A 72089-nucleotide genomic window follows, 5' to 3' on the forward strand; every position below is an offset into this window, starting at 1 on the left:
AGCTCAAGTGAGGAGAAGGTTTTGGATAGGAGAGAAAGATTGTTACAATATCTACCACCAATTCTATCTCAAGTTGAAGTAGAAGCTTCAACAAAGCATGTACCAAGGAGGACAGCCTGTAAGAATGTCAGAGGATGTGAAGGATTTTAGAAAGGATTTCTTAGACATGGCATAAATGGTGAAATTCCTCTATGAAGAGAGGAATACCAAATTCCAAGGTGAAAGCTCTAAACCTCCAAGAGGAGAATGTTCTCTAAGGGAAGAAGGTAAAGAGATTGGTGTAAACCACCATATTCTCCACAATCTTCATGTTTTTCTACAACTCTTATGCAAGATGCTAGTGTAGAAAGTCCCTTAGAGAAGGAAGATGGACATGTTTGTACCTTTTGTCCACAGATGTGGAGGATGAGGTTCTATCAACACCCAAATTCAAGGAGCTGAAAGAAGAGAGCCAAAGAGTCCAAGAGGACACATCCAAAATCAAAAGAGTGTTTGAAAACATATTTGTATCTCAATCAAAAGATGAGGGAAATCGTAAGAATTTACATGCTTCTTCTTTACATGAAAGTGTTGATGTAAATTCATTTGCAACCTTTGAAAAACATAGTAAAGCATTGGATCCAAGCTCTTAACCAAGATGGGTTGTAAGGGAGGGGCCTTGGAGTGAACCATCAAGGCATTAAAAATCCAATTAAGGCAAAGAAGAGGCTTAAATATGAAGGATTAGGCTATGTTGCAAAAGAAGAATGGTCTTCTAGCGATAGCTCATGGGTTTAGTGTTCCTTTTTCCATAAGAGAGGACTTGAAGAGGCAAGATGTTGGTATTTTCATCCAGAATTGGTACCCACTTGGTTCCTCAAGTATAAGGAGGACTTGAAATGAAAAACATCTCCAAAGAGAGATGAACAAGTTGAAGAAGAAACGAAGCTAAGTTATTCTTTCCATGCAAGTTCCTCACGCAAGAAGCATAAGCCAAAGGACAACAAAAAGAGGTATAATCGTCATGTTAATTCAAATGCTTTTCATAATGGAAAACAACATGCTGATTTGAATAACATGTTGAGAAATGTGTTTCCATGCACCTTTTTCCTTTCATCTAACCATTGTGTAGATAAGTGCTATAAAAGGAAAGCAATCATCAAGAAGATGTTTATGTCTAATGGAATTGAGACCGAAAAGAGAAAATCTCATCCAAGGTTAAAGACATGTGAGCCAAGAGAAGCTCAAAAGAAATTTTGCACTCATTGCAATATCAATGGGCATTGGACCGAGAAGTGTTGGAAATTGTTTCCACAACTTTATCGTGGAAAGGGAAAGCAAATTATGCAAGCACCAGAAGAGGAAGCGACAAAAGAAAAAGTGGTGCAAGATGCAACCATCCTTGAAGCAGCTCTAGAAGAAGAAAAAGTTCAAATAGAGGGTTCATTTACCTAGTTGGTTAAGAAATGGGTAGGCTATTTGTCCAGCTGAAGTTTGTAAATCTTTATTTTGCACTAGTTTCATATCCCCATAGTTGGGAAATTTGTAAAAGTGATGTTTATAAATAAATCACTTATATGAAACAATGTTTTCTTTGGACATTGTTATGATAGTTTGGCTTGTTGATAGTCAATTTGAATGGAAAATTTGGGAGTCAAGTTTATTCCATCTTGTAAAATGAATTTCTATTTGTAGTTTAAGAAAGCATTTTAAAACTGTTGTATGAGTAGTTGCAACACATTTAGTATATTACAAATGTGTTAGGCACTCAAGTTATACAAGTATTCACTATGTGAAACTTGTTTGGTCCATTCGTCAATTTTTTTTTTGGGATCTTATCCTTGATAAGGATTTTGTAGAAGATCGCCATGGGAATTCTACTTGTGAAGGATGTTTCTGTGGTTGGCCATAATGACATGGACAATCCAAGAAGAGCATTGAACTTGAATTCTTTGGTCAGGTTATATTTTAAGTTCAGCTTGAGAAAGAACCAATAAAAGTACAAGTCCAGGCACTACAATCATTGATTGGATCGATTTTGGAAAAGTGAAGGAATTGTATTGGTGAGCACCAGTATTGCAACAATAATGCTGCAACTCCTGGGGCTTCCTACTTTACTTTTATTAAGCCGGTAGTTCGTAACAAACTTGGAAGCGACGATGCTGTATGCACAAGTACTAGCTCTTACTGTAGGTTGTCACTTGGTCAGCTGGCACAAGATCACTAGGAGCTTAAGCCAACTTCTATGAATTCTCAGAAGAAGCTTTTAACTGTGATGAAAGAAAGCTAACTCTACAAGGACTATTCTACTTGCAGAAAGAGAAAGAAGACTAGAATGTAAAAGCAAACCCTAGCAAACCCTAATTTACCCACTAACCCTACTTTTGCAGGAAAAGAGATGAAAACTGATGAAATGAGTGCCATTGACTACTGAAAAGGTAAATTGCATTTATTCAAGCTACTTCTGAAAAGAAATGAGAAGAAAACATATTTTTGTGCTTTTGAGTGTTTTTATGTGAAATTATTATGCTTGTGATTTATCTGGTTGTGATTGTGCAGAGGTTTGGTGGCGAAGGAAGATGGAGTTGGATTTTGCATAGGTGGAGGAAGGTGTGGAGAGGTCCTAAGAAGCCCCTAGCACTATTCTGAAGACTTCCGTTGCAATCGGATTTCGAAAAACCACTTACAGGGAATTCTATTAGAGGATGCAAGGGATCTATAGGAGAATCTACAGAAGGAGGCCGAGAGCTATTTTTGGAGTTTTGAAGGTGGAAAAAATGATGGAAAAGGGTAACTAAAGGCTAGATGAAGGTGTTGAGGTGTCTGGAACTTGTCAAGGAAGATCAAGAGGGAACGTGATGGTTGGATTTGTTCAAATGGCAAGAGGGAAGCTTATGGAGAAAAATGCAGAAATTAGGGCAGATTGGCGAAATGTTGCGAATGACTTGGGAAATCTATGAAAAGTGAGTTGGTGCTAGCTGCTTTATGGATGTATGGTGAGTTGAGGTGTCCTACAAGAGATCTACACATCTACTTACAAAAATTGATCAAAGAAAGGACTAACTATATCATGAAAGCAGAAATTTCTCTAGCTTGACCTAATTTCTGACCTACAAATAGAAAATGCTAAACTGTAACCTTTGAATAGAAAATCATGTAGAGAGATCTATGGTAAAAGAACAGGAAATGATCTAGGAAACTAAATCTGAATCCATATATCAATCTTTCTGAATCAGGTCATCACACTAGAAGTTGCATGGAAGAGCAAAACTGTGTTTTTGGTGCTAGCAATAGTGCCTTGACCTCAAATCATAGTCCTAGAAAGGGAGAAAGGAGATCAGGGCCTACTATTGGCCTTTTTGAATCTTATTCTATCACTACATTAACCTACTTGAGCAACTGAAACAAAAATAGCTATGCAAACCATCAAAAGCAACCTAATCTAAACAAAGTAAAATGAATCTATGTAACAGAAATTAACTCATGAACTTAAGAAAAAACATATAAGTACAAAGAAAGAGGTGCTGGGCGACTTGGTTTGGGCCATAACCCAAGAGCTTCAGCCCTCTGAAAGAGATCAATGCTGGCTCAAAAACTGTTTCATCTTCATTATCAAAAATAAAAGTCACATTACAAAACTGTTCTTGAAAAGGAAGCTCGAAGATGAGCTGAACAAGTGTTGCACAAAAGTGTGACAATTCTACTAATGACTGGCTAACCTACTGAGGCTTTAAGCCCCCTTATTTATACAAATGAGTCCTCCAACATTCCTCCTAAAATCAAGGAGCTCGGCTTCCCAGAACTGGAGATAATCAACAGTCCTTCTTTACTTGCTCGGATGTCCCTTGGAATGCGTCAATGTGGACCTTTGGGCTCTGAGTTTCTGATGGAGGATTCGAGGAAAGGGGTCATAAATGAAGGAGACACCCCCCCTACAAATCCTCTTCCCTGTTTTCCTTTAGTATTTGCTGCCATTTGCTCATAAATCCCTTGAATTTGTCCAAAATTGACCAAAAAATCTACATAAAGCACACATTAGCCTACATGGCAAAATGACTAACCCAATTCACTCTATTAGCATAAATATATTAAAAAACATGCAATAAAATAATGAGAATGGTGGATTAAGTCGAATTAAGAGAAAAAATGAGCCCATATAATTACCCACTTCTGGGGCTCATCATGTACCTTCAAAGGCTGAATAATTGAAAGTACACTTTTGGGGACCAAAATTTTTCAGTGGGGAAGAGTGATCAGGAGCTCAAAAATCAAAGTTATCAGATCAAATTGAAACTAGATCACTTGGATATATCTAATCATTCTGAATTTGGTGTAATTCGTTTCACTCAAATCCGACATTGTATGAGAAATTTATTGTGTTCTAATCGTATGCTCAAATAGGTAAAAAATTTGCAGGTGGCTGATAGGGATATTGACTGGGTATCTGTATTGCCTAGGTGGCAAGGGGAATATTCTTGGAATATTTATTTCATTGGAATTCTCTAATAGGTCTATGGTGGTTGATTTGGACCAATAATGGGGCGACACATGGCCTAATCGGGGACTGCAATGTGTCACGCCCAAGTCGTTCAAAATTTTTATGGCGGGTTTGGGCGGAGGTTGGGGCTGAACCCTGCAACCTCCCAACTACCAAAAAACAACGTTACCATCTCAACTAGCATGAGTGACTTAACATACATGGGTGGCGGCTTAGTTTTGTGTTGAATTTGTTGGAGGCATGGGGGGGAGGGGAACCGCCAATGGTTTCCCATGGCGGTTCCCAATGTGAACACTCGTAGGTAAATAATAAAAGTCACCGCCTAGAGCTGACTGGCACCGTAACATCCATGGAGACATCCACATCACCGCCCCGTGTGACACCTTACCATTAAGCTGCCAACGATTAAGTGACCACTAGAGGAAAGGGGTCAATGCCCGAGGCTAGCCCATGGATGCATGACCCACCATATGACCTTGAATTTCCGCATTTTAGGCCTCGACAGAAACATTAAGTGTATGACAAATCTGCCTAGATTTTGATAGATTTGGTGGCCCGTTAGCGGAAATCTGGGAAAAAAGGAAGGTTTGGTGCAGGATTTTGTGCAACTTGTGGAGCGAATAGTGGAAAAACTAGGAGAGATCATAACTTCTCCATTTTTCGACCAAATTGGATGAAAAAATAGGCTAGGCAACCATTTTTGGACATTCTAGACTCATTGGAGTAGGTTTCAAAATCAAAGGAGCACTTATAGATAGGTTATTTTCAGATTGAAGTCTATGGGTGCCATGGTCAACTAGAGAGTTGAATCAGTTTACGAAGGCGTTTGAATATGGGGATGACCTTGTGGGGGTTCTCAAGCCTCCATGTGCTTTATGAAACAACTATTACATCAGTTATGTAGCTCTTATTCCTCTTTTCTCTATGTGTTTTGGAGAAGAGACTTGTTTATGTACTTCAAAGATATTGTAGTATTATTGATGCTCTTTGAAGTTGGAGTATGGGGTCTTGGTGCAAGATGCCTTTGTTTGCTGAAAGTTTACATGTTTTATTATAGGTTAACATATATATGGAGTGATAAATCTTGCAGAAGTTTTTTTCTTTGAAGGAGAAACTAACCATTCCATTTATCAACACTTTATGTACTCTTCTTTTCTAAACATTAAGCATAATGAGAAGGGTCCATGTCATTAGAGTTGATCCATGGAGATGTAGCCCAGGAGGGGTGAACTCCTTTAACAATGGCTGGTGTATTACTGATTGATGCATGCTTCTATTCATTGTTTTGATTTCATGTTTAAAACATAAGAAAACACACGTAAAAATCATGTTTTTACTTTCTATTTTGAAGTACAAAACTCAAGAACATTTTTTTATTCTGATGAGGATCTTAGTATAGAAAAATAATATTCCACATTCAGATCAAATTGGGAAAATAGGGTTTTTTACCTATTAATGGCAACGAGTTTCTCTTGAACATGACACTCTTTCACTACATCTTTGTGACTAATTTGGGTTGGGGAATTTGTTTGCCTTATTTTTTATTACACATTCTTCATGGGTCTTTGAGTCAATGCTTCCAATACAATTTAGTGTCACTCATATGTTCAAGAGAAATTCCACCTTCAGTTAACATCCGCTATAATACCATTAAGCCTTAGTTCATCTTTTCCACTCCTGAACCAGCTCTAAAACTTTATGTTTGCAATCTTGATACCTATTTCATGTCGTTGATGGGGAATACATCAAGGCCCTCTTGCAATGGGTCACTTCCTGTCGACATCAAAACATTATCCACGAAGTTGGCTTAGAAACTCCCTGAATTGCCTTGGAACTTTCATACCTCAATGGAAAGTTTCCTCGTTTTCGGTGACAAGTTCTCATCATTGGCCTTCGACCAAGAGATTTCATGTGGTGTTTGACTTCAGCACAATAATTCACACCACATAGATTGTATTATAGTACCTTGAGAAACATTATCATTATCGGTGGTTTCTCTCACATATGTGAGCAACTTACATCATTGGCTTGTAATCATGTGGTATCTACCATGTTCAACCTCAGATCACTTATTCACATGTTAGACTCGTACTATCAAGTAAACAAGGTAGAATACCCTAGACCTAGTTTCACCCGTCTGGGATGCAATTTCAGGATTCATACCAGATCAAACTTTATGAGGGCTATGATCATTTCAAAAATTCATCTAGGCATGGGTCCATTGTCTGTCATTAGTGTACATGACTTTGATTATTGTACGTATAATATTGGCTTATAGGTTGTAACAACCCTGGTAAAAAATTCATGTAATAAATATAATAAAGGAAAAATAATGACCATGGTCATGGAACATGTATTTCAAGCTAAATGTTGGGAAAAAACATAGTGATTGGGATCACTTGTGACTAATTAATGGCAATGGAAATTGGCAAAGGCAATGGCAAAGGTTTTGGAAAGGCATGAGGCATTAATCGACATTTTATTTACGAAAATAATGGAAACTATGAGAAAAGGAAGGTCATAGGTCACAGGTTTCATGTTAGGAGGAAATTGAAGGAAAATAATGGAAAATTGAATAAATTAGAGGCCTCATTAATAAAACGGATTCTGACTATTAGTTGACAAACTTATGTTAGTTTTAGCTTGGAGCTCTCTATTCTACTCTCTCTCATACTCTTGGACACTTAGAGTTTTCTTGGAGCACTCTTGGAGGAGTGTAGAATACTTGGGATTTGGAGCAAGAAGGAAAAGGAAGAGCAAGAAAGCATAAGAGGCCATCGGGATCAACAACTACACAGGTTTTTTTTGCAGGAACCGAGTTGCATGTATCATTTGTTTGCTAGTTTCGGCATGCATGACACATGCATGTTGTTTCTTGGTTATGATATGTCATTTCCATGGAATATTGCTTGGGTTGAAGTTGGATTTGCCTAGCCTTTCCATTTCTTGGATAAACATGGTGTTGTGGGTGTCTTCCCTTTTATTTTTTGGTTGGTTCTCATGTTCCTTAGCGCTGTGGGTTGAGTTTCTAGTTCCTCGAAGCCTTGGTTGGAAAAATGCTCTAGAAGCCCTGTAATAGCTTGGGTTTAGTTACTAGTCCTGGAAGCCTTGGTTGGAAAAATGTTTTGCAATCCCTTAGTGGGTTGATTTTGCGTTCTAGAAGCCTTGGTTGGACAAATGCTATGGATGCCCGACAACGGCTGTGGGTTGAGTTACTAGTCCTGGAAGCCCTAGTTGGAACAAATGCTTTGGAACCCTAGACAACTTGGGTAGAGACCAATTTGGAGATGGCTAGTGATGTCTAACCAAGAGGTGGAACTCGTTGAGGGTTGAGGTGGTTTGGCCTCTGGAAGCCTTGGTTTGGATCTGTTTTAGTTTTTTGATGGGATCCCACATTCATGCTTGGAATATGGCACAAGGGTGATTAGTTGAAAGAAAGATTTGGTTCAGCCAATAAATGGTCGGGTGGTACGTGGAAGTCCTAGAACTGGTTTCATTTTGCATATGTTAATAATAGCTTGTTTCCTCTTATATTTGATGGGTGAATATAATTGTTCATATGCATTTTTTATGGTTGTTATATCCTTATTATTTCTGCTGGTTATATGTTAGTTATGAATATGATTTATGACAGACTTGATGTATGGATATCATCATGTTTTAATTAGAAAAAGAATGAACAATGAATATATGACCTAATAGATGATAATGTACTTGTTGTGATATGACATCAATGTTTCTTTATGAATCTTTGATAAGCATGAGACTCCTATGCTCAGATGTGTTGTTATGACTTGTAGATTACATATTTGTGATATGTTTGACGAAATGTCTGTCATTGCTAGTAGGGGTCCAATCAATTCATTGATCAAATTTTTGCATTCGTAGCTTTAATCCATTATTAGTTATCATTTCTGGAAGTTTCATGAAGTTTTGGGCAGTGGCCTGAGTCCTCGCCTTGGAAAAGTGGCACAAAATATGGGGTCGCTTGCTCAGAAATAGTTGAAAAAGTCCACAATCGCTGGCATGCCTTGTTTTAGGAGTGACTGGAAGGCCACAATCGTCTACATAACTTGTCATGGGAGCAGCTAGGGGTCCAAATCAATGAAATTTCATTTTGTCTCAGGGGTTGATCACTGGGAAGGGTTGGTTGGCTCCTAAAGATTATGTGGCATGTGTCGAAGGAAAGATTGGTTGTGTTTTGTCAGTTGCACTTCCTTAAATATACATGGGGAGTTGAATCACATCATAGTATCCTCTCATCACATGTTTACCTCGGTGGACCAGTTAACTTGGGTAAATGTGGGAGGAGGGTGGTTCTAGAGTGGTTTCAGAGGATGGTTCACCCCTTGGACTAGATGGGTTGTGTGCTGGTCATGCATTCATGTCAGTTGCATATATGTGTTCCTTATGCTTGTCATCTATGTTCTTGTTGCATATGAATGGCGTTGGTCATAGTTGCAGTGGTGTTTCCATGTGAAAAGTTGATGTTGTTGTTGTGGGATGTGGTCATCATGAGTGCATGTCAATTGTGCATTGGTCATGCATGTCAGTGTTTATATATTGTTGTGAATATTTTCACATGGTGATAGTTTTCGTGCATGAGGTCATGGTATGTAGTTGGTATGGTCATGCATTGATGACTAGATAATGGTGAAATTATTATTAAATGTTTATATCATTATACTTATATATGTGTTGTGCTAATCTAGTTGGTCTTGCAGATGATATATCCTCCCTTGAACTAAACTGAGGTACATTGGTTTTTTTATGATTTGGTTTAGCTGACATGATATACCTTGTAGGAAGAGAAGATCAAAGATGAGTAACAAGATGGTAGAGTACAACTCACGATATTATCCCTATGGATCAGATGAGCAACATGGTGAGGGATATTCTCCTAACGTAGCAGACACTCTGAGAAGTTTGAAGTCAGAAATAAGGAGTTGCAAAGAAGATAATGACTGAATCATTCAATTAAAAGAGAGACTTCCTAGGGCATAGGAGAAACAAGAAGAGGTCAATGCAGTGATTATTCATAGCTTGTCAGACCTGTAGAGACAAGGACCACTTAGAATCATTCATGAACAAGAGGATAGGAATAATGGAGCACATGGTAGCAGGTCACATGGTGGGCACAGGTTGGATATAAATGAAATAGTTAGAGATGGAATATTCTTTGATACACCTGATAGACGAGGCAGTGGACATGGGCTTTACTCTAGTTTTGGTTTAGATAGGTATCATGGTCATCATCATTATCATTCTTATTGGAGGAGTGATAGGCGATATTTTCCAGATGAGTTCAAGAAATAAAAGCCACCTACATTTGATGGGGAAATGAAGAAGTCACGGGATGAAGAAGTATGGTTTATTGGGATGAATAAGTTCTTTAGGTTGCATCATTACTTAGTGAACATGAAATCCAGGGTAACGACATTCAGTCTTAAAGTTAAAGCATATATCTATTGGGAAGATGTAAATAATTTCAGAGGTATTCATGAAGAGGAGTTGACTTGGAGTGAGTTCAAGAGACTATTCAGGTAGAAGTATCTATCAGAGAGATACTATGACGAGAAAGAAAAATGTTTCTATGAGTTGAAGATGGGATCTATGACTGATGATGTGTACACTAACATATTATTGGAGTTAGTGAGGTATGTGCCTTACCTCAAGGAGTAGAAGGCTAAGATCCAGTGATTCATTAGTGGGTTTTTGGTAGTGTTCAAGGATAGGATTGAGCTTGATGAGCCTAGATATTTGGAGGAGGCCATCCGAAAGCTAAAGTATTATTTTGTAGATATGGGACTAAGCTACACTGGAAAGGTAATACAAATAATAAAGGAAAATGGGACAAGAAGCAAACAAGACCTCAAGATACAAGTAACAAATAGAATGCAACACCACATAAGAAGTTCAATGTATCTAATAGAGGACATATATTTTCGTCTGAGGAGCAGAACGATGGTGTAGGTTAGAAGCCTTTGCAGTGTTGGAATTTTGGAGGAGAGAATTGTAGGAGAGATTGTCCACAACATTAGGGTGCTAGATCATAGATCTACAGTGCTCATGAGGCACAAACGGTGGGGGATTTTGGACAAAGTATTCCTTGGATTTATGCAACATTGGAGAATAGGTAGGAAGATCACTAGGTGTCTATTATCGAGATGGATGGTAAGATTTGTGATCTAGTTGTTTCTATTTTGATTGACCCTATATCTAATTATAGTTATGTTAACCCTGACCCGGTGGATAAGTGTGGTTTTAATAAAGAAGTGAATGCAGAATCTTGGTTAGTGTAGTTGGATATAGGTACAAAGAAGAGAGTTCATCACTAGGTAAGAGATTGTGCATTTGAGTTGAATGGTATCATATAGGATCATCAGTATGTTTTTGAGCATGGATTGGTTGTGTATTCATAGAACCAAGGTGGATTGTTATAACAAGGCTATTGAGTATTTGAATGATAATGGGGAACAAAGAGTATTGCAGGGAAAGAAGAAGGAAACATCAGTTAGAACGGTGACAGCTATGTAGGCGAACCGCAGTCACAGGAAAGGGTGTGTGTTTTTTGCACATATTTCTAGTGACAAAGGTAAGGAATTTGAAGATGTAGATGTCTTGAGTAGGTACTTGGTGTTACAATAGTTTCAGGATGTGTTTCTGGAAGACATTTTAGAATTTCCACCTCACAAGGAAGTGGAATTTTCCATTGAGGTGGTACCAAGGACAACACTAGCATCAAAGGGACCTTACAGGATGAGCACACCAGAGTTAGTGGAGTTGAAGTTGAATTTGAAGGAAATGATTGAGAAAGGATACATCTGGCCAAGTGTATCTCCTTGGGGTGCACCAGTGTTGTTTGTGAAGAAGAAGGATGGTACTGTCAAGTTATGCATTGATTACAGGAATATGAACAAAGTGATCATCAAGAACATGTTCTCGTTTTCAAGGATTTATGATTTGTTTGATCAGTTGAAGGGAGCATCTGTGTTCTTGAATATTGAATTGAGATTAGGATGCCATCAGGTACACATAAAAGAAGAGGAAATCTACAAGACTAATTTTCAAACCAGGTATGGGAATTATGAGTTTATTGTAGTTCCATTTGGTTTTACTAATTCTCCAACTACTTTTATGTTCTTGATGAATAATGTGTTTCCTCCTTATCTGGACAAGTTTTTTATTATGTTCATTGATGATATATTGGTATATTCTAAAAATGAGGAAGAGCATGCCAAACATTTAGGGGAAATATTGAGATTTCTAAGAGAGAATGAGTTGTATGCCAAGCTTAGAAAATTCAGTTTCTTTCAGATAAAATTACATTACTTAGGACATGTGGTTTCCAAGGAAGGCATAACAATAGATCCAGAAAATATAAAATCTATCATGAAATGGGCAGCTCCTAGGAATGTGGATGAGGTTAGATAATTCATGGGGTTAGCAAGTTATTATAGGAGGTTCATTAAGAACTTCTCATAAATTTCTCATCATATTTCATGATTGGAAAGGAAAGATAAGAAATTTGAATGGACAAAGGAATGCACAACAAATTTTGAGAAATTGAAGTAGTTGTTGACAAATGCTACAATTTTAAATATTGCATATCCAGATAAAGAGTTTGTAGTATGTACAGATGCTTGCAATAGAGGACTTGGTGGAGTCCTAATTCAGGAAGGACATGTAGTGTTCTATGAATCAAGGAAATTGAATGAGCACAAGCATAATTATGTGATGCATGATCTTGACTTGGCAACAATTGTCCATGCATTGAAGATGTGGAGGCACTATTTTCTTGGAAGGAGGTTTGTATTGATGAGTGATCACAATGGATTACGAAATCTAATAGACCAACCGAATTTGAATTCCAGACAAGCTATATGGTTGGCCACAATAAGTGAGTTTGAATTTGAGATCAAGTACATTAAGGGGAAAGAGAACAGGGTTGCAGATGTTCTTAGCAGGAGGATACAGGTAAATCATATAGTGGCTATGAGTTCTTGTGGGACATATCTACATGATCGTATCTTGTAGGCATGACAACAAGATGACATGTATAGGGAGCTTATGCATAGGTTACAACAGGGTACAAGTGATCAAGTTGTGGATTGTTGTCTCACAGTGGATGGCTCGGTAAGATTTAGGGACAAAATATATTTTCCGGACGATAGTGAGCTCAAGAAGCTTATATTGAGGGAATTTCATACTAAGCCATATTCAGGTCACCTGGGATATTATAAGACATTGACAATGGTGAATAAGTTTTACTATTGGCCGAACTTGAAGAAATAAGTGGCAGAGTTTGTGGCTATGTGCTTGGATTGTCAATAGGTAAAAGCAAAATGTAAGCATCCAGGTGGTCTACTACAACTGATTCTAATTCCAAAGTGGAAATGGGAGGTCATTTCCATTGAATTCATTACAGGTTTGTCGAGGACATATAGACAACATGATTCCTTCATGGTTGTGGTGGACAAGTTGGAAAAGGTAGCGCACTTCATTCCAATAAAGTATACATATTCATCCAATGATGTAGCACATATCTTCATAAGAGATGTAATGAGGTCGCATGGTGTACCAAACAAAATTGTGTTAGACAAGGATTACAAGTTCACTTCTAGATTCTAGAAAGAGTTATTTGTAGGTTTGGGTATAGAGTTGGCCTTCATCACAACTTATCATTCATAGAAAGATGGATAGACAGAGAGGGTTAACAGGATCTCAGAGGATATTTTGAGGATGTATGTGATACATCAAGAATAGAAGTGGGAAGAGTATCTTCCATTGGTTGAGTTCTCTTACAACAATGGGTATTAGGAGTCACTGCGGATGAGTCCATTCGAGGCACTATATGGGTGGAGTTATAATACTCCCATAAATTGGAGTGATCTAGTGAAAAAGGTGTTGATTGGACTGAACATGTTAGTAGAGATGAAACATAAAATGTAGGTAGTCAAGAAGAATCTGAAGGAAACACAAGATAGAAAGAATAATTATGCAGATCATAACAAGTTTTTTAAGGAGTTTTAGGTTGGGGAACAGGTGTAGTTGTGCACCAAGCCCAAGAAGAGCTCCTTGAGGATTGGATCATGTCCCAAGTTGGAACCTCAGTATTGTGGAACTTTCAAGATTATTGAGAGGATTGGACCAGTAACCTATCGACTTTCACTTCCTCTGACAGTGAAAGTCCATGATGTTTTCCATGTGTCATTTCTTAAAAATTATTTTAAATATGTTGATTTTGTGATTGACTATTATGTATTGAAGGTAGGTCCAGAAGGACAATTCCAGCCAGAACCTTAGTGCATTTTGCATAGAAATATGCTCATGCTCCAGAACTGACAAATCAAGTAGGTTAAAGTGAAATGGAAGCACTTTGGGCCCAATGAATCTACATGGTATATGGTGGATCAGATGTGGGTTATGTATCCTTCTCTATTCGCTAGTTGAGAAAATGTTTTTGGCATATGTTTAGGTGTGATGTTTGGTATATGTAAATATGTATATGGATGTAAATAATGCCATGAGTTGTGTTATAAAGCTCCTGTTAACACTTGAAAATTGCACACTATAAAAGATAACTAAGGTTGTCTAATAGAAAGTACAAATAAATATTTTCCAGTTGAAAACATTATGGAAGTTCCAAAAATTTAACTTCTCCTAAGGTTATTAAGGAAAAATTTGGACCGTGCACAAAGAAAGAAGGCTAAAGGCGTGACCACACGAGTTTTTCTTCGAAAGCCACGCGGTCGAGGAAAAGTGCGACTCAGAAATTCGATACCACTTCCCACACTTTGGGGAGAATTTCCTGATATTTCCAATTAGGGATAGCCAACTTGGTGTCGCCCTAGATATATGCATCCCTTAATGGAATCACCTTGTCCTACTCTTGAATCACTATCATTCTTGAACCAAGAGAGGGAATGTGGGTTCAAAATTTCCTATATAAGAAAGCCATGGGAGAACCAAAAGAAGAGACAATGTTATGCTGGCCAAATTGCTATCAGAGAAAACCAACATTCTATTATTGAAGCCAAATAAAGTAAGAGCACTAACATGTTGGCCATATTTCTTCTAAGATATCCATCATCTTAGTGAGAGGAGAAGATTCCACCATTGGAGAGTCTTCATACTTCTTTGAGAGAGAGGAGAAGGGTTGTTTATCTAAGTCTTATCACTAACAACACAAAATTTGTATATGATCCTTTGCATGGAACAACCAATTGCTAACGAGGTGTCTTTTTGTACACCATTGCCACAAAAACACTACCACAGGAATGATGACCATATTGGTAGTGTTTTTGTTGCAATTCTGTACCAAAAGACACCTTCGTAGTAGTTTGTTGTTCACTACAAAGGATCACAGATATAGTTGGTGTTGTTAGTGAAAAAACTTAGATAAACAAATCATCTCAAATAAACATAAACTAAAATAAAGATATAAATACACAAACAATGCTGAATGGAGCAAACAAATCAACAAAATAATGGAAAAATCTCCCTTTATTGACTACTATTAGTAGAAGTTGAATACAATAGATGAATCTTAACGATTGAAGAGAATTCTTTGAGATGTGGTGCTAAAAAATCCTCAGCAAGGAGTTTCTTTTCCTAAATATCTTTTCAAGCTTCTCCTCTCTCTCAAAGAAGTATGAAGACTCTCTGATGGTGGACTCTTCTTCTCTCACTAGGATGATGGATTGCTTTGAAGAAGTATGGCCAACATGCTAGTGTTGTTACTTTCTTTAGCTTTAACAATGGAATGTTGGTTTTCTTTAATAGAAATTTGGCCAGTATAACATTGTATCTTCTTTTGGTTCTCACATGGCTTGTTTATATAGGAAATTTTGAACCCATCTCCCCTCTATTGGTTTAAGAATGATAGTGACTGAAGAGTAGGATAAAATGATTCCAATGAGGGTTGCATATCTTTACGACGAGTGCATGTCAATTGTCCTTGATTGGAAATATCAGGGAATCCTCCCCCAAGTGTGGGAAGTGGTCCCGAATTTCTGAGTCACACTTTTCCTCGACCACCCGACTTTCAAAGAAAAAGCAGTGCAATCATGCTTTTATCATTCTTTCCAGGTGTGTGATCCAAAATTTTCCTTAATAACCTTAGGAGATGTTGAATTTTTGGAACTTCCATAATTTTTTCAGATGGAAAATCTTTATTTGTACTTTTTATTAGACAAACTTAGCTATCTTTTATAGTGCATAATTTTCTCGTGTTAATAGTTTCCCCCTGTTGTATGAGGTTAGGATCACGAGTATAGCCAAAATACATCACATTTTTCTGTTCTGACTGAGAGTCTATGTAACTTCTTTGAGATAGAATGAGTAGCTTGTTGTAGAGATGAGTAGAGGAACCCCTTAACCGAGGATAAAATGTAACCATGCTCTGAAGAAAACTTGAGTTATAAATAAAAAGTGTTTTTATGAGGCAGACACATCCCATGCTTGTTATGATGACTTAGTTAATACAATTTGATAGTTATAGGTTTTTTCAAGTCTCATTGTAGTAGGTGGCATGTTGATGGCTGGTGATGATAACTGCTGACACCCTCAAGGGCGTTTCTTGAACAAATAGAATGAATAAGTTTCCCCCACGCATCGTCTACGTGAAGCACTTATTGAGAGAGGTTCTTATGGATGTATGGGTATTTGTCTGTGGGAACCTCCCTTGCATTGTGGTTTAAAAACTGCTAAATGAGATGCTTAGTGATGCGTGGGTCTTATACTAAATGGTAGATCTACAATGGTTATAAATTATGATACCATCCTAACATGAAAATGGTTTTGGTGTTGAATGCCAGGGGGACCAATGATATCAATGGGAAATGTTGATTCCCATTGTGCCACCCGAGGATGTTCCTTAAAGGGGGAACACATCCAAGGTATGACCTCAATCCTGGAATATGAGTGGTGGAGTCGACATGAAAGAAGTATCAACCATCCAAGAAGTGTTGATATGTGGAATCAAGAAATCTGGTGAAGCAGATTGTAACATGGTGGGTCAACAAGGCATGATAACAAAATTTGGCTATACTTAATGGATATGGACAACTGGCCTAAGTTTGGAGTTGTAATGCAAGTGACGAAATTCAAAACAATTTTTCTGGTGGCGGTATCCTTGGAGTCAGTAGGAAATCTAGGGTCTATGTAAGTATGCTCTAATTGACATAAAGATGGTAAATGACTATGGGGGATGTGCAAGCTCAGACCAAGGGTGACTAGAAACTATTGTCGGGTAAAAAGACAATAAAATATGGGTGGGAATATTTTCCTATAAAAAATATTTGTACACTTTCCAAAATAATATGAAGGTGGTTTGGATGTACATACATAGAGACGGGTGCCCCATAAAAACGATGACCTACATGATGATGGAGCTAAGGTGTGTTGTGTGGAGGTCGAGGGCCCCATTAGCTGGTCTTGGTGTGGGGTTGATGAGGTAGATGAAGTGATACAAATGGGCTATGGTAATATGGGTGGATGGTAGGCCCAGTGTAGCATGTGGTGGTGCATGCAGTTCAATCCATCTGTGATCAAGGATGGCATCCCGACAATAGGGGAGGAAAGAAATGTGTGTAAAATGACTCCCGAGACTAAGGGGATGAACATGGATACAAATAGTGTGAAGGGGACTTCGAAGTGGGGTGATCCATGCATGTGGGGCTCTATCGACCGACGTGGATTCTTACCATGTGCCGATAGAAGGTGATGGTAAGCGTGGTCGAGATGGTGAACCCTATGGTTAATGTCAGAGATGTGATGAAAGGTTATGCAAGTTGGTGGAGGAATCCTATCATGTTAAGTGGTGGATGATACCTTAACTGTCAATTTCCACTTGGGGAATGAGCTTACTATGAACGTGTTGATATCCTACAATTTTGAAAGCCAATACCCCGAGTGAAAACATCCTTCTATCAAAATATGCAAAATAGAAAGAAGGATGTACCAAAAACATAGGAAGGCACACCTGATGGGTTCTTTGAATGAGTGAATATGATGTTTCTTTTGCCTAAATGCATAAGCATCATGCCACGTGTCAAAGGGATGAGACAGGGCTTTGTAGGAGGTTACCTCTTCTGAAAAGCATGTTCCCCCAACGAGATCTCTTCAACAATGCGAGGTTTGATTGAAATATAAACCTTAGTGGATGTGGTATTTAGACTGATTTACTTATCTTAGGGGTATGAAGTCCTTTGTTTCTACTATGAAGATGTTGTGACTTGGTGCCTCAGTAGGTGAGAATGTTTTCTCTGGTAAGAAGAAAGAATGGTGATGTATGGAATCCCAAGGGAAATCTGGTTCCGTCATGGCCACTAGAATATCTTCGTTTGAGTGAAAAATATTATCTAATGTTGAATTGGGTTATGAAAGGTCATGAGGGTGGAGTTGAGGCCTAGCTGTGCTGGTCGACAAGCAAGAATATGATTCTTTGGTTGATGTCATAGAACCTAGCGAAGTTGATAATGTGTGACTAGAATTATTTTGAGAATTCCCTCCAGGGGGGTTCTGATGTTGTTAGGAGCCTTCCTGCTTGATATTTACCATTCCTTTATGGGGGAAGGGATGTTTCATTACTACGAGTTGATGGTTTTTCCCTCCTTTCCCCTTTCTATCATGTATTCTTTTCAACTTAGGGAGTTGAGGGTAATGATGGGTATAATGACCACATTGCTGGCAGATGGTGCAGGAATGATTTGTACTTATGACTATGTTTTTTTTTTCCTCTATGAGTTGCTATTTGTCTGACCCTAGTTTTGATTTTGGTTAGGGTTTCCCTAGCCGAGTGCTTGTGGGGGTTATTGTTGATTTCTACCCCCTTGTCCAATCTCCCTCTTTAGTTTTTTCTTAGCGACATTAGGTGGGTTAGCTGGGTTTAAATACTCCTCTGATTGTTGTTGTTGAGCAAGATAAGGTTTCACTAGATTAAACCTTGTGTTATTTTACGTTGGTGGGTTATTTTGTTGTTATGTGGGGAAATGAGAATACTGGTTTCCTTCTCCCTGATTGGTATATGGATTCTAGGAAGAGGGAATTGCTTCTGAATTCCTAGAGGGGTATTGGTTTCTTTGAGGGGGAGGGTATCAGCCTCCATGTAGGGGCCGATATTGGTTAACCCTACTAACTGTATTCTGCATCAACATGGATTGACCGGGATAGTTTCATGTATGTTATATTGGTGATACATTTCGCAATCAATCCATTTGCACCGTTGGATGCACCTGGTGTCCCTGGTTTAAAAGATTGCAGGAGAGGGACGTTTGGAAGAACATGATAAAGGTATCCATACTATGTGTAGATAAGATCTAGTTGTTGAGATTTAATGATGGCATCTTCCTCATTTTGTGGGTTTGAATTAGCCACATCTTTAGATATTTATGACGTAAGATATCTCAGAAAAAGGTCGAGGAGGAGTTTTGCTTCCAAATTAGCTTTACACAAGCTCCTGTGTTTTCGCCATTCGTGGATATGGTCCAATATGTGTATAGCAGGTGTCTATTTGAAATGAATAAGGAGTTCCAGGACTGAATCCTATCAGATCGGGAGCTAAAATATGTGAGGAAAGCAGTGGCTATGGAACTAAAGTTTTAGTGCATCCCAAAGGGTTAACCTATGTACCATTTCACCATGCCCCCCATAAGGGTGAATTGAAAAAAAACATAGACGAATACTATCTTCTGTGATGCTATTAGAGGAACAGCATAGGTGAAAGGTCATGACATGATTTCCAGTATATTCTCCTTATTTACCTTTGGATTTTGGAACACTTGAAGGTAATTTGGTAAGCATGGGTGGAAAATTGAGGCCATGTGCTATAGGGTCATTAGTTAATTGGCTTCAATCGGGTAGATTTAAGGAAGCTAAAAATGGGACCTGAAATTTGTTTGTCATCAAAAAATAATTTTGGGCAGGTATATTTAAAGGGCCCCCCTGTGGAGTATTTTCAGGAGAACTACCTCAATGGGTGTCTCGCGGACTGCCCGAAGAATTGGTATGTGGGCTCCCTAAAGGGGTAGTGCGTGGGGACCCTTCTGGGGTCGTGAAGGGTGTGTTTTGATAGGGAGGGGTCCTGAGAAAAGATGCAACAATAAGGAAAATATTATAATGGTGACTTCGTGACATCCTCTACACCTAAATGGCGGGAATCTTGGCACACCATCTAGTAATGGGGGGAGGTTTAAGAAGTGTCTAGATCGACAGGGAGCCATGGGGTCCCCTATGGTGTTAATTAGAGTGTGTGATACTTTGTGTATGGTGAGGGAAGGAGATGATTCTTCAAATAAAATAAATCCCATACATAAAAAAAGAAAAAAATAAAAATATTACTTTCCCTTTAACTTTAGCCTATGTCATCAATCAAACAAAAAATGGCTTTTGTTTGTTTTTTCGTGTGAAAAAATATCCTAAGAAGACCTATTCATCCTTACCACTCTCAAAGTAACTGGGCCTTGCAGAGATATCTTCTGATGGGTCCTGGGGCAATGTCCCGAAAGAACTGGCGATGCCTTCTAGAAACTGAAGAATCAACCAAGGTAATGGAAATGAGGCTCAAGTGTTGGACGCATCGTCACCTATTGGGAAAGGATGTCCTAGATTTTTTCCACTAAAGTACATTCATCCCACATGAGCATTCAAATCTTTAGCTTCTTGGTAGTTAATTAGCAGTTCTGAGCACTATATGGGTCAGGGATCCCCAAAGAGTACCGCACGCACTGGACCTAAGCCGAACCCCTTCTGAATCAGGTCTCTACCATGCTCGGGTATTATTTTCCATGGGATGATTGAAGGATTCTAATCTCCCTAAAAATTCAACAACTATGTTTCAAAGATGCGACATGACCATGGTGACCCTTGGGATGCCTATCCCCAATGGTCTAACCTGAACTAAAAAAAATAAAATTGGTGACCCTTGTGGGGAATTTAGTGACTTCAAGTTATTGTTGTTTTTAAGGGTCTTACTTTTCTTTAGGGTGTGATATAAACTAAGTATCAAAAGCTCTGGAAACTAGATGCCTTCTAATACAAATTTTATAGAAGCTTAGTGTGTGGTGTGTAATTGTGTGCAAGTGATGAAGTGAGCATGTAAAGTGTGAGAAGATGTGGATATTTGGTGATCCATTCAAATATTCCCCTACTTATACTAGATTTCAATTGTTCCTTGCATGAAAAATAAATGATATGCAAATAATGGGCCACTTACTCTTTTTCCTATTACACTATGTGAATTTCAAAACAGGGAGATGGAAATTCAAATGCTTTAAGAAAGTTTTCATATGCAAGCCTAGGTTCGTCTAAGAGATGCAAGGGAAGTAAAGATTACTTACTTTCTATAATAACACTTGCTCCTAGTCCCATAAAATGAAAAAAATGAATGCTTTAGTTAGTAACAATATTTTTGGATGATGGGCCACTTACTCCTTTACTAATTAAGCTATGTGAAGATTGTGAACAAAAAACAAAGATAATCTAATTACTCTACTAGTGATTAATAAAGAAACTAAGAAATCTAAACTGACTGTAAAGAATTTGCAGAGGTGAAGGAAATTCACTAAAGGTTGCCAATCACCTGAAAAATGTGAAATTACAAGTTGTTTTTCCTTTTCTGGAAAACCGCACGGGTTTCACAATGCACAGACACGGCGACGCATCTGTCAAGGGAAAAGTCATGGTGTGCATGTATGTTAAAGAAAAAGTTGTGAGGTCAACATAAAATTATAAATTAACAAGCTTCTCTACCCACCACAGGTTCACTAGGTCCTACAAAAATTCTAGAGAGGTACTAAATGCCTTGTAGGTCGACTATGCAGAGAGAAGATCCTACAAACACAACCTTTAGATTAAAGAAAAGACAACAATATGGTCGCCATTCATGTGGTAGTGTTTTTGTGGAAATGATGTACCAAAAGACACCTCCTTAGTAGTTGGTTTTTCCCTACAAAGTATCACATATAGAGTTGGAACTTGGTGTTGTTAGTGAACATACTTAGATAAACAAAGCATTGCAAATAGTGAAAACAATGCATATACAAACATAAACTAAAACAAAGAGATAAATACAAAAACAATGCTCAATGGAGAAAACAAGTCAACAAAATAATGGAGAAATATTCTTTTATTGACTATAGGTAGTAGAAATTGAATACAATAGATGAATCTTAAACACTTGAAGAGAATTATTTGAGCTATGGTGCTCAAAAATCCTCAATAAGGAGGTTCTTTTCCTCAATCTCTTTGCAAGCTTATCCTCTCTCTCAAAGAAGTATGAAGACTCTCCAATGGTGGACTCTTCTCTTCTCACTAAGATTATGGATTGCTTAGAAGAAATATGGACAACATGCTAGTGCTCTTACTTTCTTTGGCTTCAACAATAGAATGTTGGTTTTCTCTGATAGCAATTTGGCTAGCATAACATTGTCTCTTCTTTTGGTTCTCCCATGGCTTGTTTATATAGGAAATTTTGAACCCATCTTCCCTCTCTTGGTTCAAGAATGATAGTGACTCAAGAGTAGGACAAGATGATTCCATTGAGGGCTTCATATCTTTAGGGTGACTCCAATTCAGTTTTCATTGACTGGAAATGTCATGGAATCCTCCCCCAAGTGTGGAAAGTGGGCCTAAATTTCAGAGCCATACTTTTCCTCAATCATGCGGCTTTCGAAGAAAAACCCATGCAGTCACGCTTTTAGCCTTCTTTCCTAATGTGTGGTCCAAAATTTTCCTTAATAACCTTAGGAGAAGTTAAATTTTTGGATCTTCCATAATGTTTTCAACTGGAAAATCTTTATTTGTACTCTCTATTAGACAATCTTAGTTGTCTTTTATAGTGTATGATTTTCTAGTGTTAACAAATCCAATAAGCAGTATGGATGTCATGTCATTATGATTTTCATGTGGTTATGTTTTTCATGTTGATTTTCTTCTCAACAGGTTGTTCATTGTAAATACTGCAATGAGCTATCTTATAAAGCTCCATGGGCAGTATGTTTTTATTTTCAATAGCCTTGCTGGTTGTAGATGTAATTAAACACCGAGGACGATACTACCCCAATGAGGGTGGTTCTATAATATCCTATTGATCGACAAAAATTTCCTCCATAAACATTAGGGGAGACCACTCGATCGGGAACTTAATGAAGCTCCTTTTCCGTTGAATATGGTGGTTCCGACGAGTTAGGGTCTAGCTACCCTTAAAATTAAATATAATCTAATCTAAAACTAATATAACCTAAACTAATAATTAATCTATTTACACCTATATTACGTCATGTTACATTTCCTTTATGTCAATCTTTGAATATGTAAGTTAAATAAGTAAATCGACACAAAGGTTTGATTGATTTAAAAAGGTTGATCAAACTGCAATTAAATGATTTATTTGCCCCTTTAAGAGAGGACTTAAATAAAAACTAAGATGCAGATATAAAGATAATTTAAAACATGAAAAACCTATCTCAAACTAGAATGAGATAACCCTCTCCCAATCCAAGAGAAATTTAACTAAAATAGGGGGAAGGACTGCTATAATTCATCATGTAATTTTGTATTAATTAAAGAAATTAGTTCACATTAACTAATATGAAAGCAAAATAATCTTGCAAATGAATAATAAATAGTTATCAGTCACCACAAGAATACTTCAACAAATTAAGATTGATTTCAATCTCATTATACCTTGCAAAGATAGCTTTAATAATGCTTCAACAACAAAATGTCAATGACACAACAAAAATGCATAATATCAAAGAAACATAATATTGTTTAGAATGAAGATTAGAACCAAAAATGAACTTTAATGGTGAGACAATAATCCTGCATTTTGGTAATAGTAGACAAGAATAAGAATTAATTAAAACCATGCCAAAATTTACATTACAAATGTGTAGTCCTGGAGTAGCTCAGACCCATAATAAAAATGCATGCAATAGTGCAAAGCGATTATAACAAAGTCAAAACCCTCTTTTAATCTCTATAATCAACCTTTTTATACAGAATAGTAGTGCTATTGCACAAATCGAACAACTACAAAGAATTCCCCTTGAGTGGATCGCGACCTCCCCCATATTTTTTTTGCCCTTGGGAAATTCATAATTTTCATTGGTTGCTCAGAAAATTACATGTTGTAGATGCAAAAAGCATATGTAGAATAGTGGGTTAAGTCACTTACAGTTCAAAACTCCAAATGGAGTATCTGTGAAAATCCTGAAGAATAGGCTTCAGAGAAATACAATAAACGAGTGTGAAACCCCAACAAACCTGCAGAGACAAGTGCCCAAAAACCCCAAAGGGGAAAATACAATCCAAAAAAACCGTGATAGGCACATATGCCCACCAAGGCCCAAAAGCCAAAAACCTGCATATACCGGTCACAGCCTGCCCATGAAATTTGAAATTCCCCAGAGCAGGTTTGTAGAGGGTAACAGAGTAAATAACCCCATACCCACTACAAACACAAAAATAGTGGTGTAGCCCCAGGAGAGCGCCCATGGAAAAGACGACAGATGCCGCACCAACTAGACCATGAACAATTATTACCAAATGCCAAACCACCATAGGCGAAAAGTGAAAACTCCTATAAAATATTCAGCAACAGGTGTGCACAAACCCTGAAAACCCAGACAAGAAGAAAGGCACGAAATAGGGGAAAAACAGCCAGGGTAGCCGCCCCTCCCCCACCCCCTCAAACTCTCCTCTTGTAACAAGTGAACCAAAACAACCTTGTGAAAGAAACCTACCACGGAGCATCCACAACAGCCATCAAAAGCCCCAGGAGACCCAGCTAAGTTGTAGTGGCACGAAACAGGGATAGTGTCGACAAGGGTAACCTCCACGCTCCTGTTCCCTAAACACTCCAACTCCTTGCAAACGACAAGCCAGCACACTGCCAAAGTGCACCGTCTGCAACAGTGAAAGCCACCAGGTCCCATCCATGAAGCAGAGGCATGAATCTAGGGTAGAGGTGGCTCCACCACTCATTTGGATTAACCTTGTTACCTTTAGCGTGTAAATATTTTGCAGACCGCTCCGTATTTAAGCTTAGGTCATGGTGGCTTCTCCAACAGAGGGTATGTGGCTTAGGTGTAGCGATGCTTGGTCTATGGCAATAGCAACTCAACCTCCCCCATCTTATTGAAGAGTCAATATCTATACAAAAATTATAGAGCTAACCACACCCCTTATATCTCTCAACAACTGAATATGGAGGTTTTCTTTAGCAAGCTGAAAACAAATTGTTTTAGTTGAATACAAGAAAAATTTGGGAAATCGTTGCAACAAAGTGTTCTTATTTTATTGAAGGGTTTATTTGTTGCTCACGATGATGGCCTTTTTTAGTCTCTGTTACAACAATCTCCCCAGCTTAGAACTGTGTTGTGTCATATGGCAAAGAGTCTTTGGAAATCACGATTAAGTTGATACTTCAACCTTATTGACCCTGGGTTCATCCCTATTTCAACCAATCAGATCTTATTAGTTCTATTATTAAACTTCACTGAAATTGAATCAAAATCTTAACACAACAAACTTCCCGCAAAACCATTGAAAATAGACTTCTCAATTATTATAACAGTGTCCCCATAAGGAAGTGACAAGTGGTAAGAGCCAAGTGGTATCAAAGGTAAGATCACCGAGACTTTTAAAATGAGACAACATGGAATATTTATGATATTAGGTAGCTCCAATATGGAGCGTATTTGATATGGTATTCAACTCCCTTTAATATCTTTATCAGATCCATTATATCAGAGCGTTGTATCAGAGAATTTATATCGAAGGTTTTACAATTGTAGACATTTAAAAGTTCTGATATATAGGAGGACACGACATTTTGATTAAACCAATTTTAATACAAATATCGGAGGTTCGAAGATACAAATATCAAAACTCGGAGATTGAAGGCATATGGCATATCGAAAATTGGAGATTGGAAGGATATGGCATATCAGAAATCGCAGATCGGAAGGATATGGCATATATGATATCAGAACTTGTGGAAAGCGCATATATCGGAATATCAAATCTTAGATGAGATTGCCACATCAGATATTTTAAAAGGTGATACATAACAAAAACTCTAATATGAGGGATTCTCTAATAGAAGGGAGCGAAGGAGGGTTACGTGGCATGTGGGTCCTCTGTAATACTTCAACCACTTTATGATATATATCACCAAAAACTATATTTGTTTGTTTGTATTAAATCCATTTGTCATATGGTCCAAATTTTATATTTGTATGTTTATTAAAATGGGCTAAGCCAATTTATTATGAATCGGGGTTTTGACATCGGGAAATTCTAAAAGGCTTCCTCCATTATCAAAGCTCTGATATCTCTGATATATTATAACCACTTGTTTAATTATTAAGTATTAAAGCCTATGCACACATCTTGGTCTCGGGGGCTATTGGCTTAGTGGGTCCTGACCCAGGTTCAAAGTTAGTTTTTTCCAAAAAAATCCCTATGCTACTGGCCCTTTCAGCATCAATCCGCAGTGCGTGGACTGAAGTCTCACCTGAAGCAGTATGGGGGGATGCTGGAACCAAGTTTCCACACCCAGAGATTAGTGTAATGTATTTTTATTCCCTAAATCTGCATTTGTGAAGGTCAATAAGCCTTTTAGGGCTGATATATATACTTCTCTTAATCAACCTCTAGACCTTCGCGAAGGACTACGACTGTCTTTCATGGACCCTAAACAAGCAGATCAACCACTTACGCTCTTCTGTGACTACTCCTAATTTTGTACTTACCCAGATCCGCTTAAGTGTTTGATAACTTTAACATGTATTAATATATTCTTCGCGTAAACAAATATTATTACCTGTGTTCATACAACAATATAAGTCATGTAAGAGCGCACATCAATACAATATTATTTCATAAACCCATCATTCATTATAACATAATAGCGCATTCATTTAGAACAGAAGTAAATAGACAAAACACAAATATTTCTAGAATAATCTCTTTATTAATACTTCAGTTATGCTTACAAACTCAAGACTTCCCTGTGCACTCAGCTGCAAGGGTCTGCGCACTTACCTGCGGACTCTACTCTAGTCCTCTCCGCACACAGCTACAGAGTCTCTCTTCTACGCTAAGACTCTTCGCTCTTCTCTTCTACTGACCTATTACACTTGTCTTCATCATCGTCTTTTCTACAACTTCCTTAGACTCTTTAAGACTCTCCTTTTTATACAATCCCATGGTCTGTGGACCATGGGTGGATCTATAAAGCCGACACAACTTATATAAAAGAAGGGTAAAACCCTTTATGACACTTTACTATCTACACGCTCTACGACCACAATTTACGGAGACTTTACACTTTACACAAAAAAAACTTGGGCTTTCTATCCCAAAACTTGGGCTTTTGCCCCAAAATTGACCCTAGGGGACCCTGTCCCAACAGGGGCTATTTTATTCATTAATATAAGTAATTAAAATGTTTAAAACAAAAACTTGTTTACAAATTTTATTAACAAACAAACTTAATCAAAATTAGGCAAACTATAAAAATAAAACAAGTGTAAATAAAAATAAAATTAGACTTGAAATGAAGCAATCACACTTAAAGCCTACATGTAATGAAAAAAGGGTCCCCATATATATTATGATATAATAAAATGGGGGTGTTGTGTTTTCACTACAACACAACTCTGGTAAAAAATCTATGTAATAAAGTTAATAAAGGCAAAATAGTAATCATGGTCATGGGACATGTATTCCAAGATGAATTTTGGGAGAAAACATAGTGATGGGGATAATTTGTGATTAATTAATGGTTATGGAAATTGGAAAAGGAAATGGCAAAGGCTTTGGAAAGGCATGAGGCATTAATCGGCATTTTATTTATGAAAATAATGGAAAATACGAGAAAAGGAAGGTGAAAGGTCATAGGTTGCATGTGAGGAGGAAATTGAAGGCAACTAATGGAAAATTGAAGAAATTATAGGTCTTATTAATAAAAATTCTTCTGAGGATCAGTTGACAAAATTTTGTTAGTTTTAGCTTGGATCTCTATATTCTACTCTCTCTCCAATACTCTTGGACACTTAGATGTTACTTAGAGCATTTTTGGAGGAGTGTGGCATACTTGGGATTTGGAGCAAGAAGGAAAAGGAAGAGTAGGAAAGTGAAAAAGGGCATTAGGATCAAAAACTACAATGGGTTTTGCTTACATGTACCGAGCGTCATGTATGATTTCCTTGCTAGTTTCGGCATGCATGACAAATGCATGTTTTTTCTTGGTTATGATTTGTCATTGGCATGGAGGCTTTCCTATATTGATGGTGGATTTTCCTAGTCTTGCAATTTCCTAGATAGCCATGATGTTGTCAGTGTCTTTCGTTTTGTTTTCTGGTTGGTTCTCATGTTCCTTATGGTTGTGGGTTGAGTTACTAGTTCCTCGAAGCCTTGGTTGGACAAACACTCTGGAAACACTGTACCAACTTGGGTTTTGTTACTAGTCCTGGAATCCTTGGTTTGAAAAATGCTTTGGAAGCCCTTGGTGGGTTGAGTTACTGTCTTGGAAGCCTTTTTTGGACAAGTTCTCTAGAATCCCGACAACATTTGTGGGTTGTGTTACTAGTCCTGAAAGCCTTGGTTGGAACAAATGCTCTAGAGCCTTGGACAACTTGGTAGAGACCAATCTGGTGATGGCTAGTGATGTCCAACCATGAGGTGGAATCACTGATTGAGGGTTGAGGTGTTTTGGCCTCTGGAAGCCCTGGTTTGGTTGTATTTGAGTTGTTTCATGAGATCCCACATTCATGCTTGGAATATGGCACGAGGATTATTGGTTGAAAGAAAGATTTAGTTCAACCAATCTATGGTCAGGTGGTACGTGGAAGTCCCAAACCTGGTTTCATTTTGCATATGTTAATAAAAGTTATTTTACTCTTGTATTTGATGGGTAAATATACATGTTCATATGTGATTTCTATGGCTGTTATATCCTTGTTATTTTTGTTGGTTATATGTTGGTTATGAATATGATGTATGAAAAGCTTGATGTATGGCTTTGATCATGTTTTGAATAGAAAAATAATGAAAAATTAATATATGACCTAATATATGATAATGCAACTATCGTGATAAGTCATCCATGCTTCCTTACGAACCTAATATAAGTATGCAACCCCTATGCTCATACTTGTTGGTATGACCTGTAGATTACATATTTGTGATATGTTTGACGAAATGTATATCATGGATAGTGGGGGTCCAGTCAATTCATTGATCAAATGTTTGCATTAGTAGCCTTAATACATTTTTATTTATCATTTCTAGAAGTTTCATGAAGTTTTGGGCATGGCCTGAGTCTTGGGCCTAAAAAAATGGTACAGAATCTTGGGTTGTTGGTTCAGAACTAGCTGAAGAAGTCCACATTCGTTGGCATGCCTTTTTGTAGGAGTAACTGGAAAACCTTATTCGCATGCATGGATTGTCATGGGAGTGGTTGGGGGTCCATTTCAATGAAATTTCAATTTGTGTCAGGGGTTGGTCACCTAGAAGGGTTGGTTGACTCCTGAAGGTTTTGTACCATGTGTGGAATGTCAGATTGGTTGTGTTTTGTCAATTCCACTTCCTTAACTATGCATGGGGAGTTGAATCACATCATAATAGCCTCTCATCACATGTTTTCCTTGATGGACCTATTACCATGGGTAAATGTGGGAGGAGGGTGGTTTCACAGGCTATGGGTATGCCTACCTCAACAGTAATATCATGAAGATTATGTATTGTAGTAGATGATCTCGACCAACTATTGTTTGATCTGAACTTGTCACAAGGTAAAGAACTTAAGTCCTCGACCACTGCTTCTGACTTTGTAATTTAGGGGGAAATACGTTATAGGTCCTTTTGTCACATTCTTTAAAATGGCTTGGAAACTAGATCAATCAACATCCTTGACACCTTGTCATTTTCCATTTACAAATCCTAAAGCATTGATTCTCCCAAAATTCTAAATTTTTTGGGTTTATCATCTTAGAAACTCATTTTTGGCCCCAACGCACCTCGCCTTTGAGTCCACCAGCAATGGTTGCATGTTTCATAACTGAGCAGTTGCACTGACTAATGAAAATTGTTCTACTCTCGAATTCCTATCCTATCATAGCTTGGAGGCCTTATCTCATATCCATAGAGCTTATCCTCCCTGATATGTGGATCTCAAGCCTAGATTGGTAAATCCTAAACTACCACTTTTACCCTATAAATCCATTGCCTCTTATAGAGTCTGGGTTGGATTTTGGAGACTCTTATCTATGCCCTACTATTGTTTCTTTTACCTAAGGATCCTTTATCATCCTTGAGTTTTTATTGAATTCTTTCCTTGTGGATAAGTAAGGATAAGTTTGGTGGAAGATTATGCATTATCAAGAATTGTAAAAAGGGTTGTAATCTTCTCGTATATTTCATTAATACAAGAAGATTTGTTATCCTATACTTTTGTCTATTTGATGCGTATATATTTCAATTCCGACTTGACTCATTGAATAGAGATATTATTTTACGCTATGGATGTTTAGTATTTCTCTTGTTTGTTGTGATTTTCTTCTAGGTTCCATTTATAGTAATTGGAGTTGGATTCAAAGTCTACAAGTCAAGAGGAGAGGAAGACTAGATTTGGACTCTAGGTAGGCCCTTCCTCCATTTATTAATTTATGTTAGACACACATATAATGTGAAGAGACATGAATGATAAAAAAATAAATTTCTTTTACTATTAACATAGATGTAAATTTATAATACATTCTTGTGACTGTTGGATTCATCTTCCAACATCTCTTAGACTCCCTTTGACTGTCCAACTTCCACAACTTAACCCTTAGTGGATTAGGTGTCCAACATTCCCCCCCTAATCCAAAGGGGTATGTATGAGTCCAAGCAGAGAGTTGTAATAAAAAATTTACAAAAATACATGGCAGCACTAGGTTGAATGTGCTCTCTAAGATGTTGGTATAAGGTGGTGGTTTAAGGATGAACACCAACACTAGAACGCTTAGTGCAGTTCTTGGAACCCTTCCAAATATTGCAAGAAGTTGAGGTATTCTGCTAGAGGAAATGCTCCTTAATGCTTTGAAGAGGGAGACCTTCAACCTGGAAGAAGGGAGGTCTACAATCTGGATAAAATGGAGAACATCAACCTGAAAAGGGAGGTCTCAACCTGTAGTGGTTTAAGGATGACCACCAACTTTGGAATGCTTAATGCAATTCATGGAACTCTTCCAAAACTGGCAAGAAGCTAAAGTCTTATCCTAGAGGAAGTGTCCCGAATTCTTTGAAGAGGGAGAATATCAACTTGAAAACAGAGGTCTCAAACCCACATAGATGGTTTATGGCTGACCGCAAACTGAAGGCATGCTCAGGGGCATCTTTGTCTCTAGCTACAACTCTGAATGTGGTATGGAAGGTTGTGGCTTGGGCTCGGTTGATGTGAAATCAATTTGAAACTTGTATATGAACATCACTTCCCCCCTATCAGATATAAGGTGAGATGATGGAGAAAAATCAACTGCAAGATTGTTCAATACTCTAGAATAAGTTCTGACATATGACTGAAATATCTTCTTGGCTATTGAATTCGATTGCCAAGAATTAATCCATCCAACGTGAATCTATTTTCTTGCAGGCGGCTTCTTTTTGAAGCATTTGTTTGAAGAATGAGTGGTTTTATGATAGTGCTCACATGGATTAAGATCAAAACAATGATCTTTCATATGGCCAACTTGGTCACAATGTTGGCATTTAATAATCTGTTCTGGCTGCTGTAGAAGAAGACTAGAATCTAGAACAGCCGAAGGTGAACTGTCATGAAGAAATCCAACACTATGGAATTGAATGGCATTTGAGTAATATGGATTATGAAAGGATGTCTCCTTTTCATATCCAATACCTATTCAGTGCTTGTTGCTGACAAGCTCTTCCCGAGGTCCGATGATTTTCTTGGGAAGTGCAAGTTGAATTTCTTCTTTTGCATTCAAGTATGCTCTTATACTGGGCTCAACGATATGAACAATCTCTAGTTGTTTATTATGGTCAACTTTGGACTAAAAATGGGATAATTCAGAATAAAAACAAGTTTAGAATCATGACTATGTTGTTTTAGCTCCTCTTGTTGTAGTAGAGATTCAAGCTGAAAAAAAGAATTTTTTTCCTGTGCATTCTTTAGACATGTTTTAATATCACAGAGATTATTTTTGTTGATTTTCATCATCTCATTAATAGTTGAATGAGTGAAAATATTTAATAACTCAATATATCACCAATACCAGCCATTTAGCAAAGAATTATTAGTTGAAAATCGCAACGATTACAAATATTTTCCAATCTCCACTGCAATAAGAACTTTAATCTCTCTGTAGCATAAAACATATCTTTATGACACTTGTATAATAGGAAACAAACTAATCCAATTAAATCTCAATACACATACCAATTCAACATTTTGTATTCCAGTGTTTGCAACTTCACAATGTAGAGAAGGGATATTTAACCATAGGTTTCTTCAACACAAAGCATTAAGACTGTTCAATGCTCCAACTTAATGCACTAACAAATCTACATATAGAACTCAATGACCATAATCAACGTTGCTTCAACGCTCAATGCACTGAGGACCAGCACAATAAATAGAACGATAATGTGTTCTCCTAGTGGCAATACTTCTATGTCACTTCTTAATGCATATCCATATCCATATTCAGACACACAAAAATATTTTATTTCATGAAGTTCCAAATCCTCCGGGGTAAAAATGCAATGAGAGGACACTATAATATGATTTGACCTCCCAAGTCACATTAAGGAAGTGGAATTGATGTAAACACACCATCGATACATGCAACATCATCAACAGAACCCTTAGAAGACAAGTCAACCACTCAGACATCATGTCCCTGGGTCCCACTATCGTTTTAGGTCTCTTGGGCCATAGTCTCTCTCATGTTATGGGCAAGGGAGCGACCAATAAACTAAATTCACTCTCACATGCATACCTGCCAGCAAATGTGGACCAAAATTGTCAGTGTCGTGCCAACGACTCTGAGATTTGAGCCTATTTTTTAGGCCTAGATCCTAGGACACTGCCCATAACTAGTCCGCCTCTTCAAATCAGTAAAGTAACATGGAAATTAAAGTACTAAAGAAAATACTTGTTCAAGAACTTGACTGGATCCCTACTAGCCATGACAAGCATTTCGTCAAACATATCATCGACATGTAACCTACAGGTGTAAACAACAGAATTAAGTGTAGGGATATCATACTTATCTAAGAATCGCTATGAACCATTGTTCCTTCATGCCATTTGAGGCATTATCATCTATTATGTCATAGACACATTATCCATTCACATACAAGTGAAAACATGCTAAGAACCATACATAATTGTTGTCATAAAATGTGCATATAACCAACATAATAGGATCATAAATACAATAAACATATCAGTCATCAAATCCATAAATATATCAGTACATTTACACATGAAACTCAAAGGAATGGATTTCTCAATAATGAATGTAATGAACCGACCAGAGATCGGACTACCATGTTCCACCCAAATATAGAATGGCTGAGCTAAATCTCTCTTCTGCCATTCACCCATGTGCCATATTCCAAGCATGAATGTGGGATCTCATAGAACACATCAACCAAAACTCATTCAGGGCTCTATAGTCCATCCACCTCAATCCATCAAACATTGATTCCACCTCATGGTCAGACATCACACAACCATCATCAGATCAGTCTCTATCCAAGCCTTCCAGGGATCAAGAGCGTTTGTCCAACCAAGGCTCTAGAGCTAGTAACTCAACCCACAACTTTTATCGGGCTCCAGAGCATTTGTCCAACCAAGGCTCCAGGACTAGTAACTCAACCCACCAAGGACTCCAAAGTGTTTGTCCAACCAAGGCTGCAGGACTAGTAACTCAACCCAAGTTGGTACAAGGCTCCAGAGCGTTTATCTAACCAAGGCTCCAAGGCCAGTAACTCAACCCAAGATAAGGAAACATTAGAACCAACCAATAAAAAAGAAATAAAAGTAAACCCACAATCACCATGGCTATCCAGGAAATGGCAAGGCTAGGAAATCCACTATCAATCCAAGCAATCCTCCATGCCAATGACAAATCACAACCAAGAAACCACATGCATATACCATGCATGCCAAAACTAGTGAAGAAATCATACGCACAACTCGGTACCTGCAAGAAAATATGATGTAGTTGTTGATGTCGCTGACTTCTTGTGCTTTCCCGCTCTTCATTTTCCTTATTTCTCCAAAAATCTAAGTATGCCACACCCTCCAAGTGTGCTCCAAGAAAATTCTAAGTATCCAAGAGTATGAGAGAGAGAATAATGAGAGAGAGTTCCAACATTGAACTGAAAAAAGGTTACCAACTCATCCTCAGAAGCCATTTTATGAATGAGGCCTCTATTTTCTTCATTTTCCATTATTTTCCTTCATTTTCCTCCTCACATGCAATCTGTGACCTTTCACCTCCTTTTTATCCTAATTTCCATTATTTTCAAAATAAATGTGCCAAATATTCCATTTTTCCTTAGGCATTTCCTTTGCCAATTTCCTTATCCATAAACAACCAAATGAACACCCATTAGGAGATCTTGCCCAACATTCATCTTGCAATAAGTGTCCCAGTCATCTGTGGTTATTATTTTTAACATTTATTACATGGAATTTTCACCAGGGCTGTTACATAACCCTCGTCCTTGGGGGACACTTTCCTCGGCATTCAATCACACATATACCTCAGCAACCTGTTGAAAGAAGACATACTGCTTATGAAACTTTATCACACAGCTCAATGCAGTGTTTACAATCAAAGATTTTCTCAAGACATAACATCGTGACAACATGACAACAAACTGCATAGTGGATCTTTATAACACAGCTCATTATGGTATTTACAATGATCATCATGCTAACTTCCAACTCATATAACATCACAACATCATGATAACATAATAAAATGACACCCATACCGCATAGTGGAGCTTTATAAAATAGCTTGTTACAGTATTTACAACCATACACAGGTGTACATACAGAAACATCATCAAAACATAGATACCAAAGCATATATCAAACATATACTAACATCATATCTAGGCATATATATGAAAACCTCATATAACATATATCAACTATCATAAAGCATATATCAATCACCATAAAGAATATACTAAATGAACATAAGAAAATACTAAACCACCATGAAGCATATACCAAGCCATCATAAGCAAATATGAAACCACCATAAAGCGACTACTAACCACCATAAGAAATCACCAAACTACCATATCAAAGCTGCTTTGCCTCAACTGGAAAACAAGGAAGGATACATGGCCTGCATCTGATCCTCCATCTCCCATGCAGCTTCATCAGGCCCAAATTTCTTCCATTGCACTTTAACTTGTTCGATTTCTCAGTTCCAAAGCATGAGCACATTTTTCTGCAATATACGCTAAGGCTCAGTTGGAATTCTCCATCTGGTTCTACCTGCAATACATACTAGTCAATCACATGATCAACATATTTAAAATACATTTTAAGCAATGAGACATGGAAAACATCATGGACTTTCACTGTCAAAGGTAGTGCAAGTCAATAGGCTACTAGCCCAATCCTCTCAATGATACTAAAGGGTCCAAAAAGTTGTGGTGCCAGCATGGCACATGATCCAATCCGTAAGGAGATCTTCTTCAGTTTGGTGCGTAAGTACACTAGTTCCCCAACCTGGAACTCCTTGAACAAGTTGTTCCTATCTGCATAACTCTTGTTCTTATCCTGTGTGGCCTTGAGATTCTTTTTTATCACCTACATCTCCTATTCCATGTCTGCCAACATGTTTGGTCCAATCAATATCCTGCTAACTGGATCACACCAACTAATGGGAATGTTACAACTCCACCCATACAATGCCTTAAAATTACTTATCCTCGGTGACTCTTGATAACCTCTATTGTATGAAAAATTGAATAAAGGGAGATACTCTTCCCACTTCCTCTGTTGATGCATTACATACATCCTCAACATGTCCTCTAATATCATGTTGACCCTCTTTGTTAGTCCATCTATCTATGGATGGTAAGTTGTGTTGAAGGCAAACTCTGTGCCCAAACCTGCAAATAACTCCTTCCAAAACTTGGAAGTGAACTTCACATCCCTATCTAACATAATCTTCTTCAGGACACCACGTAGTCTAACCACCTCTCTAATGAATACATGTGCTACATCACTAGCTGAGAATGTAGACTTCACGACAATGAAGTGTGCAACCTTTGTTAACCTGTCCACAATGACCATGATGGAATCATGTTGCTTTACTGTCTTCAGAAACCCTATTATGAAATCCATGGAAATGACCTGCCATTTCCATTCCAGAACTGCAATCAGCTGTAGCAGTCCATTTGGATGTTTGCACTCTACCTTCACCCATTGAAAAGTGAAACATCTCGCCACAAACTCTGCTACATCCTTTTTCATATTCGGCCAATAGTAATATCTCTTCACCACTGTGAGTGTCTTTTGATAACCTGGGTGACTGGAATATGATTTCGCATGGAGCTTCCTCAAGATCACTTTCTTGCACTCATTGCTATCTGGCACATATATCCTGTCTCGAAACCTGACCAATCCATCTTCCATAAGACAATAATCTAAATCATGTGCACCTACACCTGTACCTATACCCGTACCTGTATTGTCACCTGTACCTATACCACTACATGTACATGTACCATGACCTGTACCTATACATGTACATGTACCATGACCTATACCTATACATGTACTATCACCCTGTTGCAGCTTGTGCACAATCTCCATATATCTAACATCCTATTGTCCCATCTATGAGATCCTATCCTACAAATATGTCCCATACGAGCTCATAGCTGCCAAGTGATGTATTTGTATCCATCTACTAAGAGTATCTGCCACTCTGGTCTCTTTACCTTTGATGTACCTGATCTCGAAGTCAAACTCACTAATAATGACCAACCATCTAGCCTACTTGGCATTTACATTCAGCTGGTTGAATAAATACCTCAACCTAGTGTGATCACTCATAAGCACGAGCTGACTGCCAAGAAGATAGTGCCTCCACATCTTTAGTGCATGTATAATCATTGCCGACTCAAGATCATGAATTGGGTATTTCTTCTTGTGCTCATTTAGTTTTTGGGACTCATAACATACCACCTATCCATCCTGCATAAGGACTCCACTGAGCCCTACCTTGCAAGCATTTGTACATACTACAAACTCTTTGTTCAGATCTACAATCTGTAGCACTGGTGCATGTGTCAGCAACTTCTTGAGCTACTCAAATCTAGCCTCACACTCCTCAGTCCATTCAAACTTCTTACATTTCCTCTGCAAGGATGTAATAGGATAAGAAATCTGCAAGAAGTTCTTGATGAACCTCCTATAATATCTTTCCAAACCCATGAAATATCTCACTTCATCCACATTCTTAGGAGCTACCCAGTACATGATAGCCCTTATCTTCTCTTGTCTACCGCAATGCATTCCTTAGAGACAACATGCCCTAAGTAGTGCACCTGAGTTTGAAAGAAACTACACTTGCTAAGCTTAGCATACAACTGATGCTCCCTCAACAACCTCAACACTACTACTAAATTCTCAGCATGCTCTTCCTCATTTTTAGAATATACCAGTATATCATCAATGAACAAAATAACAAAATTATCCAAATATGGATGCAACACACTATTCATCAAACACATGAATGTAGTTGGAGCATTATTTAAGCCAAATGGAACAATAACAAACTCGTAATTCCCATGCCTAGTCCTAAACGCAGTCTTGTATATGTCCTCCTCTTTGATGCGTACCTGATGGTATATGGATCTCAAGTCAATCTTGGGGAATATTGTTTCTCCCTTTATATGATCGAACAATTCATCAATACTCGACAGAGGGTATCTGTTCTTGATAGTCACTTTGTTTAACTACCTGTAATCAATGCATAATTGGAGAGTACCATACTTCTTCTTCACAAACAAGACTGGTGCACCCTATGGTGATACACTTGGCCTAATGTATCCCTTGTCCAATATCTCCTTCAACTACAATTTTAACTCAACCAACTCAGGCGTGCTCATCTTGTAAGGTGCTTTCGATGTTGGACCTACCCCTAGCACTAATACAATAGAAAAGTATACTTCTCTAAGTGGTGGAAACTCTGTGATGTCCTCAGGAAATACATTCCTGAACTGCTAGAAAACCGAGTATTTTTTCAACACATCTACATCCTCAACCTCCTTACCATTATCACTAGAAGTATGTACTACAAATAGCTTGCACCCTTTCCCACGGCTACGCTTTGCTTGCATAGTTTTCACCATCCTACCTGATGTGATTTTCTTCTTACCTTGCAAGAATCTCAGTTCCCCATTGTCATCAACACATTCAATAGCTTTGTCATAGAAGTCAACCTTGGTTCTATTTAGATACAACCAATCCATGCCCAATAACATACTATATGAGCCCAACAGTAAAACATTCAAATGTGATGTTGTGGGCATACCATTTAAGTCAAATGCGCAAGCTCTTACCCAAGGATGAACTTGCTTCTTCGTACCTGTAGCCAACTGCATTAACCAACAATCTGCATGCAATTCCTTACTCAAAACACACTTATCCACCAATTCAGGACTAACATAGCTATAATTAGATCTAGGGTCAATCAAAATAGAAATCACTTGATCACAAATCTTACCATCCATCTCAATGATAGGTGCCCGATGCTCTGATTACCTGTTTTCCATGACTGCATAGATATGAGGAATAATCAAGCCTACATCTACAACAGTCTATGCCTCCTGTGCACTATATATCTGAGGTCTACCATTCTAATGTTGCAGACAATCTCTCCTACGATGATCTTTACCACAAGTCCAACAAATCACGAGCTCCTTACTCTACTCCTGAGGCCGATGTCCCTGTCCTCTATCTGATGCATTGAACTTCATAGGTGGTGCAACATTCTCTTTGTTATCTGTATCCTATGGCCTTGCTCACTTTTTATCCCATTTTCCTTTGTTCTTTACATTACATCTCTAGTTTGGCTTAGTCTCAGTTCTATGCTTCGATTGTTCATAGCAATGATTTATCTTTCAAATGGCCTCCTCCAATGATCTAGGCTCATCGAACTCAATCCTATATTTGAATGCAAAAGTAACCCATTAACAAATATTTTAATATTAGCCTCCTGCTCCTTGAGGTAAGGCACATACCTCAACAGCTCCAAGAACTTATTGGTTTACTCATCATCTATCATGGAACCCATCTTTAGTTCATAAAATTCTTTTTCCTTGTCATCAAAGTATCTCTCTGACAAATACTTCTTCTTGAATAACCGCTCAAATTCACTCCAAGTTAGATATTCCTCATTTATGTCCCTAACATTCTTCATGTATTCCCACCAGATGTATGATTTACCTTTAAGACTGAAAGTAGCCACTCTAGCTTTCATGTTCTCTGAATAGTTATGTAACCTGGAGAATTTCTTCATACCAATCAGCCATGCCTATGGATCTTGTGATATCTTTATCTCTCCATCAAAAGTAGGTGGCTTTGCCTTCTTAAATTCATCTAGAAAATATTCCCTTTCATTCCTCATGTAAGGATGATATCGATGACGATCATAGTTCGTATCCGAATCATAACTAGAATCATACTTGTGTCTATCCCTTTTCCTCTTCGGAGTGTCCAACAATATGCCATCTCTATCTGATCGATGACCACCATGTGATCTACTACCGTATGCTCCATTAGTTTTATCTTCCTTCTCACGACTGGTCCGTAGTGGTCCTTATCACTACAAATCTGATAAGCTCTGAAGTTTTACTGCATTCACCTTTGCTAACTTTTCTTGTGACTGTATGATTCTTTCATTATCTACCTTACAACTCCTTATCTCTTCCTTTAGTCTTGTTAATGTCACTACCAAGTTGGAAGAGTTCCAAACACCATACTTCTCTTCAGATTCGTAGGGAGAATCTTTGTAGTCAACCATCTTGCTAACCATTTGATATTTCTTCCTGCAAGGCATAATATGTCAGATAAACCAAATCACAGTAAAATGTACCTTAGTATAGATCAAGGAGGATACCTTGTCTGCAAGATGACAAAATCAGCGTGGTACATGTATAACATAGTTATAACATCATATACACATACACCAATAAATGTATGAATACATAAACATCACTCTAACTAGGATCCAGTCATTAATGCAAGGCCATATCGATAATGCATGCTATGACCTCATGCATGAAAACAACCATTGCTCCGTTGTACACATTACCACATGCAACCAACAGTATGCATAGGCAATGCCAAACCAACTACAAATACACATAACCACATGTAGTTGAACATAATCGATAGATTCTTGTAATCAACCTACACGACTTATGCATGTAATCAAAATATTAAAAAATGTAACCTAACATACAAGGATATAAGTAGGTACCATGAAATCAACATGAAAGGGACATATAATCCATACACATTCAGTCACATACTCATTTCACATACATTTCATGAAATCAATAACAAATTCTCCATGATAACCATACTACAACCCTAATTTGACATGAAGCAATTGCAATAAGTATATAAGTGTAAGAGACACACATGCAATTAACATGCATGCATGGCCAACACATAACCCATCTAGTCTGAGGGGTGAACCATGCTCTGATACTAATCTATAACACCCTCCTCCCACATCTACCTAAGCAACCATTCAGTTGGGGTAAACATGCGTTGAAAGGCCACTATGATATGATTCGAGCTCCTAAGTCACATTAAGGAAGTGGAACCAATGGATACACACCATACAAACATCCAACATCATCAACAAAACCCTCAGAAGACAAGTCAACCACTTAGATAGCATATCCTTGGGTCCCATTAATTTTTTAGGTCTCTTGGGCCATAGTCACTCTCATGTTATGGGCAAGGGAGCGACCAACAACCTAACTTTTCTCTCACAAGCCTGCCTACCAGCGACTGTGGACCAAAATTGTCAGTGTTGTGCCAACGACTTCAATATTTGAGCCACTTTTTCAAGCCCAGAGCCCAGGACACTGCCCAGAACTGATCCATCTCTTCAAATCAATAAAGTAACATGGAAATGAAAGTATTAAAGCAAATACTTGTTCAAGACCTTGACTGGAACCCTACTAGCCCTGATAGGAATTTCGTCAAACATATCATCGACATGTAACCTACAGGTGTAAACAACATAATTAAGTGTAGGGATCTCATACTTATCTAATAATCTCTATGAACCATTGTTCCCTCATGCCATTTGTTGCATTATCATCTATTAGGTCATAGACGCATTATCCATTCACATACAAGTAAAAACATGTTGAGAGCCATACATAGTTGCTGTCATAAAATGTGCATATGACCAACATAATAGGAGCAGAATTACAATAAACATATCAACCATGAAATCCATAAATATATCAATACCTTTACACATGAAACTCAAAGGAATGGATTTCTCATTAATGAATGTAATGAACCAACTAGAGATGGGACTACCACGTTCCACCTGACCGTAGAATGGTTGAGTCAAATCTCTCTTCATCCATTCACCCCCGTGCCATATTCCAAGCATGAATGTGGGATCTCATAGAACACATCAATCAAAACTCATCCAGGGCTTCCAAAGGCGATCCACCTCAACCTATCAAACAATTGTTCCACTTCACGGTCAGTCATCACAAAACCATCATCAAATCAGTCTCTATCCAAGCCTTCTAAGGCTCCATAACATTTGTCCAACCAAGGCTCTAGGACTAGTAACTCAACCGACCAAGGGCTCTAGAGCATTTGTCCAACCAAGGCTATAGGACTAGTAACTCAACCCAAGCTGGTACAGGGCTCCAGAGCGTTTGTCCAACCAAGGCTCCAAGACTAGTAACCCTGTTGACACCTAATCCTTGTGATTGGGTGAATTTATGTAAATAAATAAATTAGAAATATGAACAGTCATCAGGAGATGAACTGAACAGTCTCTCCCTCATGTATATAATGAACACCTACAAGATGGAATAGTACACACAAATCATTTTTTCCTTATGGAGTTACAGCCTGGCCTAACATGGTAACAGAGCTAGCTCCATTTTTTTAGCTTTTATGCCCTTTGTAACTCCCTATTTTGCTCCTCTGCTCCTCTGCTCTCCATTCAAAATAGTTGTCCATACAAAACGTTGCCTGTTTATAAACATTGGTAGCCTGCGCCTGACATTCACCTGAACGTTGCTCCACGTATTTTCTGCTGAAACATTCCTCTACCACAACCCAGCCATACCCTTTGTAGTTTTTGGTGCAGCATTTGGATAGACCATGTATTGAATGTGTTGTTACGCTGCTCTCTGGTGTCAAAGCGCTGCATATTGTGCTGCTCCTCGGTGCGGAAATACTTTCTGTGGCTTTCAGAAAGCTGAGTACAAGGCAGCAAGCAAAACAAGGTGATCCCTTTCCTTTTGGAAATCTGGAAAATAATTTTACTTCCTCCAAGGATAGCCAGTGAAGACATCCTCATTCCCGTGTTGGCGAAAAGGTCACGGGAATGACTCCAGCCGACACTAATTTGGTCGTCATGGGGTTATGTTACGCTGCAATGTTTTCCTTTTAAAGGCTTTCTTTTGGTTAAACAGATACACGTGACTTTGTTTGTGGTGCAAGTCTTTCAAACCTTTTAAAGTTCGTTTGTTTATGGAATGAATACTTCAGGTCCTTTGCCCACAATCAGTTCGAACTATTTGCAGTTTTTTCTTATATTCGTCACGCAAATTTCCCTGCCATCGCCATAGCTTGTCTCTGGCTTTTGTTTGATCTCCGTTTTGACAAGAGACTTAGACCAGTGGGCATCCTGATACAGCCCACACCATTGTTTTCTATTGTGAACACTGTGACAACAAAAGCGCTTAGCAGTGATGGCAAGAACCCTTAGAGGCCGCAGGGAGTTGTAATTTTGATTTCCTAGAAAGAAACCCATGTTGTCTATTTCGGACAATGTGTGTTCATGCATGAGAATTTTAGTGAGGCGTACAACATTACTGTAAACGTTGAAGGGTTTAGATTTATGTGTGTTCATATCCATGGTGGCAATAGTTCTCACTGGCAAGGAGAACTATCCTGAATGGTCTCGGATGATAAACACACCCTCATTTTCAATGAGTTGTGGAAAGGAGTGTGCGTCGGAGACGGAGACAATGAACCCGTATAGCCTACCTCAGACAAAGAGCTCGTCATTTGGGAAAACACGAACAACAAAGCTTATGCATTAATCGCAGCATCTGTAAATGAAGAGGTGAGTCGCCATATTTCTTCATATTCAACTGCCTTTGAAGCCTTACAAAAGCTGAAAGAACTCTATGACTCACATTCTGCACTTGAAGTTGTTAAACTCATGATTAAACTCTTCACTCTTGAACTGCAAAATAATGATCCTCTTGGTCTCGCATCTGAAGTAAATTATATAATGCATGATATCAAATCCACTAAGGTTGAATTGGATATTCCTCTTATTGCTTTTCTCAAGGCACTTTATCCTACTTACTCCAATTATCTTGAGTCATTGCAAGCAAATGGAAATCTCAAAGATATAACCTTTGACTCTCTTGTGAAAAATTTTCCTGAAAGAGAGAAAGCTTTTGGAAAGAAGACAGCCCCTGAATCTTTTGAAGAGGTTGTGTGCCTTGCTCATAAAGAAAAGCATCTTGCTCAAGATTCTAAAGGAGGAAGAGGTGGTCGAAGAGGAAGAGGAAGATATTTCAAAGGCAGGGGGGCAGACATTCTCAAGGATAAAAGGAAGATTTTCACTACATACACTGCAAAAGAAATGGATCACATGATGCCTCTACATGGAAGCTACCATGGGAAAAAATTGAACAGAAAAGAAACCAACAGAAAGGTAAAACTGATGATACAGACAAAGGTAAAGCACCTGAATCCGCTCACTGTGTTGTGGCACAATGTAACATTGGAGTAAATGAGGATTTATTTAATGCTTCACTTGCTTCTTGGAAAAATGATTGGTTGCTTGATTCAAGAGCAACCTGCCACATGACTCATAGAAAAGATTTTTTTGAAGATTTCACTAACAATGTTGATGGAGCAGTATACTTTGCAGATCAATCAAAAATCAAGCCATCAGGGCTTGGCACAATCAGGCTTAAACTACCTGGTCTTCTAGACTTTCTTCTACATCATGTTCTATATCTCCCACAGCTCAAGAGAAACTTGCTGTCCTTGGTCCACATCTGCCAGCAAGGTCACTCCATTCATATGTTTGATGGCAAGCTTGAGGTAAGAAAAGAATCTGATCACTCACTTGTCATGAGGGGAATAGAAGAAGAAAGGATTCTCAAGCTGCAAGGAACCTCTGCTCATGCACAACATTTCTCATACAATTCTCATCATGAAGAAGGTACACTTCCATCAAGTTTATTATGGCATGCTAGATTTGGACATTTGAACTATGACAGTCTCTGCTTATTGAAGAAAAATGGTGTTGTTGGTTTGCCTACAATTCCTAGGAAACTTAAGCAATGTGATGCTTGCATTCTAGGAAAGCATAGCAAACAGTTTTTTCATGATTCACATTCAAGAGCACATAGAAAACTTGAACTCATTCATTCAGATTTATGTGGTCCAATGCCTGTTCCTTCTGCAAATGGAAATAAATATATCATGACATTTATTGATGACTACACCAGAATGTGTTGGGTTTATTTATTGAAGAACAAATCTGATGCTTTTCAAACATTCAAGAATTTTCATAAATGGATTGAAAATGATGCACAATATCATATTGGGTCTATTCGCACTAATAATGGAAAAGAATACACATCAAATGAATTTGAAAACTATCTTCTCCAACATGGGATCAAACATCAAACAACTGTGCCTTATAATCCCCAACAGAATGGTGTAGCTGAAAGAATGAATAGGACAATCTTAAATATGGTACGATCCATGCTCTTCTTCAAAAATGTAAAGATAATGTTTTGGGCTAATGCTATTCTATGTGCTGCATATATAAAGAGTAGATGTCCATATAATGCTATAAGAAACAAGACTCCATATGAAATGTGGTATGGACATGTTCCTTCAGTAAATCATCTCAGGGTCTTTAGTTCCACCTGTTATGCCTTGATACCAAAGGTACATAGAAACAAACTTGGTGCTAGAAGTCGTAAGTGTATCTTCCTGGGATATTCAAACACCTCCATAGCATACCACCTCTATGATGAAGTAAATAAGAAATTTGTTGTATCTATAGATGTAATTTTCCTTGAATCATCCAAAAATGACAATGTTGTTGAGCGGCAACTTGATCGCTTGGATAGATTCACAAAAGCAAAATCATTTCAAGAATTTGATAATCAGATTCCATATCTTGAAGGGGGGATTCCTATACTAAATCAACATGTGGAATCTTCTTCTGAAGAACACTCTCCCCCGCATGAAACTCCAACAACGGATGATGCTTTAAGTGATGTAATTGATATAATTGGGAGACTCAATCTTGATTCTGTCCCAACTCAATCAACGGAGCAGCCTGGACCATCTAAGAAAGGTCCCCCAAAGTGGCTAACAAAGACACTTGAAAGTGTTCATCCTGATGAAGTTGGAAAGAGAGGAACTAGAAATTCAAACCGGAAAAATGGAGGTGATGTAGATGACTCTAATTCACCTGTTGATATGGATGTTTCTTATGATTGCAAATTGAACTTGTCTACAGATTTTGAACCAACTTCCTTCAAAGAAGTTGCTTCTCATAATGAATGGAAATAACCGATGCAAAAGGAGTATGATGCTATCATAAAGAACGACACTTGGAAGCTGATTGATCCTCCATTAGGAACCAAACCAATTGGCTGCAAGTGGGTCTACAAGAACAAGTATAAAGCTGATGGCTCACTTGACAAGCACAAAGCTAGGCTTGTGGAAAAAGGTTTTGCACATAAGGAAGGGGTCGATTATGAGGAGACTTTTTCCCCCACAGCAAAATGGGCTACCATTCGGACACTCTTTGCACTAGCAGCTCAGAATGGTTGGAAAGTCCATCAAATGGATGTAAAAACTGCTTTCTTGAATGGAGATCTAAAAGAGAATGCTTTTATGTCCCAGCCTAAAGGATTTGTTGTGAAAGGACATGAACATAAAGTATGCAACTTGTGAAGTCCTTGTATGGCCTCAAACAAGCACCGCGAGCCTGGTATGAAAAACTAACTGAGAATCTTTTGAAACTCAATTTCAAATATTTTGATCTTGATGATGCAACTTTATTTGTCAAGAAAGTTGGAAAAATAGTTGTATATCTTGTGGTATATGTAGATGATCTTTTGATGACAGGGAACAATGAAAGCTACATTGCATCCATAAAGAAGGAATTGGGGAAAATTTTTGAAATGACTGATTTGGGCTATGTTCATTACTATATTGGAATTGAAGTAACCCAACATCCAAAGTCCATATTACTTTCTCAAAAGAAATACATTGGAGATATGTTGAATAGGTTTGGCATGACATAGTGCAATCCTCTTACTACTCCAATGGAACAAAACTTAAAGCTCACATCTATTGAAGGAAAAGAATTTGAGGATGCAACAAAGTATAGACAACTTGTAGGAAGTCTCAACTACCTAACTACTACCAGACCAAACATTTCGTTTGTTGTTGAAATCCTCTCCAGGTTTATGCAAAAGCCTTGTGAGGGACATTGGTCTGCTGCAAAAAGCGTTTTAAGGTACTTGAAGGGAACTAAAGACTTTGGAATCAAGTATACACAGGTGGACGACTTCAGCTTGATTGGATACTCTGATTCAGACTTCGATGGAGACAAAGAAACTGGGGTATCAACTTCAGGATATGCTATAAGTCTTGGATCAAGAGTTGTCTCCTAGAGATCATGCAAACAATCAGTTCTACCAGATTCCACAACAGAAGCAGAATATGTGGCAGCAGCTGAAGCAACAAAAGAAATTGTGTGGCTTAGGAAAATTCTTGAAGATTTGCAGGTAAAACAAGTAAAATAAACTCCACTCATGATTGACAATACCTTTGCAATAAATTTGGCCAAGAACCTAAAATTCCATGATCGAACGAAGCACATCAATACTAAATATCACCTGATTCGACATCATGTTGAGACCAAAACAATCCATCTCGATCATTGTTCCACAAATGAGAAAATTGTAGACATCTTCACTAAAGCGCTTGGAAGATAAAATCTTGAACGATTCAGAATGATGCTTGGACTCACCAACATCCCTTCATATTAAGAGGGGGAATGTTGACACCTAATCCTTGTGATTGGGTGAATTTATGTAAATAAATAAATTAGAAATATGAACAGTCATCGAGAGATGAACTGAACAGTCTCTCCCTCATGTATATAACGAACACCTACCTGATGGAATAGAACACACAAATCATTTTTGCCTTATGGAGTTACTGCCTGGCCTGACAAACCCAACCCAACCTAAGGAAATATTAGAACCAACCAATAAAGAAGCAATCAAAGTAAACCCACAATCACCATGGCTATGCAGGAAATGGCAAGGCTAGGAAATCCACTATGATCTAGGAAATCATTCATGCCAATGACAGATCACAACCAAGAAACCACATGCATATGCCATGCATGCCAAAAATAGTGAAGAAACCATACATGGAACTCGGTACCTACAAGAAAATCGATGTAGTTGCTGATGTCGATGTCTTCTTGCGCTTTCTTGCTCTACCTTTACCTTCTTTCTCCAAAACTTCAAGTATGCCACACCCTCCAAGAGTGCTCCAAGAAAACTCTAAGTATCCAAGAGTATGCGAGAGAGAATAATGAGAGAGAGCTCCAACACTGAACTGACAAAAGGTTACCAACTAATCCTCATTTTCCTTCATTTTCCTCCTCACATGCAACCTATGACCTTTCATCTCCATTTTCTCCTAATTTCCATTATTTTCATAAATAAATGTGCCAAAACTGCCATTTTGCCTTAGTCATTTCCTTTGTCAATTTTCTTAGCCATAAACAACCAAATGAGCACCCCCTAGGATATCTTGCCCAACATTCAGCGTGGAATAAGTGCCCATCCATCCGTGGTTATTTTTTTTAACATTTATTACATAGAATTTTCACCAGGGTTGTTGCAGTAGCAGAGGGTAAACATAAGGTTGTGGAGGATCAACTCTGTCTGAGATCCTATGAATGCAATTTTTTTTACAAAGAAATGCATCTTGTAGACAGTAAGTCACAATGTTCTCAAGTACGCAATCTATGAGATTGCACAAGAGTCGCAACTTTTCTTGCTTCATTGTTGGTTCAAAAGAGCCACAGAGTTATTAGATCAAGCCTTTATGCACAAGACGCAAGCCAAAATGATTAGGGATTTTTTTTTTTTTTGCCTTCCAAGTCCATCAAGTACTTAGATCATATTTTTTCTAGGACAAAGAGGTAATAGTCATCTTCTTTAAAAGGAGTTTCGGTCTTGGCTTTAAGAGAGGTCGAGAGGTTACAGTGGTGCTTAGTCACCTTTGTTAAAAAAAATCCTACAAATTAATCAAAACCTTTTCATGTTGCTTCAAATCTTGAGAAGTGTCCTTGTTTCCATTGCTCAAATAATATTGAGTCTTCAATTTATTGTGCTTCGTTTAGTAATAGAATTCGACCCTTCCTTTATTTGACTTCAAAATATAGAGAACATGCTTCAGAGAGAGAGCGTGCTACTTTTGTCTTTAAATATTTCCCTTTCTTTGGTATAGAGGCCGCAAAGGTGCAACTCCATATTATACCGCAAGAGAGAGGCTTATACTTCTACCCTAGAATGCTTAAGATCATGTCTGAGATTTTCATTGGTCCTTGGAACACTTCAAAAATGTTGAGATAAATCTTTGAGATGTAAGATAGAAAGAAACACAAAGGTATAGGGTGCTTGATAGCTAGATCAAACAAATTTTGTAGAAATTAGGAAACTTTAAGGTCTAGAGCTTCGAAGTCCTGAAGTAAAGTTTGAGGTCTGAAATTAAATTGTTTAATGAAGGCTAAGATTCTTCAATGAAAATATTGTACAACCGAGCATATCACCATAACCCCAAAAACTATTTCCAAAAAGGACTTTTATCATGGCCATAGAGGAAAATTATTTCATTTTTCATTCCAACGCTAATACAACCTTACTTCATTTATAACCTTTCAACGCACAAAAAAACATATAACATTGCTCTCAACACTCATGGTTTATCAAGGCACCGAACAACATGTTCGCAGGAGTAATACGCTGTCATATGCAACACCATTACACAACCTTGTGTACTGAATGCAACATACCATACAGCTACAATTTGGCGCAGAGGGGTAACATTTCCTTCAGCTTCACCATTTGGATTTCACAGCCAGTGTATGCAACAACAGATAGGTCACAACAAATGTAAAGATAGTTCACAACATAGAAATAAAAATTCCAGCATATAATAAGAATCTGGTAGGTGAGACCAATTTCTGTTGCATTCCTTTGTGTGTTTGGTATGTAGTGATGTGGTATAGGTCTAGGCATAAGTAACGCTCACTAGAATAGTAAGCAAATCTAGACAGATCTAGAATAAGAAACCAATCTTGACAGTGCCATAATAGGAGACATGTTTGGACATCACTAGTATAAGAAATGAGTCTGTACAAACTACCACACAAATGGGTAGAACACACCCTAGTTGCTAAGACAGTCAAAAAGACAAATATTACTAGCAACCACAAAGCTTTCAATGGTTTTGACTAACAGGGACTTTCTCACAGACATGCGCTTTGATACCACATTAGATGTGTTAGCACTCTGTAATTTCCTTTGGCTGTAGGAAGAAAACCCAAAAATAACCACAAACCACTTGCAGAATTGGAAACTAACCCTTCCAACCCCAGAGAGGGCTCTCTCTTTCAACTCAATCACTAAAGATTGGTTTCAATGAAGAACAATTTCTAGATATTTGGAAAATAACAAAGTTTATGGGTGTGGTGGCAGATCAAAGAGAAATCCATTAGGCATGAAGTTAGTGAAAAAATGAGATCAATGACATAGTGGATTCTCAGTGAATTGGGAAACGTTTTTCAAAGGCAAGATAAAAACACTTCCTTATGCCAATTAATAGTTGTAGATGTGAGAAGAATAAAGAAAGTAGATAACCATCTCAAGTCATCAAACTATTGATGAATCTTAAAATGATTATGGCAGAAAGGACATATAGAATGTCTAAATGACTACAATTAACTAGATGAATTATGAAACAAGTTTTTCATTTAAACATCATAGGAAGAAATATAACACACACAGAATAGGAAACACTTAGATAAGAGAGCCGAATCACATGAATCTCTGAAAATATTTAACCGGGTAATTTTGATCCACCAATTTCATTAAAAGTTAGAAAAAATTACAATATGCACAATGTTCTTTCCTCTCCAATATGACTAACCAACACTATTTTCCATGTCTTTACATCATTATATACAAATAGGAATTCAAATTACCACTCTAGGTGGTCAAATTTACTTCATAAAAGTCGAATGGTCTAGATGAAATGCATCTTCACTTGCTATGTAGGAAAAAACAAGGAACTGCTATATCATGACTAATGCAATTTAGAAACATCAACTCAAACAATGCATCTTTGTTTAACAACTCAAACTACATGATTTTAAATTATCAACACTTATCCAGCAACTAAAATGATTTCAAGAAGCTCCAAATTTCGAAATTTTCCATAATAGAGTTGACTAATATGTTTGCACAATAGTTGCACAACAAAGGGCACCGAATTTATGGAAAAATAGGGTTCAAAGACGAGATCATATATCCTAAATCCAGATAGCTATTGGTTGAAGGGAAAGTACCCCTAGAGTCCTTTGGGCTGAGACTCTACCAGACTGAAAATTGCTTATACAAAGAAACACACACACACAGCCATCTTTTTTACTTTTAAGCAAATTCTAATGTTTTAGGGTACATACCTAAGGTCCTACGTCTGAGAAGACCGTTAGGGTGCAAACCCTTCTTGGAGTTCCCTTCTTCTTTCTCTGACCTGCAAGACAAACAAATCAAAGAACTCAACAGTACATGTATAGAAGTTTATGTATAAATCATCTTTATGCTATAAAGTTAGTTATAAATAATCTTTAAGTAACTACTTTCATAAGAATTCAACACAAGAATCTCATAAGCATAAAGAAAGATTATTCGGGAACAAAGACGTGTTTCTTTATATATAAAGGCAAATAAAGTACATATATCAGAAAGATATCACCTGAACACCTTCAGCAGGCTCCAAGCAAGCTTCCTCCCGGATTCGTTCCAGCCTCCAGCCTCCAGCAAGAGCTCCTTCCAAGTCCTACTCAATGATGATGTCAAGGATGAATGATCACCAATACACATGGAAACAAGGGTTTCCTATGCAAAATGGGGGAAGTGCAGGGTGCACCAAGGACTTCAGACCTGGTCTAAGGGAAAAATCTCAGCATAATAATCTTGCTCTCCTTTCTCTCTCCCCTTGGCCTTCCCTTTGATGTCTTTTTATACCCTCTCCAAAGTAGTTTTTTAGTTAGGAGTTGGTTGGGAACAGTTGGGCCACGGGCACTAACAGGTGATCCAGCAGGTAAACCCGCGATCACCGCCCGAAAAAGAGGAAATTATATTTTTTTAAGTGTTTTAATAGATACACGCGGGTTGGGTATGACAGACCCGCGTGTACACGCGTTTAACACAGGGCAAAGTCGCGTACAGGGAATAAAACACTGTTTTTTAAATTTTTGGACCAGGTCTGGAAGGAGGGGTTGCCCTAGGCCATAAGTGCAGCATCACAAACCATAAGAGTGAGATTTGGAGCTATAACAGATGCCCCCTAATGTATGAGGTCAGAAGGGGAACATGATGGCCGAAATACATTAAGTAAGTACAAGGAAAGGAACTCTGCCAAAAAACCGAGGAGGACTTCACCAGAATTCAGCCTGCCAAGCCACCGAAAGGAGATCAGAAAGAAACACTGTCTGAGGCGGGCATACCCATGCTCAGGAAAAGTAAAGCATGTCCGCATATCAAGTACAAGCGGATCCACTAAGTATACAAGTATAAATGACTGTAAAAATACATAATGGATCATCTGATCATAATGAGTAAGTACATGTCTGAATATCACATATAAAACTGTCAATGATGCTGAAAGATGCAACGGATCACTGAAATCAAAGACTGATCCCATAAGGTACCAACTGAACATGATGGAATAGGATGGTACTACACTGCAAACTCAGGTGCCAGCATATAGAATGTCGCCATGACTGACTGCAACATATAAGGTGGAATGGTATCAACTAGCAGTAACAGGAGCAACTGTCAAGTGAACCAATGAATGCTGATACAACCTGAGGTCTTCACCGACCGCCGTGGTACATTTCTACACCATGGGAATAAATGATCTGAAGTCGACCATGTGAGAAATCGTTTGATTACCGGTCATTGATGTATACCGTTAACAAACGCGAGACTACCCACCGATAATGATAATGAGCGTCAAGGTACCCAGTACAATCTAACAAGTGTGAATAGATGAGCTGAAGTCGAACACCTGTAAGAATCTATCAATCAGGAGACAATGATGGTTTCCCACTGTCGATAGCGAGGAATCTGCCACTAATGACTGCAAACCCCAAGGTACTGCCAAATGGACTCTAGATCTTTGCCCCAGAGCAATGAGTCGGAGTCGATAGGGAAAGATCCGCTAGAAGGAAGGCATTAAGGCATCCTCCATCAATCTAGCGCGAGTGTAACCCGTAGGCCAATAATGTGGAAGGAATCGGACGAAAAAGATGTAGTAACCCAACCGAAAGTACGTTTCCGGCGTACACAAGATGTGGCTAGCGCACGGCAGAAACCCTCTGAACCAACCAATAATGAAAGCTGACACAGAGGCGAGGTATCCACCAATAGGGTCAAATGGAAACCAAGGTACTGCACGAATCCCAATGTGTGATAATGTATGCTGATGTCGAACACAAGGGAAACCACTCAGTCAAAGACCCATGATACTGATCGATGCTGAGCACAAGGTGACCTATCAATAATGAAAATAGGGCCAGGGTGCGGTCTCTAGGTCTGCCCTCAGAGCAATGTGTCGTCGTCGATAAGGACAAGACCCGCCAGCAAGAAGTCAATGGGGACCTTCTCAAACCGGCACGAGTGAAGGACCAATATAACTGATGTGATGATAGACATGACACTGACAACCAGGGATGGCCGACTGAAAAATGAGTCAAGAGACACCGCAGAAAGGCCGACTCAGGCTAACTTCCCTTGAACAAAAGCACGACTCAATGTGACTATGTGGCAGCATATAATGAATCTGTATAAGTTCGTCATGCAGGAGGCACGAACGAACCCTCCATATGATTGGAAGAGATAACCAATCGGGGGAGAACTGACTCGATAACAAGGTTATGGCTTACCTAAGTCAAACTAAATCCCACCCATGCGGAGGAGACTTTGTTTTGAGTGCTTTGTTCAAGGGCGACACGACTGACTCTAGCTGCCAACAATAAATGGAAATAATGTCCCTGTTCCCGCTCTTTTTGGAATATTTAATTTTTTTGTCTTTTTCTGATAAGCCGGAAAAAGAATAAAAGAATGCTATGGTACAGTGGAAAGAACGAGTGTCGGTGAAACAGATGCTCTAGTTCCTGGGAAAGGAACGTTCCTATGCTCAATGCAGGGAGGTGAAAAACTGGTCAGTGACACTCAGAGGTATGTCCCTTCCACGGATCTGGGTATGTCAAGCTGCAGAGGTCAAGGGTATGCAAGGTTGATTTTTTGCAGACGTCATGGTCAAAAGTGGGCTTAAACACGAGTCCAAGTGAAGCCGGTTATAGGCCAAAAGGTGCAAATGGTCAACATGCAATGCAGAAGTACAACTCAACACACATAGGAGCCTCTAGGGTATAAGGCCAGAACGAAGCGAAGAAGCAAGGAAGAATGAGTCTTCAACGCATAAGTCATGGCGGGACTACAGAGGACTCCCGAGCCTACTCAAAACGAAGCAGCATGGGCAACAAATGTCAGTGAGGTGCTAACTAGGATGCCCATGTAAAAGGATGGCTCTACCATCATGTCATGATTTAAAGAATCGGCGAGTGAAAATGGCTTGCGAACCATAACATGATGGGGTCGACCCTACGGCAGATGTATCGGTCAAATGGAGGCTAGTATGCATAATGCAACGGAAAAATGGTGTCCCTAACCTATATGCCAGTGAGAACACGATACCTGCCATGACGGGTCAGCAGTCATGGAACCGCCTCGAACCGTCGAAAAATGTCCAAAATGTCCTGAAAAACAACTCAATCTCGACATTCCAAGCTCCCAAGTTAAAAGTGACATGAAACCAAACAAAATAAAATTTTGAAAAAATTTTGCATTTTCAAAACTTATAAAAAGAAATTTTGGACTTACCATTTTCACCGTTTGACTTGGAGAGCAAATTGTGGAGCAAAAGGAGCAAACTTTCCCCGTGACTTATTCAACCGTTCAAACTTGCCGAAAACTTCCAGGTAAGCACTAAACTTGTCTTGCAATCAATTGTGATAGTTTTTAGGAAGTTTAATTAATGTTTCACCGTTAGATTTTTGCAAAAAATTGCTCTGCGGCGTACACGCGGGTTGGATGTATATAAATCGCGTATACGACGGCCCTACACGCGACTGTGTATAGGGTAAACCGCGTGTGCGCAGCGAAAAATTTTTTATATAAAAAACTAATGGATGAATTTGATTTTTTCTTCCAGGATGACTCTCACATGGCGTGAAAGAGAGCACTCAGCTGTAGATAATGAAGTTATGGAGAATGATGAGGCATTAGATGCCTTACGGGGATGCGGATTGTTAAAATTCTTTAAGTTGCCGAATATGAAAGCAAATGTGCGTCTGCTCGAGAGACTTATTGATTACTGGGATGTCGAGGAAGAAGCTTTTATGATTGATCAAATGCCACTCAGGATAGAAGTGGAAGATATATATTTCATCACGGGCCTTTCCCGAAGGGGAGAGGTAGTCCACTCCCGGGGCAGGACCCGGAATAGTCTCAGCGTAGACGACTATGTACAACTTTACTGCCCAGGTCATCGGAAGGTCGGGAGTCAGATCTCGATCCCACACGTGGCGAGTTTGTCACTGCGGATAATCCTGTTCACCATAGCTCGAGTGAACGGGTCATCTTCGCTACATCAGGCATCACGAGTAAACATGAGCGTAGCAGTGGACTGTCTCACCACGGTGTTTGACTGGTGTACTCCCCTACTTGCCAACATGAAGGAGCAGCTTGCTTCTATCAGGAAGGGACAGACCAAGAACTTTGGGTATGGGACCATTTTATGCACATTTTTCTTCGAGAAGGTTCCTGCACTCCGTCCCAGGGTAGCAGTTCCCATCAGTAGTCCACGTGATCCACGTATGGGCCGGTGGGCTGACTTGATGAAACGTCTGGGGGGTGGGGAAGTGCCCAGGAATGCATTCGACGACGACTTTTTTGCTTGGTGGGAGCAACAGATCATCGCCATAGACGACTACCCCTATGCTGGACTGGATTTCCGAGGAGATCCTGACCTAGTGCTGCCACCAGATGCAGCATGGGGCGAGATCGGTAAGATTTTTTGATTTTTATGATTTTATGATTTTTAGGATTTTTCAAGCATAATGATGAACTTTGAAAAATATATTTTTTTGATGAGATTCAAATGACTGATATGATGATCATGTTTCAGACATTGGGCCTGTGCGACCAGATGGATTCCCACGGCACGGACGGCGTGGCCGAGGAGCCGAAGAGGCGGCTGCGGATGCGGAAAGGACCCTCGCCAACGTGCAGCGACACTTGGCGAGATTGAGCTATCAAGTACCGATGGCCGAGATAGAGGACCTTCCTCCAGATATGCAGCGTCATGTGGTTGGGATGCCACGTGACTGGGTTCGCGTTTTTCGGCGCGTGGCCAATGCTATAGTTAGTTATTTAGCTGCTCATCCAGAGCCGAGGCATTAGATATGCCTGACATGATTATGGGCATTTGAGTCCCAATTTTGTATATTTTTGGACACACATATGTACACTCGAGACGCTTTGTGATATATATATATATACAGTTTGACTTTTTGATGCATGATTTTATGATGATGAATGATTGATATGCCAGTCTAATGCTTGATTAGCGATAGAATCAGCTAACCAATTTTGAGATCTTGGAATGTGCAAATAATTAATGTAAATAAATGATCTTTGCAACAACCTCACCCTTAAATATTGGCGATATAATGATGGATCTCTAACCCGATAAATGTTATTTAACTGAGACACTATCAATTGAGAATCAAGATACACTACCAACGAGTCGATCCCGTAAGAGATTGCCTCGGATAATAAATTGATAACAGCTGTATACTCGGCCATATTGTTTGAAGCAGGACCGATACACACGCCTCTCGATGTCATCAACTGACCAGTTGGGTAATAAAGTACCCAAGCTGCGGAAGCAAGATTCCGAGTGTGCCGACTAGCACCATCGGCGAATCCAAAATAAACCAAATCATCCATCAACACCTGCCAAAGCAGACCAAAAGTGCTGATATCAGAAAAACGCTCGATAAGATATGTACAAATATACATAAAATACAAAGAAGCCATTGCCTGGTAAAACTAAGCAAAATACTTCTTTAAATAGAGCCCATTTCGGGGCTCCGCCAGCTTGTTTCCTTCGAAATCAATTAACTCATACGATCCTTTTTCTAAGACTCGTTTGATAATGAAAGGACCGTACCACATAGGCTTGAATTTGCCTGCCCCCAAGGCGTCCTTATCTTGGTCATAGACCAAGACAAGGTCACCTTCAGAAAAAACACGAGGTCTGACAGACTTATCATACTGAGTTTTGACCCTTTTCTTATGGGCCTCATTCGTCGTGGCAGCATCTCGACGCTGCTCATCGAGATGTTCCAGATGAACTAGGCGCTCCTCGAGACTCGAAGTCTCAGGAAGAAGCTCGACAGCCAATTTCAGAGATGGAATTTCACATTCGACCGGAAAGATAGATTCCACCCCGTAAACTAACTGAAAAGGAGTAAAACCAGTAGCCGTTTTAACGGAGGTTCGGTATGCCCAAAGAGCCGGATACAACATAATGTGCCAATTGGACCGATTTTTATCGATTGTCCGTTGGAGTATCGTCTTAAGAGTTTTATTGACCGCCTCGACCTGTCCATTGGCCTGAGGATAGTAAGGAGACGAATGCTCTTGACGGAAACCTAATTTAAAAGCCAATTCGGACATTAGCTGATTTTGGAAATGACTGCCATGGTCAGTGACAATCTCTCTTGGGATACCGAATCTTGAGATAACTTGATTGAAAAGAAACAAAGCTGCCGTGTCACTGTCGTTCTTATAAGTAGGCATGGCTTCAGCCCACTTCGTGAAGTAGTCTACAGCCACGATAATGTACTTGTGATTTGCCGCTGAAGGCGGATTACAAGTCGTAAAATCAATACCCCACTTCGTAAAGGGACCGACGGTGACAACGGGAAAAAGGGGAGCTGGATGCGCGCGCATCTTGCGAGTAAAAATTTGACACGGGTGACAGCGTTTTACCGCTTCCACACAGTCCTTAAAGAGTGAAGGCCAAAAGTAGCCGGCACGTAAGATGCGCTGGGCTGTAGCAAGCCCGGATAGATGACCACCACAAGCTCCACTGTGGCAATCATTAAGAACAGACTCTGCTTCCTCTAAGGTTAAACAACGTCGAAGAATTGAATCAACCCCTCGACGGTATAAAGTGTCACCAATGATAACATAGTTTTTAGCCAGGTGACGTAACTTGCGACGTTCATCCTTGGAGGAAGTAGAGGGAAACTTCGAAGTCTGGAGATAAACAATGATATCTCCATACCAAGGGTCTTGTGAAGAGATGAGGAATATATGTTCGTCGGGTAAACTTTCCTCATAAACAACATCCTCTCCACAAGGAAGCTCAGAAATTAGCTCCGCGAAGACCATAGATTTCTTAGACTTGGCGGACAAGAACTCGAGGTCGAATTCTTGTAAAATGACTATCCATCTATTATATTTGCCCCCAATCACTCGCCTACTGAGGACAAATTGGAATGGATTGACCGCCGCTAAGACAAAAGTTTTGCGTAGCAAAATGTAATGACGGAGCCTCTGGACAGCATGGACTGCTGCCAAGGCCAACTTCTCAACAGGAGAATAGCGGAGTTCAGGGCCTATCAAGCCTCGGCTCAAATAATAAACCACGTGCTCGACAAGAGCATCGTCTTCCTGAACTAGAACCATACCAATGGTAGATTCTGCTGCAGCGAGATATAAAAGGAAGTCTCTACCGTAATCCGGTGGACTCAAAAGCGGGGCAGAGACTAATGCCTTTTTCAAAGCATCGAACGACCGCTGCGCAAAGTCGTCCCACAGGAATGGAACTCCTTTCCGTAGCAAACGCATGAACCCTTTAGTGATCTCGGCATAGTTTGCTATAAACCTTCTTAAGAAATTGGCCTTCCCTTGAAGACTTTGAAGTTGACGAATTGAAGACGGGGGAGGCAACTGAACTATTGCCTCAACCTTGAAGGGATCAACCCGTATCCCTTCATTGGAAACTATAAACCCTAACAACCGACCTGATGTAACCGCGAAAACGCACTTATTAGGATTCAACCGGATTTTGTAAAAACGACATCGCTCAAAGACTAATCGAAGATGACTAGGATGATCAGTTCTCTTTCGAGAACGAGCAGCGAGATCATCTAAGTATGCCTCGATGATATGTTTGATGTCGTGGAAAGCGTAAGACATGGCCCGCTGGAAGGTGGCTCCAGCATTTTTAAGACCGAAGGGCATCTTTCGATATGCAAAGGTACCCCAGGGACATATGAAGGCAGTCTTATGCTGATCCTCAGGACGGATAGAGATTTGATTATAACCTGAGAAACCATCCATAAAGGAGAAAATCGCATTACCCGCACACTCGTCAATAATTTGATCAATAAATGGCGTGGGGTAATTGTCTTTTGGACAAGCCTTGTTTAAGTCCCTAAAATCGATGCATACGCGGATTGTTCCTTGCTTTTTGTCCACAGGGACTGGATTCGAAACCCAATCCGTAAGAGGAACAGGGTATATAAAACTCGCCCTTAGCAGCTTCTCAACCTCAGCTTTGATAGCCGCTGCTTTCCTAGGGTTAACCGGCCGAAGCCTTTGACGAATCGGTTTTGCGTTTTCGTACGTCTTGATCTCATGTTGGACGATAGAAGGATCAATGCCGGGCATTTCCTCATAAGACCAAGCAAATACATCACGATATTCCTTGAATAGGTCGGTGTAAATTTGAATTTCTTCAGGGGAACACTCACTTCCGATGAAGATATTCTCGATGATGTTAGGATTTTTAGAGATGTTTATAGGTATCGTTTTTGAGATTACCGACATATTACCTTCAGCACGTGTGTGTGTTGGAGCCAAAGGGTTCGATACCGTACAAACATCACTACCAACGAGCTCGGAGAATCTAGATTCTACTTCCTGCAATGGAGGAAGAAAATATGAGCGATGGTGTAAGTCTTCCCAAGGTCGATCTATACCCATCATAATTTCGAGGATTGCTTCTTCAGAAGGTAGAACCGAATCTAAGCAGTCCAAGGCAGAGTTAGAATCAAAGCTCCAAGCGGGGGCCACATGACCATCTAGCTCCTCTTCGGAAAAGGGAGTAGAATGGTTATCTGCAGAGTCTACGATAGCCTGATATCTAAGCTCAGCTGCAGATATAGGAAACGCCATTCCATTAACTTGCCCTTCAACTAATGTGGTCGTAGGTGAAGGCAAGGTCCAAGGGTCGGAAAAATGATGAGTTCGGAAGAACCCCTCTCGAGAAGATTCCTTGGATGATGAAATAGCATTGATTCTTGCAAAAGGAGAGGGAAGATCAAACGTACCCATCAATGAGGAATACATCCCTACTCCTAAATTCTCAGTCGGCGGGCGAGGGTTATCCACCAAAGGAACAGTAGAGTCGGAGGTTGCTTGAGGATCGATTGGAGCATAGTCCAATTGATCAACCTTAACGATTTTCCCCTCATGAGGAAAGCAAATGACACGAAACAAAGTCGAAACAACGGCTTCCATCTCGTACACCCAGTTCCTTCCTAATAGGAGATTATAGTCTAGGTTAGCATCTACGACTTCAACTTCGATATTAACGACCTTCCCTCCAACACATATAGGAAAGGCCGGGATAATCCCATGCGGCTTGTGAGAATGGCCATCAAATGCAGTTAAGACGGTTGGTGAAGGAACAGCCGAAGGTGAACCGATAGCCTTCCAACAAGACATGGACATGACGCATGTGGAAGCTCCTTCATCTATAACGGTGCGAAAAATATTGATTTTCCGGTATGTTGACTTTACTTGAAAAGCCATATGATGAGGGAGTCTCTTTTTGACATTTGACATGTCAAAAGAGAGCACTAGAGAGTTAGCTGAATCGACTGCTCCAATGGCGGAAAGTAAAGCACTTCTCTGAGACGGACACGACTGGAGAACTTCCAAAGCGGACATAGCACATGGGCTTTGAGCCAAATCCTCCACAATGGAGTAATTTTGAGCAGCTCTAGCATTGGGGTTAATTGTCGCGCGTTTGGCGGAACCTTTCGGTATCCTAGGTACAGTCTCAACAGGAGGTCGCTCAATATGAAGGTCATTACTTCCGGGAACCGTTTTATCCTTAGATGTTTCGGCTTCACCATAATCACGTGACCGAGTAGTCACGTTAACGTTTGAACCCATCATAAAAACATTTGATGCTTTTTCCCCTTCCTGGTTGCCCCCAGAGGAGGTCCCAGGATTCGAATTCGCGCCAGCAAGAAGTTGCTGCCCTTGGGGAAACGGGTTAGTCAACACAGCTTGCGAACTAGAAGTCCCTTGCTGTGCTAACAAGCGCTGAGCGTCTTCGATTTTAGGGCAAAGATGAGTTAGATGGTCTCCACTGCATAACTTGCAAGGAAACTTGACTTTCTTTCTCGACTCACCCTTACCACCACCAGCGTTGTTGCCGGATTTATTTGCATCGGGCTTCCCATCCGAGTTCTTCTTTTTACCACGTCCTTTCTTTTTCCCATCGGAATTTTGATTTCCTTTGGGGTTATTGGATTGGACGGCGTTAATGGAAGAATTTTGGGAAGCAGGAGGACTAGACATTGTGACTTGGTTGTTAGGAGCAGTTTGTAATGACAACTGCTGCAATTGATTTAGCAAGTTCACTGTAGTTGAGTCTACAGACCCCACGATACCATCCGCATGCGGACCTGGCTTTGGCTTAGCTAAATCAACCTTAGATCCAGGAGCATCTGGCAAGTACTTTTGGAGGATCCCAGACTGAGAGTAGATCAGTTCTAACTGCTGGGCCCTGAAAATGGCTTGCTCCTCAGAATAGACCCCAGACATGGAGACATCCTTGGAGATCTCAGGTTGCAAAGACTTCAAAAACCACTCTAGACGGTACTCCGGAGGGATTTCGGCTTTAATGAGCCTTTTTCTCCGTCTCCATTCCTGTATGTGATCAGAAATGTGGGTTGCCTTATCTTGACGAAAGGTAGCCAGAAGTTCAGTTCCGGCATCATAGCGGACAGGCAACTGAAAGTGATTCAAGAAGATATTAGCTAAGTCTGCGAACGATGTAAAGCTGCCCCCTGGCAACTCTATGTACCATTTAGCCGCATTACCAGTCAAGGTGCGCTGAAAAAGTCTCAACCTAACCGAATCTTCGATGAGGGAGTTAGATGAGCACCACAAATGGAATGTGGTTACATGATCGCCCGGATCTTCACCACTCTTCCCTTCGAATTTTGGGATGTCCGAAGGGAGTTTGGTTGGGACCGGAGGCCAGGCTGGATTGTATCTGATAGGGTCGTTCGTTAGCTTAGTGAGATCTGGCAAGTTTAACGTTGCCAGAAATGGAAGCCTAGGAGGACCTAGGGGATTCCACCCAGACTGGGCAGAACTCCCCAAGTTCTGAAAAGATTGTCCTGGGATTTGAGAGGCACCAGGCTGCCCCAAGTGACCAGTAGAACCAGCTGAACCAAAGGGCAAGCCTTGTGGTCCAGCAAAATTCGGAGTTTGACCAACTCCTGCCGTATAAGCTCCATAGCTTGCAAAGTTTCCTCCTATAGAATTGTAAGGAGTCGATAACCCCTGATATGGGTTCCAAGCCGAAGCGAGGGGAGGAATACTTTGAAACATGCTAACCGTGGAATACGGCCTACTTCCTTGTTGACCGATGAATGGATTCGCAGTTCCTGCGTTACTAGCCCCAGGGTTATTCCAACCTTGGAAAGGATTGCTGCTTTGTCCTATTGAAGAAAAAGGCATGGATCCTACCGTTGGGTTGGAATGTGGAATATGACCACTTCCAAAAGGAAAACCCTGAAATGAAGCCGATCCGCCCATCATGGACGTAGCGGCATTGAACGGAACTGACGGAATACCCTGTGATTGGGTGCCAAAAAGGAAGGAACCAGTACTAAAAGCATTGGTTTGGGCATTTCCACTCGTGGACGGAATGGAGGTAGACCCAACCAAAGATGTGCTAGCAAACGATCCGAACAAGGAAGCGGAGGGGATGGAAATGGTTCCTCCCCCTTGCACCGATGTTGGGGTTTGCATAGTCGCAGCACTTGTGGAAGCCATGCTTCCAGTAGTGATCATAAATGGTAAGCGCGTAGCGTAACCTGGACTCGCTGGTCTATATAATGGAGGCCCAACGTATTGCAATACGTCTGGGTAACTAGATGGCAGTGGAGAATTTGGAATCACTAATGATTCTGAAAGTTCTTCTACCTCTACGTTATCCTCCGCTTGAAAGCGAACTTGAGAAAAGACTGGAGCGTCCCTCTCTTGTTCAAAAGTACCAGGCCTTGCTTGGCCGCTAATATCCCCGAGAGGAGGATCAATCCCCGATGCGTCAGCCGGCGTGGGACGGACCCCACCGGTAGTATTCCCTCTGCGCCTTCTAGGAGAAGGCTCTAAACTAGGTGGCGAGAGACCACGAAGTCTTCGAGACCGTCTAGGAGACCGGTCAGCCACTTTGAATTTTTTGTTATGATCTTATCTAAAGACTCAAAAAATTAAAAGCTAGGCCAACTAGGAGCACAGAGCACACACTAAAAAGTTCCTAAAGATACAGCCAGTCAAACAACTTTCAAGTATTTCCGCTCCGGGTGATTGAGACCGGACACCAAAATACGAGAAAGTGAATCAAAGGGCCTTCCGAGGATAGTCTGGGATGATGAGGGCCCAGTCCTATCAGCGAAGGTATCAGAGGAAGTTACGCTGACCTCCTAACAACAGTCTGCGCCGGTGCAAGCCCCCAAGCTTCGCAAGGGTGCCCTCCGGAAGTACTGTCGAGAGTGATACAACGTCGACCTCAGGTGCCACGGGATTCCCCTCCGCAGCCACCTATGCAGATCCCTAGGAAAGGCAACTATGGGTACCAACTCGTCGCAGAAGCCAGGCGGAACAGTCGTGAGGTAAGTTCGGACAAGTAGGAGAGGGGGTATCTCTCTTCCCTGTCTTCACAGACCCTCGTGCTTAACTCCCAGATCCGGAGTCTTCCTGGTCTCCCTAACGCTATTGGATTTACTCTCTTTAATCAGACTCTTATGTTTGACGTTTTGTGTGGCCTTGGAGAGTTAACTCTCCACTCGCCTAATCCAAGGCCCTAAAATCCTAAACTTGTTGGTGTAATAACTAAAACAAAAAGTTCTAGTGGATTTTAATTAAGCGCTTGATTTTATTAGGCTGTTCTTTAAGTCAAAGGTAATGTAGGTGAAACTTGTGGTGTTTTATGGACGCAAAAGAAATTAATAAAACCTAGCTACATGCACATGCACTTTTGTTTTCGATGAATAGCAATTTCTATGAGGTTCAGAAGGCACTTGTAATATAAACAAAAAATTTTTCCTTTTTCTTTTCAGACTCCACACTCACAAAAACTAACAAAACTAAATATGCCTAAAAAGAGATGCAAATCTTTCCCTAATGCAAGAACTAAATGTGGATGCACAATTCAAAGACTACTCTAAAAACAAAGAAGGAAAGTTGCTGCTTTACCAAATTTTGTCTTGCCACTGAAATGCTTAGATAGAAGATGATTTGTTACTAATCATTTCGTCCAAACAATAAAAACAAGTTTTAAGATAAAAAACAAAGCACTTTCACTTCGCAAAAAAGGAAATCAGATGAGAAGCAAGTTTAAGAAAGCGAAACTCAAAAACTTTCAAAAGATTTTCTTTCAATCAAACCAAAAAGTCTTTTTCAAAGGAAAAAACTCTCAAAAAATACTGACACCATTGATTGATAAACAAACAACCAAACACTTTTGTGAATTGACACCAATGAAATGATGAGAACTCAACAAAAATAAAATGTGTTCGAAGTCGCTTTTGACAATCAAAAGCAGCAATGAAAGTCCAAGAAATCAAAAGACAAGTTTCAAGGAAATGGTAACAAACAACTTTCCCGAAACGAAGGAGCAAATGGTCATAAAAATGATTTCGTTAAGCAAACACAAATGTCATGAAAACAAAATGGACACAAAGATTTTAAGACAATCTTCCCACTCTGCCGAAACAGAGCAATCAAGATTCTTAAACAGAAACCTTGTGTGTCAAAAATCAATGACGCTTGCAATCAACGAAAAACAAGACTAGCACTCCTAGAGAGAGTTCGAAACAAGATGCCCCCTGTTAAACAGAGAACTGTCACTGGGAATTGACTGCTTTAAACTGACCCAAACCACCAGACAGACATTCAGCCAAAAGAAAAATTATAAATCTTGAAAATTATGTGATATACGCGCCTGCAATTATTTGCAGAATGCGTGTACACGCGACTGTAACTAAGGAAACCTGCGTATACGCGGGTTTACTTAGTGCAACTTGCGTATATACGCTTCTGTAATCCAGAAAAAGTGCGTATATGAAGTGTTTCAAGAAAAATAAAAAACACAAACTGAAAAACTGGAACAGCTTGGAGTTCAAGAAAATATCAAACAGTCAGAACCAACAAACAGAGGGACTGAGCCTAGATTGGCTTGAGGACTACCCAAACTAGGAACAACAAGAATGTTGTCCCCAGCGGAGTCGCCAATTCTGGTTGAAGGGAAAGTACCCCTAGAGTCCTTTGGGCTGAGACTCTACCAGACTGAAAATTGCTTATACAAAGAAACACACACACACAGCCATCTTTTTTACTTTTAAGCAAATTCTAATGTTTTAGGGTACATACCTAAGGTCCTACGTCTGAGAAGACCGTTAGGGTGCAAACCCTTCTTGGAGTTCCCTTCTTCTTTCTCTGACCTGCAAGACAAACAAATCAAAGAACTCAACAGTACATGTATAGAAGTTTATGTATAAATCATCTTTATGCTATAAAGTTAGTTATAAATAATCTTTAAGTAACTACTTTCATAAGAATTCAACACAAGAATCTCATAAGCATAAAGAAAGATTATTCGGGAACAAAGACGTGTTTCTTTATATATAAAGGCAAATAAAGTACATATATCAGAAAGATATCACCTGAACACCTTCAGCAGGCTCCAAGCAAGCTTCCTCCCGGATTCGTTCCAGCCTCCAGCCTCCAGCAAGAGCTCCTTCCAAGTCCTACTCAATGATGATGTCAAGGATGAATGATCACCAATACACATGGAAACAAGGGTTTCCTATGCAAAATGGGGGAAGTGCAGGGTGCACCAAGGACTTCAGACCTGGTCTAAGGGAAAAATCTCAGCATAATAATCTTGCTCTCCTTTCTCTCTCCCCTTGGCCTTCCCTTTGATGTCTTTTTATACCCTCTCCAAAGTAGTTTTTTAGTTAGGAGTTGGTTGGGAACAGTTGGGCCACGGGCACTAACAGGTGATCCAGCAGGTAAACCCGCGATCACCGCCCGAAAAAGAGGAAATTATATTTTTTTAAGTGTTTTAATAGATACACGCGGGTTGGGTATGACAGACCCGCGTGTACACGCGTTTAACACAGGGCAAAGTCGCGTACAGGGAATAAAACACTGTTTTTTAAATTTTTGGACCAGGTCTGGAAGGAGGGGTTGCCCTAGGCCATAAGTGTAGCATCACAAACCATAAGAGTGAGATTTGGAGCTATAACAGCTATTGGAAAACCAAGGGAATTTTTTTAGATGACATTGTCCTTGAGAGAAACCTTTCTTAGGTTCCAAAAATTCCTCTCCAGCTCTTCACAATCTGCACCCAAACATCATAACTAAAATAGGAAATGCCAAAACCTGAAAAATAGACTGTAAATATGCATTTGACTCTTCCAATCTATGACACCTGTGCAGAAAATGAATGAGATTTTTGTTCTTTGGCCCATTCTTGGAAAAAACCTCTTTCATTTTTCCAAAATTCAGCTTCATTTGGTCCAAAAAAAAAAACAAACAAACTTTTAAAAATGATGAAAAAAATAGTCAATTTCGCAACAAATTCGTAGCAAGTCCAAGTAGCCCTCCATTCTCTATATGTTTGCACACCTCCTCTGGAAAAATGGATCAAATGGGTAGGCTTGAAATGTCTGTGTGATGGTGTAGAACCCTTGAAGTATTTTTTCCAATGCCTGTAGACCTCCTATATGAATAGTAAGAGGCAAACACACTTTGATTCCTAGATTATAGGATTCTAACAAGATGCACATGGAATGTGAAGAGACATGAAAGCTAAAACTTTATTTTACTATTAACATAGATGCACATTTATAATATGTTCTTGTGACTATTAGATTCATCTTCCAACGTCTCTTAGACTCCCTTTGATTGTCCAACTTCCACACCTTAACCCTTAGCGGATTAGGTGTCCAACAATTTCTCTAAGGAAAAAAAAATCCTTTTTTATGCTGTTTCTAGATTAGCCACTAGATATAGGGCATTCACTTCTGTCTGCAGAAGACAATTTGCCATAAAAAGACCATGAGGGAGCATTGGACAATAGTAAGGATCATTGGATTTGAAGAATGTTGTAAATTCAATAACGAAATCAATGAGAACTAAGAAGTTCTCTTAGTGTATAGAAATAAGGGGAATTATTTCCCTTTATTGTTGATCATGTACTTCTATGACCGCTTATGTGCAAAGAAAACAACAAGGGGGAATGTTGGGTATATGTTATAGTCTTTTCATGAGTATTAACACATATTCGACAAGTGGGGAAATGTTGGGTATATGTTAGATTCTTTGCATGAATATTAACACATGTCGCATCAGACACAATGGAGGGGTCATAGGAGAGGCAAAAGCACCCTATTTATGGTTTCAGGGGCAACAATGCTTGAAAACAAAAACAAAAACTAAGGCGATTTTTTCACACATATTTTTCTAAAAATGATTTTGTAGTGCATGGTGGTTTTTTCATGGTTTTGTAGTTTCTATTAAGGAACTACAGTTGCATTCTAATCCAAGTTAAATGGATCGATAGTTCATGGATGTCGTGGGATATATATTGTATTTTAACATTATACAATATACATATACACACACACATATAGATATATATATTAAAATCTTGTTGTTCTTCCCATTTTTGGGGTTCTAGGATAAAATTTATGTCTTAATGTGTGTGTTTTCTATTACGTATTTTCTGTTTTAATTAAAAATATGTTAGCAAGAATTAATTGTATAGAGTTAAAAACTACATTTTTTGTTTTTCTAGTGATTGGATCTACTAGATAAAATATATTTGATCCTCAATCTTCTTCTCCATTTTTCTCAATTAATATCCCTCCCAAACTTTCTCCCCTTTGAGAGGCATTCAATAGGGTGATCCCCTTTCTCCCTTTTTGTTCATTCTAGTAGCAGAAGGACTTGGAAAAGCCATCAAAGAGCCACTCTCTGGAAACAAAATAAAATACATCTAGTTGTTCAAAAAATATCTAACTATTTCACACCAACAATTTTTGGAAGATACCATGGGGATGTGAACCCCAACTAAACAAGAAGAAAAATCCATCCACAAAGTTTTGGAAGGCTTCTCAATATCCTCAAGTATGGAAATAAATAAAGTAAAACCTCAAATAGTTTTCTTCAATGCTCTAACCCTTATGCAAACTCATATTTCTATAATTATGCAATATCAAAGTGTAAGCTCCCGTCGAGGTATTTGGGAGTGTCTTTAGTGGAAATCTCCCTAAAATTGAAAATCTAGGAGGAATTAATCAGCAAAATGTAAGGCAAACTAGTTGGATATTTCCTTCTCTTAACATCACATGTCGTTCAATCTTTCTAACTTAGTTATTCAAGCTCTTCCTTTTATCAGCTCTTAGCTCTCATAGACACTGTATTCATCCTATCAAAAATAAGAAGTATCCAATAGTATTTTATTTTGTGGGGATTAAAGAAGGAGCACAAGTGAGCCCTAGTTGCATGGGATAAAATCTTCTTTCCCAAACTTCAAGGAGGAATAGGATTCAAAGATCCCAACATTTTAAATATGGTCCTAGGAGCTAAGATATAGTGGAGATGGGTATAGGGTGACTCAACATTATGGAAGAAAATATGGAACATGAACTATGGGAATAATGAGCTCATCTATCATCTAGTTAGAGTCCCTTGGATCTTCAATCTGGAGCATTGCCAAAAAAGGAATGCATCTTGTATAGGAACATTTTGTTTGGGAGATTCAAAATGGAACCACTCCAGCTTCCTGAAGATTCATGGCTACAATTTCCCTAGCCATCAAATCATAATGAGCTTCAAAGTTTTCAATTGAACATGTAAGCCCACAACAAGATCAAATTCATTGATTATTGGACAACATATTAGCCCAAATCCAATTGACACTCTTGTCTAGTTCAAGCATATTGGCACCTACATCCTGAGGAATACCAATGGTAGTATTTCTTAAAGGAACTCCAACCCGGATCCATTCAAGTATTTCAAGAGAAGGATAAGCTCTAATGGGTTCATAATCCTGGCAACCTCTTTTCCATTAGGGAAGCATACCATATTGAAACAAACACACAATATCATACCAACAAGATAGTCTAGAAAAGAATTTGGAAGCAAAATTTATGGCCAAAAATATCCCTCTTTCTGTGGCTCTTGATCCATCAAAAGACTCTAACTTGGGATAGGTCACTCAAAAGAGGATTCTTAGGCATTTCATGGAAAAAATTGAGAATTTTTTTAACATATGCTGGTTCACTAAAGGCTTATGGTTAGCTCTAGAAGGCATGATGCATATAATTGATTGTAATCAAGTCAAAATTTCGAATGCCATTGAAAATTGGTGTCCACAGGTTTTTTCAAATCCCATTCTCAATAAGATATACACCCTCCTTCAAGGCTTCTTATTATGGGCTTTATGGAAAGAATAAAATCAAATAATTTTATAGAACAAATCCCTATGATCTGATGATATTTGTAGAATCATAAAAGTTAATATCATAATCAATCTTGCCACAACACTGGGACGTGTAAAATTTGAAAGCCCATGGCAGGGAGGTTAAACTGTTAAGGCATGGGAACTACCAACTCAAAATTATTTGACCCACAACCCTAGTATCATGACTTATCTATCCATCCCTTGGTATTAGTTTCCTCCCCCTCATTCTTTTATAAAAATGAATTTTGATGGGGCCTACAAAGGGAATCTAAGCATTGCAGGATATATTTGCATGTTTGGAGATAACTTTGGTTACATTCTCTCTCTTTTTTATTGTTTTTTGGTCTTTACAAGAAATAATGAAATTGAATTAAAATCTCTCAAGTTCGGATTATATATAGATCCCTCTCAAAGACTTACAAAGGTCATCATAAAAGGGGACTCCCAACTCATGATCAATGTGACAACCAAAATCCTCCATGGGTTCCCAATCAATAAATTCTCTAAAATTTGAATGGAAAGAAACTTGGAAATAGTAGCTATACTACCGCTACTCATTTATATGACACTAACCTTTAATTTCAAGAGACAAGGCAATAAAATTGCATATCTTTTGACTAATGAAGGTTGAACAAGCCAAACTAGCCAAATAAGCACCACTTGGGACACTCTACCACAATTTGATGTAAAACAATAATGCTTGGATCTTTCCCAAAAAGGTTTTTTTACCTCGAATGTGGTGATGGGGAGGGGATAGTTGGGAGGAATGTGGCCACCACCCAACCAAGCCTTGTTATCAATGGGTGTGGTACAACGCCCCCCACCTTCACGTAAGACCACTCAATCTATTATTATGAAGGAACTTAGCTCCAGGCATGAGGAGATTGATGAGACAGTAAAGTGGTTAATGTGCAATTGATTGGATATCAACTCAAAGTTAGATGGTGACAAGGATATTTCGTACACATCATGCTTGAGGTCCATTTGGATTTATTTCTCTAAGTAAAAACCACACTATTCACATAAGAACATGAAGAGTTTAAGCACTAGTGAGTCATCAACTAAGTTAGGAGGAAATTGTGAGCATAAACATCGCACTAATTAGCATATGTGGTCACTTATGTCCTCTAGATTCCACTTGCAAGTTTCATGGTTAGAGAAGGTGGGAATTCCCATTTCTTAGTTATCTTGTTGCTTCCTATATTGTTTCTTCTCTCTCTCTCCCTCTTCGAGTCTTATATTTTTCTCCCTCCATCCTTTCTCTACTTCTACGATGTCCTAACTCTATAATTCTCCCAGTGTTTCCTTGAACTCTTAAGTGCTCTTTATTTACATGGTTTCTGGGGTGGTTTGAACTGTTAGCGCTTGAAATTTCACCTCAGGCTGAGAAAGGTAAACCTCAAGGCAACATCAAACCATTTAGCCTCGTAGCTAGCCCTACGGGGCAGGAGAAGGCTCTCTCCAGTCTATCTCGGTAAAATCTTCAATGGATGAGATGACCAATAGGGTAACACTGATTTTAGGCTAGTAAACTGATCAAAGGGGTTTTTAATAAAATGACAGGGTTTTTCTAGGCTGCATGGGAAAAGTAACAGCTTGAACAGAGAAATACAATAAAAAACACAGATTATCGACTGAGGCAAGGTAGGCAAGAAATTTAACACCAAATTGAGATTAAATGGAATGGAAAGACTGGTGAGGAGCTGACAAGGGCATAGGAGATGAATCCTTGTCAAACAGAGGAAAACATTAAATATGAAAAAACTTATAGGCAAAGCATATAATACTATGAATTCTACCTAAACACTTCATTTGTTCAATTAGAAATGATCATGAAGTGAAATGAAACATAACAGATCACATATGAAACACAAGAAACACTTATGCTAAATTATCATACCACAGGAATCTCAGAAGTCAGAGCTGTATTTTCATTAAACTCTCTGCCAAAAACTGTACATGGTAAGCTCTCTCTCTTCCAACACTCAGAACTCTCCCCCCTCTTCTCTCACAAAAAAAATATTTTTTATACATTAAATAAAACTAAAAACAAAAAAAAAAAAACAACAGATCGACCCCCAAAATAGGGGCGCTGTTTCACCTACAGTTACAACAAAAGAGATAAAATCATTTCTTTTTCCTAAAACAGAAGATTGTTCCGCTTGAAATCCTCTGGTGGCCGACACATGGAGCACAGATCTCGTTGAATCATTAACTAAAGCCCTTAGTAGAAGATCGAATCCTATTTCAGCCTCTATGATGTATATTGTTGTTTCAATTTAAATTATTTTGGCTCCGTTTGAATAGCGCTCGTGGGCCATATTCATGAGCCAGCTGTTGCTACCCAAATCGCTGCCGCTGGTATAAGATTGCTCATCAAAATGTAGACATGGTGTATATGAATACTGTGTAATGCTTCTAAGAGAGTAGATGATGCAGCCGTAATTCGATAATCATAAACTGAAGAAGGGCCCTCAAACCTCTGCAGAGGAAAACCATGCAAGCAACTCCACCTAAAATTCTAAAAATACATTTCCTATCGCCCAAGATTATCATAGAAGCTCCGAAGACGTTGGTTGATGCAACATCGAAAAGCCGCCTCATATCAGCAGATTACCTTCGAATTCCAAATCGTACCTGCGTTCTGATTTTGGCTGCGGTCCTTTCACCTTCCTTAATGTCTCTATTAAGAAGAATTTCTATATCTTCATCAGTATACTGGATAGATGTGGCTGCAATATCCTTTTCATCCAGAATATTTCGTGCACCATGTAGTAGTATTTCATGCAATTCTTTAAAACTTTTATTTTTACAAGGATTCATCACCAGATTCTCCAGAGCCAGCTTTCTTCTTGAACGCTGCAATATTCTTTTCTCAACTGAACACTTTGTTATCAACTGATATACAATCACAGGCTTCTCTTGTCCTATCCTGTGAACTCGTGATTGAGCTTGTAAATCAACAAAAGGATTGAAATCTGGATCATATATAATAACTGTATCCACACTTGGCAAATTGATTCCAAGCCCCCCTGCCCGAGTTAA

Source organism: Pinus tabuliformis, chromosome 5_2, assembly GCF_031772625.1.
Source record: "Pinus tabuliformis cultivar Carrire ecotype Pingquan chromosome 5_2, CPIR1, whole genome shotgun sequence".
Taxonomy (NCBI): Eukaryota; Viridiplantae; Streptophyta; class Pinopsida; order Pinales; family Pinaceae; genus Pinus; species Pinus tabuliformis.